This window comes from Pseudophryne corroboree, chromosome 1, assembly GCF_028390025.1.
Source record: "Pseudophryne corroboree isolate aPseCor3 chromosome 1, aPseCor3.hap2, whole genome shotgun sequence".
NCBI lineage: Eukaryota > Metazoa > Chordata > Amphibia > Anura > Myobatrachidae > Pseudophryne > Pseudophryne corroboree.
Genome location: NC_086444.1, coordinates 1,068,675,236 through 1,068,747,324, shown reverse-complemented (window position 1 = coordinate 1,068,747,324; position 72,089 = coordinate 1,068,675,236). Strand labels below are relative to the sequence as shown.

Below are 72,089 nucleotides of genomic sequence, written 5' to 3'. Positions count from 1 at the left end.
GCAGTCTAAGCCACAGTCTAACAAGGAAATGTATAGTAGATGTGGAAATGCTCACAATCCTAAAATGTGCCTTGCTTATGGTAAAACCTGCATGAAATGTGGTAGACTAAATCACTTTGCCAAATGCTGTAAAATGAAAAGTGAAACCAAAGTGCATGCTATTAAACAAACAGAGGAATTCTTTGTGGATTGCATTGAACTTTGCAGTGCAGATAAGAAAGAATGGATTGTCCCTTTAACCGTGAACGAGATTGTCATTCCCTTTAAGTTTGATACTTGTGCGCAGGTGAATTTAATATCGTTTCAAGACTATAAGACTTTTAGAGTAAAACCTAAAATTCATCCAGCCAAAGTGAAAGTTACAGGGCACACTGGGGAGGAAATTTCTGTGAAAGGTATATGCTTAGTGACACTGATATATAAGGGACAACAGTTTAAAACATCTCTACTGATTGTGGATAAAAATGTGCAACCGATTCTAGGATTAAGTCCCTGTGAGAAACTAAGCTTGCTAAAAAAAGTTTTTATGGTGACATCACAAGGAGAAGATGACTGCAAATCGATGTTTACAGAATACAGAGACTTGTTTGAAGGTCTAGGTTGTTTGCCTGGAGAGCATAAAATAAATATAGACATGCAAGTTTCTTCAGTGATACACCCCTGTAGAAAAGTGCCGTTTGCGCTGAGAGAAAAACTGAAACAAGAGTTAAATCGTATGGAAGCCTTGGGTGTGATACAGAAAGTTGATGAGCCTACTGAATGGGTAAGCTTATTAGTAATTGTTGAAAAGAAAAATGGACAACTCAGAATATGTCTAGACCAAAGAGATTTAAACAAAGCTATTAAACGAGAACATTTCAATCTACCAACCAAAGTTGAAATCATGTCACAATTTGCGGGAGCAAAATGGTTCAGTAAATTGGACGCATCATCAGGATTCTGGCAAATGAAGCTAGATGAGGCCAGCTCAAAGCTTTGTACATTTAATACACCAGAAGGTAGATACAGATTTCTTTGACTACCATATGGAATATTGTCTGCTCCAGAAGTATATCACAAAAAGATACGCATGATTTTTGAACATATTCCAGGTGTTGAAACAATGATGGATGACATTATTGTCTGGGGATCTACAAAGGAAGAACATGATTCTAGATTGAGACAAGTAATGGAACTTGTCATGAAAGTGAATCTAAAGCTAAACAAGGACAAATGTGAATTTGGCGTGAATACACTTACCTTTATGGGCGACGTGGTCTCGGATCATGGTGTAAAACCAGACCCAAGGAAAATATCAGCCATAGTGAACATGGAACGTCCTAACAACAAAGACGACGTCAGAAGATTCCTAGGAATGATTACTTACTTAGGAAAGTTTATTTCTCAACTCTCTGAATGAACAGCCTCTCTTAGATGGTTGTTGGACAAAGATAACGAGTGGATGTGGTCACATGAACAAGAAGAAAGTTGGCAAAACTTGAAACAGATCATTACAGAGCAACCAGTGCTAAAATTCTTTGATCATGCGAAAAGAATAAGAATTTCAGCAGATGCTTCGCAATTTGGCCTAGGCTCAGTGCTGTTACAAGAACATGGGGATACATGGCAACCAGTAATCTATGCATCAAGAGCACTGACAAGCGCTGAAACAAGGTATGCTCAGATAGAAAAAGAACTTCTAGCGAGCACATATGCATGTGAGCGATTTCATCAGTTTGTGTATGGTCAAACATTTACAGTGGAAACTGACCACAAGCCATTGGTAGCTATCATGACTAAATCATTACATGACTGTCCCATGAGAATTCAACGAATGCTTATCAGACTACAGAAATATGATGTACACTTGCTGTACTGTCCCGGCAAATACATGTACATTGCTGATACACTTTCCCGTGCTGTGGACAAAAGTGAAGGTTCCAAAAGTCTGATGGATGAAGAGATAGAAGCCTATGTTAATTTGATCGTAGCTTCTCTACCAGTGTCTCTTGCAAGACAAGAACAGATTAGGAAAGAAACTGAGACAGATGACACAATGAAAGTGTTGAAAGATATCATTCTGAAAGGTTGGCCAGCAGAAAAACATGCGTGCCCACTGTCTATCCATGATTATTGGATGTACCGCAGTGACCTTACAGTTGTCGATGGTATTATTTACAAAGGCAATAGGTTTGTCATACCTGCACGACTAAGAAAAACTATGCGGAGCAAGATACATGAAGGCCACTTAGGAGAAGAAAAATGTAAGCGGAGAGCGCGTGAAGTTATGTATTGGCCAAGAATGAACCAAGACATAGCATAGACTACAGCTACATGTGAATTATGTCTTACGTATAGACCGAAACAACAACTCGAGCCACTTAGTCCTCACGCAGTGCCAGAGAGACCGTACCAGAAAGTTGGCGCAGATTTGTTTGATTGTAATGGGAAAACGTACATTGTTGTGACTGATTATTACTCTAACTACCCTGAGGTGAAGACACTACATACAACTACTAGTAAAGCCGTAATCAATTGCATGAAGTCAATCTGTGCAAGGCATGGTGTTCCTATGGAAGTGTTCACTGACAATGGTCCTCAGTTTTCCAGTGCTGAATTTAGACAATTTGCTGATGAGTGGGAATTTGTCCATACTACATCAAGTCCCCACTATCCACGCTCAAATGGGTTGGTGGAAAGTTCAGTAAAAACTGTAAAGAGTCTCATGAAAAAAGCTCAAGAAGGTAAAGAAGATTTCTACAAAAGTCTTTTAATCTACCGCAGTACACCTTTACAGAATGGACTTTCTCCTGCACAAATGCTGATGGGAAGGAGGATTAGAGCAAATCACCCGATACATGATGAACTGCTTAATACACATAACTCAGCGTTGGTCAGACTGAGTAAGGAACGTCAACAGGCGAAACAGAAACTGTTCCATGACAGGCAAACAAAAAGCTTATCTGATCTAAACTCGGGTCTGTCTCAGAGATCACGAGATAGGTATTTGGGTGCAGAAAGGTATTGTGCAAGCACAAGTAGCACCAAGATCTTATACTATACGTACAGAGTGTGGAACGGAAGTAAGAAGAAATCGGGTGGATTTAAGATCTCAACCTAACCATAATGAAGACAACATGACTGAAGAATACCCTTCATCTGACATGTATGATGATCCTCATAATGGTGAACAATCCACGATTCTAGAAAGGTCCAACATGGTAGATGAAACACAGACCATGTATGAAAGTGTTACGCACACCAGTGCTAACAGGAGTATACCGGTGTATGAACAGAGAGGGAAGCGAAGCAAACGAACTCACAGACAGTATAACATAACATACACAGGAGGTGATGGAATAACTAATAAACACAAAGTGAACGGAGAAGCCCAAAGGCTCAGGAATTGGGTGTCTCCCTAGTGTCAGGAATGCTCAGATGGAATAGAGCGGACAATGAAGTGATGTGTAGTGATTTAACATGTGGAGCACCTGAAATGATGTTGCTAAGAGCAACAGAAAAAACCCCAAAGGGTTACCAACGGGTGTGGGAATAAACTCCTTGGTCAGAGATAGAAATATAGACACAAGGAGAGTATCCACAATCCTAACGCCCACTTGCAGGGCACAGGTTCAGCTTACTGCCACTAAACTGACACCTGGACGCCCTGCACAGTGAGGGAGGATTAAGCAAGCAGGTCTGAGAGTACAGCCGCAAACCTGCTGGGTTCACAGAATAGCAAAAGAACCCCAGCAGGTCAAACAACTGACTCCAGTCTTACTGCTAGGTCCGGATTGGCATAATGAAGTACCGAATCCCAAGGCCTATTCGCAGTAAGCAACAAGTAAATACAAAGTCACACAGTACTAGCTAACTCTCTGGAACTGACTAACAAACAAAGATTCAGCAGCATTTGCCTAGCCTGAGAGGATGGTTTATATAGCAGGTACTGTCCACGCCCCACTCAGACCTCACAGACTGTGAGCACAAAACCAGCGCCGGATTCCCTGCCGTGCACAGAGCCTGTAACCACTACACAGTAAAAACCCGTACCGGAGTATCAGCTGCGCTCAGGTTACTTCGCTAACACTTGCCTCCCGGTTGCCATGGCGACGTGGCAGCACAGAGCAGGAGATCCTAACAGTACCCCCCCTCTGACGAGGGGTCAAAGAACCCCTACCACCGGGTTTATCGGGGAACTGCGAGAAGAAAGAGCGTATCAGTCTGGGGGCATGAAGATCACAACTGCGCACCCACGACCGCTCCTCCGGGCCATACCCCTTCCAGTGCACCAAAAATGACAGCCGACCCCGAACCATCTTGGAGTCAAGAACCCTTTCAACCACAAACTCCCTCTGACCCCGCATCAGAAGAGGAGAAGGTCTTCCACTGGAAGAAGGATTACTAACCGCCAGTTTTAAAAGGGAACAATTAAATGTTTTATTGATACCCAATGAACGGGGCAGATCTAACTGAAATGCCACCGGATTGATAACCCTGGTGATCTTATAAGGGCCGATGAACCGGGGGCCAAACTTATGAGATGGCTGTCTCAACTTCAAATTCTTGGTGGACAACCAGACGAAGTCTCCTAATTTGAAGCTGCAGGGTCTTCTCCGCTTATCAAAAACCCTTTTGGTCACTAATGACACAGACACAAGGGCTTTCTTCACTTTCCTCCAAATACCCCTAAGGACCGAAACAACAGAGGAACCACCAGACGTGGAATCCAGGGGGTCAAAAGAATTGGCCTTAGGATGATGCCCATACACACAAAGGAAGGGAGAGATCCCTGTAGCAGAGTGAGCCGCGTTGTTATAGGCAAACTCCGCCATGGACAGATGAGCAACCCAGTCAGTATGACACTTGGAGACATAACACCTGAGGAACTGCTCCAAGGACTGGTTCACCCTCTCAGTCTGCCCATTAGACTGTGGATGGTAGCCTGACGACAAGCTCACAGAAATCTGGAGATAAGAACAAAATGCCCTCCAGAATTTGGCCACAAACTGGGATCCACGGTCAGAGACCACATCAAGTGGCAACCCATGGAGGCGCACAACATGCTGCATAAATAACTCAGACAGGCATCTGGCCGATGGCAACCCAACCAGTGGAACGAAATGCGCCATCTTCGAAAACCTGTCAACGACAACCCAAATGGCTGTCATCCCCGAGGATTTGGGCAAGTCCACCACAAAATCCATGGAAATGTGGGTCCATGGCTTAGACGGAATAGAGAGTGGATGTAATGGGCCGACAGGAACCCCTCTAGGAGTTTTATTTCGGGCACAAACGTCACATGCCCGAACCCACTGATCCACATCCCTAGCCACCGAGGGCCACCACACCGCCCTAGACAGCAACTCCCGAGTTCTGGCAATACCCGGATGCCCTGCCGACCTCTTGGCATGGAATTCCAGGAACACTCGCTGTCTTAACCTAGGAGGCACAAACAAGAGACCTACCGGAAGGTCTGGAGGAGCCTGCTCCTGTGCTCTAAGGACTAATGATAAGAGGTCCTGGGTAATGCCCACTTTAATACATGATGGGGACACAATGGGCAATGGCTCCTTGGTGGTCTCTTGAACTGGAGCAAAACTCAGCGAGAGCGCATCAGCCTTGATGTTTTTTGACCCAGGGCGATATGTTATCAAAAACTTAAAGCGAGCAAAAAACAAAGCCCATCGTGCCTGCCTGGCATTGAGCCGCTTCGCTGACTCTAAATATGCCAGATTCTTATGGTCGGTGAGAATTGAGACCACAAACTTAGCCCCCTCAAGCCAGTGTCTCCACTCCCCGAGTGCATCCTTTATAGCCAACAATTCCCGGTTACCCACATCATAATTCATCTCGGCAGACGAAAATTTACGGGAAAAGTAAGCACAGGGATGAAGGCGATTATCAGACACCCCCATCTGAGAGAGCACTGCCCCAATACCTATCTCAGAGGCATCCACTTCTACCACAAAAGGACGCTCTGGATCTGGGTGTCGCAGCACCTTGGCCGAGATAAATGCCCTTTTGAGACGGGCAAAGGCCGCTTTGGCCTCACAAGACCAGTGAGCAACATCCGCCCCTTTCTTAGTGAGTGCCACCAAGGGGGCCACTATAGACGAAAATCCAGCGATAAACCGTCTATAAAAATTCACAAAGCCCAGAAAACGCTGAAGCGCCTTCAAACTAGTGGGCTGCACCCAATCCAGGACTGCCTGTACCTTAGAACCCTCCATTTGGAAACCTTCTGAGGAGATAATATACCCTAGAAATGCGATTTGCTGTACTTTAAACTCGCACTTCTCCAGCTTCGCCCCAAGCTGGTGGTCTCTGAGTTTCTGGAGGACTAAGCGTACATGCTTCCGATGTTCCTCCAGGGAATGAGAGAAGATTAGGATGTCATCTAGATAAACAACTAAGAATCTATCCAAATATTCCCTGAGCACATCGTTCATGAATTCCTGGAAGACTGCCGGGGCATTAGAGAGCCCAAAAGGCATCACCAAATATTCATAATGCCCTGAGTGGGTATTAAAGGCAGTCTTCCATTCATCCCCCTCTCTTATTCGGATTAGATTGTAAGCACCGCGTAGGTCAATCTTAGAAAAAATGGTGGCAGTACGAAGCTGGTCAAACAAAACCGAAATGAGAGGCAGTGGGTACGAGTTTTTAATCGTGATACGGTTCAATTCCCTGAAGTCGATGCAGGGTCGCAACGAACCGTCCTTTTTACCCACGAAAAAGAACCCCGACCCAACTGGGGACTGTGAGGGTCTGATAAATCCCTTAGCCAAGTTCTCCTGAATGTACTCTGCCATAGCCTGAGTCTCAGGACGTGACAGGGAGTACAACCTGCTCTTGGGAAGCTTAGCATCCGGCAACAAATCAATGGCACAGTCATAGGGGCGATGGGGAGGTAGTACCTCCGCAACTTTTTTGGAGAACACATCCGCAAAATCTGCATAACATCCTGGAAATCCTGGCAAACTTAGCTGCGAGAGCCTGACTGGAAGGCTCAAGCAACTCCTGAAACAATCACTACCCCAACTAAGAATCTCCCCAGAGACCCAGTCAAATTGTGGGTTATGGGCCCTTAACCAGGGTAACCCCAAAACCAATGAGGCAAAAGAACAGACAGTCACATAAAAAGACAATTTTTCAGAGTGTGTGGCTCCAATAAACAAAGGAATTTGGCTGGTGCAGGAGGTAATTTTACCCTGGGACAATGGTTCCCCGTTTAACCCACAGATCTCAATCTCTGATGCCAAAGGTACTGAGGGAACAGAGTGTTCCAGGGCGAATTGACGGTCCATGAAAACCCCATCGGCCCCACTGTCAACAAAGGCCTTAGTCTTGACAGTTTGACCGAGGAGCTCCAAAGTCACCGGAAAGAGAAAAGTCTTTTTAGGAAATTCTGACTTCTGGCCTGACAGGATATTTCCCATCACCCTCAGGCCCTGAAGTTTTCCGTTTTTTCTGGGCATGATACTACAACATGACCTTTATTCCCACAGTACAAACACAAACCCTGCTGTCTCCTCCGCGTCTTCTCACGCGAGGAGAGGCGGGTAGCCCCAATCTGCATAGGCTCCTCGGAATATTCCTCAGAGTCTGAGGTTCCCTTGGGAAAAAAGGAAACTGCGGTCTCCCTTTCAAGCCTACGCTCTCTCAGCCGTCTATCCACCCAGATGGATAACTGCATGAGCTGATCTAAGCTATCAGGCGAGGGATATTGTACCAGTTGGTCCTTTATCTGGTCAGAAAGGCCCCTTCGGTACTGGTTTCTCAGTGCTGGGTCATTCCACTGGGTATCATGAGCCAACCTCCGAAACTCCGTACTATAAACCTCAGCTGGCCGTCGCCCTTGCTTAAGAACCGTAATCTGAGCCTCGGCTGAAGCCATCTTGTCAGGGTCATCATACAAAATGCCCAGTGCCGTAAAAAAAGCATCAACACTTTTAAGCGACGGGCAGTCAGGCTGTAACCCATATGCCCAGACCTGTGGGTCTCCTTGTAGCAAGGAAATCACCATGCCCACCCGCTGAATCTCCGACCCAGAAGACTGGGGCCTAAGCCTGAAATATAGCTTACAGCTATCCTTGAACCAAAAGAACTGCGAGCGATCTCCAGAAAAACGATCCGGGAGATTTACTTTCTGCTCCTTAACCCCTGAACTTGCCGCTGCTGCTGCGGGAGCTCCGCTAGCGGCATGCGGGGTGTTCATTTTAATGGACATCTCATTAAATTGTCGAGTCAGGACCTGCACCTGATCGACCACCTGTTGCAAAGTATTTTGAGGGGTGTGCTCCATATTCCCACAAAATTTCAACAGGAGTAAGGCTGCTGAATATGTTACGCACACCAGTGCTAACAGGAGTATACCGGTGTATGAACAGAGAGGGAAGCGAAGCAAACGAACTCACAGACAGTATAACATAACATACACAGGAGGTGATGGAATAACTAATAAACACAAAGTGAACGGAGAAGCCCAAAGGCTCAGGAATTGGGTGTCTCCCTAGTGTCAGGAATGCTCAGATGGAATAGAGCGGACAATGAAGCGATGTGTAGTGATTTAACATGTGGAGCACCTGAAATGATGTTGCTAAGAGCAACAGAAAAAACCCCAAAGGGTTACCAACGGGTGTGGGAATAAACTCCTTGGTCAGAGATAGAAATATAGACAGAAGGAGAGTATCCACAATCCTAACCCCCACTTGCAGGGCACAGGTTCAGCTTACTGCCACTAAACTGACACCTGGACGGCCTGCACAGTGAGGGAGGATTAAGCAAGCAGGTCTGAGAGTACAGCCGCAAACCTGCTGGGTTCACAGAATAGCAAAAGAACCCCAGCAGGTCAAACAACTGACTCCAGTCTTACTGCTAGGTCCGGATTGGCAGAATGAAGTACCGAATCCCAAGGCCTATTCGCAGTAAGCAACAAGTAAATACAAAGTCACACAGTACTAGCTAACTCTCTGGAACTGACTAACAAACAAAGATTCAGCAGCATTTGCCTAGCCTGAGAGGATGGTTTATATAGCAGGTGCTGTCCACGCCCCACTCAGACCTCACAGACTGTGAGCACAAAACCAGCGCCGGATTCCCTGCCGTGCACAGAGCCTGTAACCACTACACAGTAAAAACCCGGACCGGAGTATCAGCTGCGCTCAGGTTACTTCGCTAACACTTGCCTCCCGGTTGCCATGGCGACGTGGCAGCACAGAGCAGGAGATCCTAACAGAAAGACCAAAAGGGAAATATGCAGACCTGAGAGACTCATTGAAACGTGTTAGATGATGTTCTTAATATGACGTTGTTAATTGTTGCATTGAAGCGTACAGGGCTTATCTTTAAAGAAAAGAGGATGTGATGTTAGTGTATTAGAATGCTTAAAATTTGTAGACACTCCCTTAGTAATATGTGTAAGCCTGAATCTTCAGTGATGGTCCCTGGGACCAGGGGGATGCTGGGAAGTGGGTGGTCCAGTGTGCAGTGTGCCTGGAGTTGGTGATGAAATAAAACAGCACAGCAGTGAACTCACATGTCTCTGTGTCCTGATGACTGGATTTACAAACATATGAACAAAACACCTAGCAACAGTTGATAACTACCAGGTGCAGAAGAAGGTCTCTATGCCCAGGTCCATATGGAATGAAGATCAGAAAGCACATTGCTTCTAGGAGAGGACTTGCAAACTCCTCAGGGAGTGGTATACACAGGACCCTTATCCCAACCACAGCAAGAAAAGGGAGCACATAGACCACTGGCTCCATCCTCACACAGATGGTGGACTGATTCAGAAACCAAAATCAGAGACAGTCAGTCCCAGCAACTTGTTCCCCAGCTGCACCACTGTCTCAGAGACACCTGGTCCTTGATATATAATGAAGCTGCACCCCTGTGTCAGTGACACCTGGGTCCCTGGTATACAGTGTCGGACTGGGACATGAAAGGCCCACCGGGGGATGCAGTTATAGGGGCCAATACTTAGTGGTGTGGCCAGCCTACAAAGGGGGTGTGGTCAGCCTCCACAGAGGCTTGAAATACACAATAGTTTAGTGTAGTGTAATGCAACATATCTACCATCTATAATACAAGTGCATAGTCTAGATCCTGATTCCTAGAGGAAGGAGTGGGCCCTCAGGCAGTGGGGCCTACCAGTGGTTTCCCTGGTACCCCTGCGTGCCAGTCCGACCCTGCTGGTATATACTGTAGTGATGGACATAGAATATATAAGGGTGGGTCATGGGCATACAGCACATAAGAGGTGGGGGTAGTCATGGGCATAGAATAAAAAAAAATATATTAAAAAATATATTGAAAAACTATTAGTTAAGCACAAATGTCTATAATGTTATGTGCGTGTAAAACTGTAGTCTATATAGAATGTGGTGTAATATGTTATGTTTGATATTGTGTCTATCTAAATACAGTATGGCATTGGGAGGCACAATGCACTTTCTCACCCAAGGCACCAAAATGTTTAGTTACAGCTCTGCAAAGCATAAAGACACTTTAAATCTGTGTGTATGGGATGTAGTCATGTGACCGGCAGTCATGAGATGCAAACCAACAGGGACTATTCCCACTTGCGGCTGTCCACGACACCCATAGAGTGGGAATAGAACCTGTGGCGAGCGCAGAGAGGTACCGAGCCTGCAAGGGGCTTTGTTGCGTTTGCGCCCCCCACACACACACACACACACACAGACCCCGCACACGCCGGCCATCTCACAGCCATGATCCCACCATCGGCATTGCGGTCACACATACCCAAGCCCACGTGTATCTAGCTAATAGAGGAATGCAGGATTTTGTTTTGCTGTTCAAAACATTTAAGTTTGCAGCTCAGTGTTAGGGACCCCCAATCTCCGCAAGTCCCTACAGTGCAGTGTGCAGTGCAGTGTGCAGTGCAGTGTGCAGTGCAGTGCTTTTAAACTGCCACTGCTTTACAGTAGGGTTGTGGTGGTTTTATGTCAGGGTTGCAGCAGATTAGATGTTTAGAAGTGCATGGAAATCACGGCAGGTTCTTTTTAGAAAGGCAGAACGACCATTAGTAAATACTGTATTTTTTTAACCCTGCAAAACTCACCACTTTTAGTAAATTCAGTCCCTTAGCCTTTACCTCCATCAGGCACCAACTTAAACTACTGTACCTGATGTCAAATCTTGCTTTGTTTTGGAAACAAGACTCTGATTTAGTATGTTACACACTGCTGAACTGGAAAACAACAGCTACATTAAGGTTATCTTTAAATGGGTTGAATATGAAATGACAGTCATCATGTAGACAGTGACATAGGACCTAATTCATAGCTGATCGTAGATGTGCGAAAAACACAGCGTTAGTCCACCCCGCATGCCAGGCTCTACCCCCCGCAGAGGTGCGTAAGCATCGCACAGCAGCGATGCTTTCGCACCTGGCGAGTAGCTCCCTGCTTAGGCAGGCAGCTACCCACCATGTTTAGGGTTGCAGCGGCTGTGTGTGACGTCATGCAGCCGCGGCCCGCCCCACAAATGGTCCAGACAACGCAAGCGTGCCCCTGCAATGCTGCCGACATGCCCCCTACCACCTTCGCATCTCACTGTGTGCACAAGAGCAGTGCGGCTGCTGCGTGAGCGCACACCTAACTGGGCTTCAGCCTGCGATCGCATTCGCTGCAGTGACCAGGTCTGAATTAGCTCCATAATTTCAACGTATTTCAAAAACAACACATCTACCTGCCGCTTGCAGCCTACCCCTCCTGCCCGCAGCCTAACCCTCCTGCATGCAGCCTAATCCTCTTGTCTGCAGCCTAACCCTCTTACCTGCAGCCTAACCCTCCTGCCCACAGCCTTACCCTCGTCTGCAGCCTAATCCCCCCGCCTGCAGCCTAACCCTCCTGCCTGCAGCCAAACCCTCCTGTCTACAGCATAACCCTCCCTCCTGCAGCCTAACCCTCCCGCCTGCAGCCTAACCCTCCTGCCTGTAGCCTAACCCTCCCGTCTGCAGCCTAACCCTCCCGCCTGCAGCCTAACCCTCCTGCCTGCAGCATAACCTTCCTGCCTGCAGCCTAACCCTCCTGCCTGCAGCATAACCCTAATGTCAACATTCTGACAATGTTGACACGTTACCTTCAACATCTTAACAATGTCGACATAACTGCGGACATTGTGGTGTCGACAATGTTGTTGACCTTTTGACTGTACATCTCTTTAAACTGTCTTTCATATTACAGTATAACAGTAAACTTACCCCTTTCCCCTACAGTTCAAACCAGTGTTATAAATTACTCTCCCAGTACCTATACGTAACTGTGAGAGGACATGTCATTCTCTGCTATGAAACCCTATACTAGCAAGTGTGATTTTTAAAGTTAATTTGAAATCTTCATAATTACTAAACGTGCAAACAAAGAGCTACAGTAAATTTATCCACAGCCAATCTTCCAGGAACACCTGCCCATATTATTATCTCCAACATTATGTTCAGTTTCATTATAATGCATAGTTACTTTCTAGCTAATAAATAGCCAACACGGAAATACTAGCAGTCAATATTTGGTAACTTTTGAATGGGAAGTAAGATACTTCTCTATTTACTGAAGAATGGGTATAATTATATTAAACAAATAATTGCAAGAATAAATGAAGAAAGACACATTCTCTCTTTTTATAATAATAATTGTATAAATAATATAAAGTCAAATTAGGTGAATATGATTTCATTCAAATATATCCTAACCTACATCAGTACTTTAGGGATTCCTGATTTTCAAGTTTCAAGAAAAACATATCTCCTGTAAAGTTAAGGCCCCCATACATATGCTTGCCGTTTTCCTGATTCCCCGATGCAACCGGAGATGCCGATCAGGGTTATTGATAATAAGTGATCTGTCTGGGAATCTGGGAAATTCTTTGGGGGGTATTCAATTGTTTGAAAAGTCAGTTTGGAAAAACAGACACCCAACCGACTTTTCAAAGAATTGAGTTCCACCCTTTACTGTATGTTACAAAATTCCAGATTTGCCAATCCGATATCAATGAATCAAGATTTGTTTATAACTTTTTGAATATCAGTCACAGATGTACATTATAGTTCATTTAGATGAAACGCTATGGTTGAAAAGTTTTATCAAAAATTGTATTTTATTATTGTAGCTGGATCAACTTTTTCCCACACAGACATGGGAGGAAACAGCTTATTGTATTCATTATTTTTTTGCAGTGTTTCTGCATGGCTGTTATTATTGTGAATTAAGATGAATGACTATGATGATAATGATGATGAATAGTTATTTATATAGAACTCAAATATTATACAGCACTTTACATAAAATATTTAGTCAGTAACAACAATCCCTGCCCCAGTGGAACTTACTTGCGAATAGTCACACCCATGATCAGCACGGCTACATCTGTAGCACACCTCAGTGGTGATTAAAGGAATTTGTTTAACCTTACACCCAATAGTCTAGATCGGATCTGGCTAACTTGTGGCTCTCCAGCTGTTGTCAAACTAAACATCCATTCCCAGCATGCCCTGCCATACTTTTAGCAATCTCTAATAGCAAAACTATGGCAGGGCATGCTGGGACTTGTAGTTTTGCAATCGCTGGAGAGCCACAAGTTAGCCAGGCCTGATCTAGACTATTTGGTGCAAGGATAAACATATCCCTTTAATCACCACAGCTTGGCCGGGCCTAGATGTTATCCAATTTTAGTTAATTATTGTTGGGCAGTCTATAATTATTTAGCTCACCTGACTGGTGCTCCAACACTTTTCTATGTGCCATACACACAATTTTCACATAGCCTTATGACAATCCAAGGTACTGTATTTTTGTAAATCCTGCTTTTAGGGATTTGTTGGGAGTCTCCTTAGGTTCCAGCGAACCCATAAAGCTACGAACGGTTCAGTATGAATTGCCGGCACGCGGGATCCCGGCGGTCATAATACAAATGCTGTGTTCTCCTCTCTCCCCTACCCCATAACCCTAACCCTCTGTTCCTGTCCTGCAGCCTAACTCTAACCTCTCCTCTTAGTGCTTGACCCTAACCACCCCCAGAGGGGCCTAAATCTAAGTTCCCATCCCAGCTGCCTAAACCTAATTCCCCCCCCGCAGCATGGCCCTAACCCCTTCCCAGTAGTGCCTAACCCTAACCATGAAATCGAGAGGGTTGAATGTAACTCTTTTGCATGAGCTTTGGGTAACAGTGAGAACTGCCTTTGGTAAGGATTTCTGGTAGTGGACCACTGAGTGATTCTGTACCGGACAGATTACCGACTGAAGAGTAAAGCTGGACCGGCCTGGTAACCAGCTGAAGACTGAGGCTGGACTGGTTACCAGCTGAATAATAAAGCTGGGGCAGACTGGTTACCGGCTGAAGTATGAAGCTGGACCGGACTAGTTACCGGCTGAAGAATAAAGCTGGACCATACTGGTTACCAGCTGAAGAATGAAGCCAGACTGGACTGGTCACAGGCTGAAGAATAAAGCTGGACCGGACTAGTTACTGGATAGAGAATAAAGCTAGACCGGACTGGTTATCAGCTGAAGGATGAAGCTGTACCTGACTGGTTACAGGCTGAAGAATAAAGCTCCATATTAAAGTAGATGTATTTGAATAGAATGTCATTACAGTCCCTGTTGGTGTAATGGTCAGGTGTCCAAATACTTTTTTCCATATAGTGTATATAGAACAATGTATCCCTCAAGTGTCATTATGACTTATGAGAAAATTAGCAGTCACTTTCATATTTAATTGCTTTGTGACAATATAAATGCACGTAACCAATGGCGTGTAAATCTGAGTAATCCTTATTATCTTCAGAATGTTTACAGCACACATGACATTCTAATGATTACTGGCATAATGAAGTCACTACTCACTGATTACACATATACAATTACTGGTAGTATACTGTATATATGTTAATTTCATTGTAAGTAAATAATTTGTAGAAAAAGTTTCACACCTTTCTATCAATGGGGTAATTCATATCTAATCGTAGCAGCAAATTTATTAGCAGCTGGGCAAAACCATGTGCACTGTTGGAGGGGGGGGGGGGGGCAGGGCAGATATGACACCCCACCCAAATCTAACACTCTCTGCACATGTTAACACTCTCTGCCCCCCCCCCCCCTCCCGCCGCAGTGCACATGGTTCTGCCCAACTGCTAACAAATTTGCTGCTGCGATCAGGTCTGAATGGGTGGTCTTCAGTATGCCGACTGTCGGGATCCCGGCGCACAGTATACCGGCGCCGGAATCCCGACAGCCGGCATACTGACACTTTTTCTCCCTCGTGGGGGTCCACGACCCCACTGGAGGGAGAATAAAATAGCGTGACCGTGCCCGGAGTGTGGCGAGCGCAGCGAGCCCGCAAGGGGCTCATTTGCGCTTGCCACGCTGTCAGTATGCCAGCGGCCGGGCTCCCGGCGCCGGTATGCTGGTCGCCAGGAGCCCGGCCGCCGGCATACCATACTACACCCGTCTGAATTACCCCCAATGTACAGTAAATTGGAATTAGATAGATAGATAGATAGATAGATAGATAGATAGATAGATAGATAGATAATCAGCTTTATTTTCTTGAAGTATATACAAATAGGAACAGACTGTAAACCACTTCCATTCAGGTGTACTTTGTTACACAACAGCCAGAGTGAAATACACCATTTCCAAGCACAACAGTATTATACTGCAGGTTGCTAGGCGATACCACCGGCAGCAGCATTATATTTAAACTGGCAGTAAGGTTAGTCTCACAGAGAAATGATTAAAAATGCAATATAGTTTCAAAATATACTATACAATATCTATCTATCTATCTATCTATCTATCTATCTATCTATCTATCTATCCTATCTAATTCAAGATATACTACATATTTATATCTATCTGTATTAAAGTTTAAAATATATAAAATAAAGTATAAAATAAAAGTTTGCAGACAACTACAGGACTCTGTGCTATTAACGTGATCATAAGTGTAATTACTGCATCTTTAAATGGGAGTCGCCCTCGTCCCAGGCACAGTGCAGTGCAGGCAGGCAGGGGGCAGGTCCACAACACAGAGAGACCTGGAGCTGACAACAGACTACTACCAGGAGAGTGGGGGACTCTGGAGGGCGAGCTCAGGGGACTGTTCCTGGAGAGAAGGATGGCACAGACACCAGCTGTTATTGCAGTGCCAGAGGGGACAGTGTGTAACACAGGTCAGTGACATCGCCCTCTCATCCCCCGACCCCCTGTCAGTACGAGGTATTTAGTGTACTCCTGTCACCTGTGGGAGACTGTGCTCACCTGGGGGGAAGGTATTATCACCTGTTGCCTTGTATTATATAAACATATCTCCCATCTCTAATAGAGTTGAATATAATATTTAGAATCTTGACTTTAATCTGAGACTTGTAGTAGAGTGTATATAATGTGAGGAGTTACCTAAGTAGTGGATGAGATACCTGTTAGCCTGTCATAGTAATGCCGTTCCAGAGCTTAGGTTTAGGGCATGGTTTGCGTAGTATGATACTGTATATTACAGTATTGTGTTGATGTTCTACAGTAGTTCTTACTATGGAACGTTGCAGTTTCCTCACTATATAGAGAGAATTGAATTCGTGCCACTGATCTCCCATAGGATGGCAGGGGCAATGTTACATAGTACTGTATAACATGTTTTAGATGATTGTGGGTCATTATTTTGTGCATCTGTAACATGGAATATTGTGGTTGTTTCCCTTTGTACTGTATAGCATATATGTGGATTTGCGCCCACCTGTGGCTCTGTGAGGGCAGAAATCTGTGTGTTTGTTTAGCACAGGTGACAGGTAGCGTGTGGTGACAGGTGAGGTCATGCAGTGAGTGACTCAGGTAGGAAGAACAGAGTGACAGGGAGGGTGGGGCACAGGCACGAAGAAACTTTTGACATCAGAGCAGGATGAACTGCCCAGTCCTGAATTGTTACAGGTGATTCACAAGCTGTGTGCATTGTACAGGTAACACAGTGATCTGACATTTCCATGAAATATTTTAGTAACTCTGTACAAAGTTTAGTAGCAGGGTGTGACAAAAGAGTGTGTTCATTTAAAACATACTGTTCCGAATATCATTGTGATGCCTGTACATCTCCCATCACACCAAATACAGTATAGTCAACCAAACGATAAAATATATAACTAATTACCATGCGTGAAATACATTAACTTCTGCTAAACCACTTGGGTGTACAGTACCTTGAAAAGCTTTACATTGGCAATAAAGTCATAGACAACGTTTATTTATGTTTATTAGGTAACGCCAAATATATATAAATATATGGAAATATATGTCAAATAATTTTTACTTTTGCGGAGACATGGTCAGTCTGTAGGAATACACATACCCCTCTGTTTGTGGATACAAAGTGAATATTTCTCTTAGAATGGAGTAGTTTCCCTCACTTTCAGAAAAAGTTGAACAATTTAATGTATATACTGTAAATCACACACATAAAATATACAATATTAAGGTGGGTGTTTATCAGAGCTCGGAGAGAGATAAAATTGTGAGAGATAAAGTATTAGCCAGTCAGCTTCTGTCAAACTGTACTTGATCTCTCACAATTTTCTTTTTCTCCACATTTGATAAATATCCCCTTACTCTCCTATTTTTACACTGTCTGTATGTACAGTGGGGGGTAATTCAAAGATGATCGCAGCAGCAAATTTGTTAGCAGTTGGCCAAAACCATGGGGGTCATTCCGAGTCGTTCGCTCGGTATTTTTCTTCGCATCGCAGCGTTTTTCTGCTTAGTACGCATGCGCAATGTTCGCACTGCGACTGCGCCAAGTATTTTTGCTATGAAGATAGTTTTTTTACTCACGGCTTTTTCTTCGCTCCGGCGATCGTAATGTGATTATCAGGAAATGGGTGTTACTGGGCGGAAACACGGCGTTTTATGGGCGTGTGGATAAAAACGCTGCCATTTCCGGAAAAAACGCGGGAGTGGCTGGAGAAACGGGGAAGTGTCTGGGCGAACGCTGGGTGTGTTTGTGACGTCAAACCAGGAACGACAAGCACTGAACTGATCGCAGATGCCGAGTAAGTCTGAAGCTACTCAGAAACTGCTAAGTAGTTTGTAATCGCAATATTGCGAATACATCGTTCGCAATTTTAAGAAGCTAAGATTCACTCCCAGTAGGCGGAGGCTTAGCGTGTGTAACTCTGCTAAAATCGCCTTGCGAGCGAACAACTCGGAATGACCCCCCATGTGCACTGCAGGTGGGGCAGATATAACATGTGCAGAGAGTTAGATTTGGGTGGGGTGTGTTCAAAGTGAAATCTAAATTGCAGTGTAAAAATAAATCAGCCAGTATTTACCCTGCACAGAAACAAAATGGGTGTGGTATGGTATGCCGGCGGCCGGGCTCCCGGCGACCAGCATACCGGCGCCGGAAGCCCGACCTCCGGCATACTGACAGTGTGGCGAGCGCAAATGAGCCTCTTGCGGGCTCGCTGCACTCGCCACGCTGCGGGCACGGTGGCGCGCTACGCTACGCACGCCACGCTATTTATTCTCTCTCCAGGGGGGTTGTGGACCCCCACGAGGGAGAAAAACTGTCGGTATGCCGGCTGTCGGGATTCTGGCGCCAGTATACTGTGCGCCGTGATCCCGACAGTCGGCAACCTGAAGACCACCCATCCAAATCTGACTCTCTCTGCAAATGTTATATCTGCCCCCCCTGCAGTGCACATGGGTTTTCCCAACTGCTAACAAATTTGCTGCTGCGATCAACTCTGAATTACCCCCAGTGTTCTCTGGGGGTTTAGTGAAATTTGCAGCATCAGTGTTATCCAAACGCATTGTACCACTTTCTGTGTTTTACCAGAAATGAAGGGTAACATTCAGTGTATTACGCTTCTGAAAACTCGTGTATGAAAAAACTATTAATTATGTATCTGGAGACCTTTCTCCCCGGTAGATGCTAGAATCAAGTGGGCTAAGGGACCTTTTCCGTCTGGGGGAGGAGTCACAACACAAGGGGGAGGAGCAAGGCCAGCGGGATAGTTCCTCTACTATCCACGCCACCAACTATTACCTTTAGTAATCAGGTGGCGAGCAAAGCGGAGCGAGTAACTGAGCCCGAAGCATGGCGAGCGAAGCGAGCCCGCGAGGGTACTTTTCGGGTACCCTGTTCGCCCGTAGCTCATCCCCCTGGTGACGTGTCTCCTCCCCTAGATACGTCAGAAGGTCCCTTCTCCCACTCCGAAATAGAATCAACCCTTTCTCCCCTGCCCTGTGTGTGTGACAGAGACCTTCTACTTTAGATATGGCCCACCCCTTTCTGCATCCCTCCTGTCCCACCTGTCCTGATTTTAGGCACTGTCCAAATGGCCTGGACACTTGTTGGAACCAACGCAATAGGGGAAGGGGGTGTTTTAGGTGAGGCCGTTGGTGGTAGACGAAAGTGGGGACTAGCAATAGCCTTCACTGGGGCCATTCCACTATGTAATGTGTACAACAGCTGTTCTCTGCCTGCTAATGCCATCTCAGGATGGTGATAGTCGAGGTGCCCACAGGAAAAAAAACATTTTTATTCAGATAAAGCATTTTTCCCTTATATTGTAGAATTAAGGGGCATATACTATTAGCAGTGGCAATTTACAGTTGCTAATATTTTCGCCAGGGGCTATCCTATTAGCCCTGATGGCAGCACCCTGATCCCCCAATGTCGGCATTTATCGGGGATTATATGAAGCATAATCCCAGATAAGCATCCCGCGGATTTGCGATAGCACATGGGTCCTGGAGTTTATCCCTGATCACACGTGTTATCTGCCAATAGTGGCACATTTTTCAGCCCCAAAAAACAAGCTTTAATAGGATAGCCCGATACTCACCATCAGGCTAAAATCGTGATATCAACCCGTTATTTTGGGCTGATAAATTAACGTGGCTAATAGAATACCCCACAAAATATTTAGGTTTATTATCTTTATTATCATGATTATTTTATTATATGGAATATAGAGTTGGAAGCCTGGGTCCAGGTATCCAGTGTCAGTGCACATGCAACAGCTGATAAGGTGGCTCCTTGACAGCTGACTAGCAAGTAGTAGGATTGCTTTTACTGCTCCTGGCGAGTGTGCCTTTTGTTTTTTTATAAATTGCTTAAAAAAAACCCTGTAGAATATATTATTTGCGGAGTGATCTTAATACATAGACCCCATCATCTTTACTTGTCTTGCATTGCATCCCGGACCCTAAATATCATGTAACACCTATACCCCTTTCACATCTCCAATGCCGTATCCCACCCGGGAATTGGAAACGGGTCCTTCCCGGGTGGGATCCGGCATTGGAGCCTCTCTGCTGGCTTCCCGACCCGCCAATATGCCGGGTCGGTTGCCATAGCAGTGGGGGGGCGGAGCCGGCAGCGGGGGTAGAGGCGGCGCTGGGAGATGAGCCCATCTTCGCACCGCCTCTCCCTATGTGGTAAACGGGTCAGAATCCGTTTACGCTTCCACTGACCCGGTATTCAACCCAGGAATAACCCTTCTTATTACCCGGGTTGAATTACCGGGTCCGGTGTCCCGAAAATTCTCCAAGGCCCCTTTCACATCGCACACTGACCCGTGTCGACCCTACAATATGCCGGGTCGATACTGGGTTATTTTTGCGATGTGAAAGGGGTATTCTAGTACTTCAGCCAGGTCTTCTCTATAAGAGGGTTTCCTTGCAGCCTGTATAATCTGGATTCTCCCATTAACTGTTCTCTATGGCAGATTATATTGTGCTATACTATAATATAATAGTGTATTATAGTGCAAGCCAGAGGCGGAACTAGCGCCAGTGCAGGCAGTGCCTTGCACTGGGGCCCGAGACTGTCAAGGGGCCCGCAGCCAGAACGGCATGTAATGAGTCAAACTGACTCATTACATGCCGCCTGGCTGCCGCTGTGTTCCGCTGCCGCCGAGGAGATGATGCGCGCACCGACTACAGGGGGGGAGGAGGAGGAGGGGGGATGGAGGAGGGAGCCGCAGCAGCGCTGTGTCATTGGTAGAAGCGCTGCTGCTGCTGGCCCTCTCCTTTACCATAGACTGCCCTCCGCCGCTGTGAATGCTGGGATGCGCATCGCATCCCAGCTTTCACAGCGGCGGAGGGCAGCCTATGGTAAAGGAGAGGTCCAGCAGCAGCAGCGCTTCTACCAATGACATAGCGCTGCTGCGGCTCCCTCCTCCACCCCTCCTCCTCCTTCTTCTCCCCTGCCAGAACAGAAGCTGCACGAGGAGCCTGAGCCAGCGGAAACGGTAAGTATACCTATTCTATCTATCTATCTATCTATCTATCTATCTATCTATCTATCTATCTATCCTGTTTGCCGTAATGTGCAAAACATGGGACGCTGTCTGCCGTAATATGCAATAAATGGGACGCTGTCTGCCGTATTGTGTAATAAATGGGACACTGTCTGCCGTAATGTGCAAAAAATGAGACGCTGTCTGCCGTAATGTGTAAAAATGGGACGCTGTCTGTTGTAATGTGTAAAAAAGGGATGCTGTGTGCCGTAATGTGTAAAAAGGGGACGCTGTCTGCCATAATGTGTAATAAATGGGACGCTGTCTGCCGTAATGTGTAATAAATGGGACGCTGTCTGCCGTAATATGCAAAAAATGGGACGCTGTCTGCCGTAATGTGTAATAAATGGGACGCTGTTTGCCGTAATGTGTAATAAATGGGACGCTGTCTGCCGTAATGTGCAAAAAATGGGACGCTGTCTGCCGTAATGTGTAAAAATGGGACGCTGTCTGCTGTAATGTGTAAAAAAGGGACGCTGTGTGCCGTAATGTGTAAAAAGGGGACGCTGTTTGCCGTAATGTGTAAAAAATGGGACGCTGTCTGCCGTAATGTGTAATAAATGGGACGCTGTCTGCCGTAATATGCAAAAAATGGGACGCTGTCTGCCGTAATTTGTAATAAATGGGACGCTGTCTGCCGTAATGTGTAAAAAAGGGACGCTGTCTGCCGTAATGTGTAAAAAAGGGGACGCTGTCTGTCGTAATGTGTAAAAAAGAGACGCTGTCTGTCGTAATGTGTAAAAAAGGGACGCTGTCTGTCGTAATGTGTAAAAAGGGTACGCTGTCTGCCGTAATGTGTAAAAAGGGGGACGCTGTCTGCCGTAATGTGTAAAAAAGGGTTAGCTGTCCGCCATAATGTGTAAAAGGGTCTCTACCTGGTGTAGTGGTACTACCGTGCGGCGTAATTTGAATAATGGAGACTACTGTGCACCGTTATATGAATTGGTATTATTTTGTGGCCACGCCCCTATGTTTTTGCGCGCGCCTGCTGCGCGCACTGCCCCTGTTTTACATAGAGGGGCGGGGCTCCGATGCCATTTCTTGCACACAGCACTAAAATGACTAATTACGGCACTGTTGCTAGGTATCCATTTCTCTGGCCCTGAGCAGGTCCCCCTCACCAGATCCTCTCCAGGGGTGAGGCGGTGGACTTAGATGGGGGGGGGCCCAAAGCATTTTGTCGCCCATGGGCCCACCGCTCGCTAGTTCCGCCACTGGTGCAAGCAACTAATATAATCTACTTTATAATGACCATTTTGTATGTGCCATTCATATTGACTATAATAATTTCCCTCTTATTGAGAAAAATTATCAAATAAACCTGTAACCTCACCCTGGTGGTTCAGATTGATATAAGAATTGTCAATTACCGGCTGTTTGTCTAGTTTATTATTATTTTTGTGGCAAGGCACTTACTTGTTCACATTTCTATTGTGAAGTCCTCCTGAATTGGTGTGGCTGGGCTGCGTTGGGGTGGTACGTCTTAACACTTAATTTGGCTCTTTAAGAAACACTTTCAAAACATATTTTTTTTTTACTAATACTAATTTTTTTAACCTTTCACTTATGTAATACTTTTTAACACATAGCTTTTGCTTCTTTCTTATTTTGCTGTATGTCAGGTTGCAGAGTTTATTATAATTATTCAGTTTAGCAGTGCTTGGTATGTGGCGTGTGCATCGGCATTATATATATTTTTTTTGTGTGGAACTACAAGTCTCAGCATGACAGCGTGCATCAGCATTATATTAGTTATTAGGGTGTGCAGTCCAGGGTCCCAATCCCCCATATATTGTGGCTTTCTTCTTGTAGACTACACAATCAATGGTGATGTATAAACATATACACACTGTACATTAGATACTGATAGTAATACTATATTAGAACTAAACCAGGAGTGTCTAAACCAGGAGTGTGTAAACATTTCAAAATTTAGATTGTACAAATTGTCTAAGCAGGGCCCTACCCCCTTTGTTTTCTCTATGTAATGATGTCATTTGCAAGTTGTAATTATGTTGAACAAAGGTGTATACTACTACCCAACAAAACTATATAAGTTAGCCGTGAGTATATTATCAAAATATAATAGTTGTGACATATTGTAAAAAAATAATTTCTAATGAAATTGATCTGTGACGCTATATATTATTTTGACATCAGTACTTCCGCCCCCAACAGTGTATGTGTGTGTGTGTGTGTGTGTATGTATATATATATATCCAACACTTAGCTCCGGCACTCCAGACGTCCCTTCGGACCAACTTGCTGCGGTGCCTTCCTCCGGGGGGTCACCCCAATGCACAATGTAGAATAACGAGGCGGCACTCAGAGACTTGCAAAAAAATCAAACGTGTATTTTGTGATGTCAACGTTTCGGGGACCACCTCCCCTTCGTCAGGATAACTACAACAGTGTGCAGATCAAACTTATATAGCAATGAACTTACCCCCCCTGCATGATTCCCCACGCTCGTTCTCCCCTGGCCACGCCACTCGGGCTTCCGTTCGGCGTCACCGCTCGCATCAGCGGCACCGGAAGTGACGTCGCGGCTCCCTCCTGTGTGGCCATGGAGACGCTGTAAACAAAACAAAGGATGTAAAAACACTCGTGTCTATTTGGAAGACTGCTACATCAAATAAGTTGCAGATAAAAGTGTACATAATCGTGCTACCAAAAACCAACAACATAGTTGTCAATACATAGAAAAAACATTTCTTAAAATTACATTGTACAATTATACATGATGCTACCATTAATCATGAAAATACGTTATTCAGTGTAGCATATTGAATCAAATAGGTATAATCATATGCATATAAAATGTGTACAAGTACCCTATCAAATGACCAGACAGGCTGCGCCTCGTCACGAACAATCCAGGTGAGATGTCTATGGTCCATATAAATCTAAAAAACATTACACCACCTGGACTGCCTCTGTTTTTATACCCCTTTCGCGGCTACTCTACAACCATATCTAGAAATTGCCACAAAAGTAGTAGAACAGACCCTCTATGTCACAAAACATTCTCCCTGTTTATAAAAAATTGATGAGGCCTAGGCTATCATTCAGCCCACCCGGTTTAAGAGTATTGAGTCTATGTATGCACATAGACTCAAGTTGAAGGAGTTTTTTGCCCCTATTGCCCTCCCGAGGAGACTCAGGGACATGATCTATAATGCGGTGTTTGAATGTAGCCATACTGTGTCTATGTTCTACAAAATGTTTAGCTACTGGCTGTTCTCCATTACCAGATGCCAGTGCGTTCCTTATAGCGAGTCGGTGTTGGGCCATCCTCACCTTGAATTGACATTCGGTCTTTCCAATGTAATAGCGTCCGCATGGGCATATGATGGCATACACCACGAATTTAGAAGTGCAGGTGAGGGGCCATCTGATGTTAAATTTTTTCCCAGAAAATGGGTGCGAGATGCTATCGCCAGGAGACATATGTGTGCACGTAGTGCACCCAGTGCACTTAAAGCAGCCATTTCTCCGAGTCATGAAATGCCTGGGAGGGGGTGTCTTCAACCTAGCCATGTCGGTCTTCACTACCATGTCTCTGATGTTGCGGCCTCTGGTGTAACTGGGCATTACCTTCATGTCACGGAATATTTTTAAATCGGGGTCTGTGGACACTATTGGCCACTAATGCCCAGTTACACCAGAGGCCGCAACATCAGAGACATGGTAGTGAAGACCGACATGGCTAGGTTGAAGACACCCCCTCCCAGGCATTTCATGACTCGGAGAAATGGCTGCTTTAAGTGCACTGGGTGCACTACGTGCACACATATGTCTCCTGGCGATAGCATCTCGCACCCATTTTCTGGGAAAAAATTTAACATCAGATGGCCCCTCACCTGCACTTCTAAATTCGTGGTGTATGCCATCATATGCCCATGCGGACGCTATTACATTGGAAAGACCGAATGTCAATTCAAGGTGAGGATAGCCCAACACCGACTCGCTATAAGGAACGCACTGGCATCTGGTAATGGAGAACAGCCAGTAGCTAAACATTTTGTAGAACATAGACACAGTATGGCTACATTCAAACACCGCATTATAGATCATGTCCCTGAGTCTCCTCGGGGCGGCAATAGGGGCAAAAAACTCCTTCAACTTGAGTCTATGTGGATACATAGACTCAATACTCTTAAACCGGGTGGGCTGAATGATAGCCTAGGCCTCATCAATTTTTTATAAACAGGGAGAATGTTTTGTGACATAGAGGGTCTGTTCTACTACTTTTGTGGCAATTTCTAGATATAGTTGTAGAGTAGCCGCGAAAGGGGTATAAAAACAGAGGCAGTCCAGGTGGTGTAATGTTTTTTAGGTTTATATGGACCATAGACATCTCACCTGGATTGTTCGTGACGAGGCGCAGCCTGTCTGGTCATTTGATAGGGTACTTGTACACATTTTATATGCATATGATTATGCCTATTTGATTCAATATGCTACACTGAATAACGTATTTTCATGATTAATGGTAGCATCATGTATAATTGTACAATGTAATTTTAAAGAAATGTTTTTTCTATGTATTGACAACTATGTTGTTGGTTTTTGGTAGCACGATTATGTACACTTTTATCTGCAACTTATTTGATGTAGCAGTCTTCCAAATAGACACGAGTGTTTTTACATCCTTTGTTTTGTTTACAGCGTCTCCATGGCCACACAGGAGGGAGCCGCGACGTCACTTCCGGTGCCGCTGATGCGAGCGGTGACGCCGAACGGAAGCCCGAGTGGCGTGGCCAGGGGAGAACGAGCGTGGGGAATCATGCAGGGGGGGTAAGTTCATTGCTATATAAGTTTGATCTGTACACTGGGAGGTGGTCCCCGAAACGTTGACATCACAAAATACATCAATCGTTCATCAATTGCAATTCCACTATGGTGATCTATTTATTGGAATGCACGTGCGGTCAGAGATATGTCGGAAAAACTAAAAGATGTTTGAAAATACGCATCCAAGAACATGTAAGAAACATAAAAAATAAAGTTTCAACGCACGTGATTTATAGACATTTTGAAGAAATGCACAACTCCAACCCCGATAACCTCACCTTTAAAGGTATTGAAAATGTGACCTTGGGTGAAAGGGGCGGAGACATCTTGAATAAATTGTCACAAAGAGAGATGTTTTGGATCTTCGAGCTGAATACTATGTCACCCCAAGGATTTAACGAGGGATTCGAAATTGCTCCTTTTCTTTAAATTCATCCTCACCTTCTAGCCACTCCCCCAATTTTCCCAACCCCCCCCCCCCCCCTCCCCCCGGCTATTTTCCTTTATCACTTATATGGCACTTTATTACCACTAATTTTAAATCAACAATTATTCCATATTAATTAATTTATTATCACTATTTTTAAATGAACTATTAATAAGGATTATTCCTCACCAAATGAATATTTCATAAATATTTTATATATATATATTTAAGCGTCTATGAATATTTGCGTTCCAACATTTACAGATGAAATCCATCCATCAAAGATGGCCGTGCGTTCCAACAACAGGATGTGACGTCGGCGGAAATGAAATATCCGTTTTCTGCTTATCAGGCCGGAAGTGACGTCGCGTTACAACGATATTTGAAACCAGATTACTGAACAATGAACTGACAATGAACTTGTTTGGCATCTTTACTAATCATTGCGCCGTCTCCCCAGCATACTATGAACTGAACTGAGCATCACCGATAACGGAAGTGACGCGATGCGTTCCACAGCGCGAACCGGAAGTGACGTATTTGCGTTCCACACTCGGTTAAACTCCAGTCTAAAAACATTTGTTATATCTATAACAAACTCATTATGCTCTAACTAAGATATCCTCGCCATCTCCAGACTATAAAAGAGATTAGTTTTGAATCATTTTACTCCACTAAAAAAACCGGAGGAACTCACAGGAAGTGAGATCACTTCCTCACATGTGACCCCATTCCTTAGGATAAAAACCCCAGGACTCCCATAACATGTCATCCCCTTGAAGAAGTCCTCATTTCAGGACGAAACGCGTTGGGACAGGGACTGGATGCCCACCCCTTTCTGACTTCCTATCCGTGGACAGATAAGCCATGTTTTTATCTTACTTTCTGTACGTTTGATACCTGCATTCATGGATGAATTTTAATCCAATACCCATACCTGTGGACAGATAAGCCTATTATATTCTTTTATATTGTACGATTAATACCTGCACTTTCTATTTTTGAATCAGCTGCTATATATGTCCTTTTATTTTGTGTACTGTTTTATTTATATATGTGACCTGCATGTTCTGGCAGGAGTGTGTTCATTAAACTATTGTTTTTAACTAAACATAGTTTCTCCTTTTAAAATTGGAACCTGCACAGTTCCTATAAATTGTTTATTCTGAAAAACATCTGTGGAAATTTGAAAACAGTACACACTATGTTTATTTTATCTCTCCTTTACATGTGCTGTCTATAAGAGTCATCTACCAGAAATACCCGCAGCTAAGTTTATTATAATTTATCTGTTTTATTATCACAAATCTTTTTCACGAGGAGTGAGTCACCAACACTACCAGGCGCTTTTTTATACTTCATTTTTTAATGTTTATCTTTATATTGTTTTAAAGCTGCCACTTACGTATATGTGAGGAGTGTTAGGTGTGACCATTTAGTCATTATATCCCTTTGCCTTTAGGGGTCTTACTGAATACACCTAGGCGCTATTCTCTATTTTTTCACTTAAATCATTTATTACTGTCTAGCTGCCGGTTATTCCCTAGACCTTCCTTGCCATGTTAAAACACAGAGGCCTTGACAAAAGAAACAATCTGTGTCAAAAAATCTTTAATGAAGATAATCCTACAGCCCAACAGCCGGGCAAACAAACAGATGACATAGACGAACTATTTTGGGAAACAGAGAGATTATTGACCAAAGAAATTAAAAGCTGGTGGGAAATAAAAGGACTAGAACACTATATCGCAGCTAATAGAGTTCCAAGGGGTCTCCGGATACAAAAAAACCCCACTTTTGGGATTGAAGACCAGGAATTCATATCCAGTTGGGATAAAATCTTACACGAGTGTTCAACTAATTTAATGAAATTGATTATTTCTGAAAAATCCAAGACTCTCCAGAAATTGGAAGAGGAATTATTACTTAAAGAAACACTCTTGTTACCCCACAAAGATAAAGAAATTTTTAAGGCTAATGATCTGACCCTCACTAAGAAACTCGAAAAAATCGAAGAAGAAGTCATAAAAGGGAAGGAGAAAAAATTCCAACGAGATAAACAGGATTATCTCAACAATAGAATTAAGAATTGGAGTAGATTCACCACTAATAGAACGGAAAAAAATCCGATTTACCAAGACCCGAGACAGCGAGGCTGGAAAATCACACCACGCCAACCAAGATTAAGACAAAATCTGGGAATACAGAGAACTTATACACCACAACATAAGAAACTCAATATGGCCAACAGATTCACTGCCCTTCAGCGACAAGAGTCAAACAGTGACTCGGATTTTTTATCCCCCGATCCACACACCACCAACCTAGAGTCACAGAAGAAAACATTCTTTCGAGAACGGTTCAAGAAACCCTCACCAATAAAAAGGACCTTCGTAGAAGAAGAGGCACCCGAGGCAGCGGGCGGACAAAACGCGAAAAGAAAATACCAACAGAATTAGAAAATACGTCCAATGGAATTTTTAACCTCTCGCAACACAAACTTAATGAATCTGAAAAATCATTATTGAGTAAAGGACTGAAATTCGCACCATCAAGCCAGATGAACAAGTTCAATACTTTTATAGACCTTAATAAATTTACTAGAAACCTCACACTGAAAAGACACTTTGCCAAAAAGGAAAACGACAAAAATCCTATCCCTGAATCAAAATCAGGCTTAAAAAGAAAATCAAAATATTATCCGCTAGAATCCAAAGGACACCATATTGCCATATTCCAAGATCTAGTGAAGAAAGACTTATGTGAGCAAGACCTTCCACCTATAAAACAGAACAATTTGAAGAATCATGAGAAGCAAGCCCTGAAAAACCTGAAGACAAATCCTGAAATTGTGATCAAGCAGGCCGATAAAGGAGGAGGAGTGGTCATTTTAGACAGATCAGCGTATGAGAAAGAAGCTATTCGTCTTCTAAGTGACATCAACTCCTATAAACAATTACTTCAAGACCCCACACAACAGTACACTGAGGATTTGAGAATCTTGTTGATACATTATCTACATTGCTCTGTCCTGGAAAAAGAAGAGTACCAGTTTTTGATGATAACATCCCCAATTATTCCAATTTTTTATTATCTTCCCAAGATACATAAAAACATGACAAATCCCCCGGGCAGACCAATTATCGCGGGCATTGACTCCCTAACCTCACATTTATCGGAATACATTGACCTCTTCTTGAAAAAATATGTAATTGAATTACCTTCCTATCTAAAGGACACCAACAGTGTACTGGAAACTACAAAAAATATCATCTGGAAAGATACTTACTTGTGGGTGACGATTGACGTAGAAAGTCTGTACACATGTATTGTACACGAAACTGGAATTACTGCTTGCAAAAAATTCCTGGACAGGGATACTAGTTTAAGTACGACACACAAAAAAGCTATTTGTGATTTTATCAGATTTATTCTGAGTCACAATTATTTTAAATTCAAAGAGTCCTTTTACCTACAAACACGTGGAACAGCCATGGGGACTATTTTTGCCCCCAGCTTTGCCAACCTTTTAATGGGCAGCTGGGAAGAAGAGAACATCTTCACGAAAAATGCATTTGTCGACCAGTTGGTGATCTACAAAAGGTATATCGATGATATACTGATCATCTGGGAAGGAACAGACTCCTCATTCCTGGACTTTTTTCAGAAGATATCAGCTAACCAATTTAATCTGAAATTTACAGAAAAGCATAACAAAGAGAAAATCGAATTCCTGGATCTAATATTATCATCAAAAGAAACTAAAATCATCACGTGTAACTTCATAAAAAAGGTTGACACGAATAGCTACCTACACTTCAAAAGCTGTCACCAAAAAAATTGGAAACAAAACATTCCATATTCACAATTTTATCGGATTAAAAGAAACTGCAGCCAGAGGGAAGATGAGGACCACCAACTACAGCTGTATGCCAAGAGATTTGCTGAAAGGGAATATCCAGAAGAAATCATCTCAAAAGCCCTGGAAAAAACTAAGAAAAATTCAATACAGAATTCTCAAACTAAAAATAATCAGGTGCTTCAACGGCCATCCATCCCTTTTGTCACAACATACAGTTGTCATGAAACAGCCATTAAACAATCATTGAGCAAACATTGGAACATCCTTATGATGGATCCTATCCTCAAAGACATTCTTCCCTCTCAACCACATATTGTATATAGGAAAACTACTAACTTGAAGGAAATTCTAGCACCAAGTCTTCTGAAAACAACAAAACCAGTGTCGACATTGAAATGCCATGGAAGTTACAAATGCGGCAAATGCATAATCTGCAAATTAGTCCACAGAAACAGAAAAACTTTCTTCAACAGTGACAACACAAAAGAATATACTATTAAATCGTTCATCAATTGCAATTCCACTATGGTGATCTATTTATTGGAATGCACGTGCGGTCAGAGATATGTCGGAAAAACTAAAAGATGTTTGAAAATACGCATCCAAGAACATGTAAGAAACATAAAAAATAAAGTTTCAACGCACGTGATTTATAGACATTTTGAAGAAATGCACAACTCCAACCCCGATAACCTCACCTTTAAAGGTATTGAAAATGTGACCTTGGGTGAAAGGGGCGGAGACATCTTGAATAAATTGTCACAAAGAGAGATGTTTTGGATCTTCGAGCTGAATACTATGTCACCCCAAGGATTTAACGAGGGATTCGAAATTGCTCCTTTTCTTTAAATTCATCCTCACCTTCTAGCCACTCCCCCAATTTTCCCAACCCCCCCCCCCCCCCTCCCCCCGGCTATTTTCCTTTATCACTTATATGGCACTTTATTACCACTAATTTTAAATCAACAATTATTCCATATTAATTAATTTATTATCACTATTTTTAAATGAACTATTAATAAGGATTATTCCTCACCAAATGAATATTTCATAAATATTTTATATATATATATTTAAGCGTCTATGAATATTTGCGTTCCAACATTTACAGATGAAATCCATCCATCAAAGATGGCCGTGCGTTCCAACAACAGGATGTGACGTCGGCGGAAATGAAATATCCGTTTTCTGCTTATCAGGCCGGAAGTGACGTCGCGTTACAACGATATTTGAAACCAGATTACTGAACAATGAACTGACAATGAACTTGTTTGGCATCTTTACTAATCATTGCGCCGTCTCCCCAGCATACTATGAACTGAACTGAGCATCACCGATAACGGAAGTGACGCGATGCGTTCCACAGCGCGAACCGGAAGTGACGTATTTGCGTTCCACACTCGGTTAAACTCCAGTCTAAAAACATTTGTTATATCTATAACAAACTCATTATGCTCTAACTAAGATATCCTCGCCATCTCCAGACTATAAAAGAGATTAGTTTTGAATCATTTTACTCCACTAAAAAAACCGGAGGAACTCACAGGAAGTGAGATCACTTCCTCACATGTGACCCCATTCCTTAGGATAAAAACCCCAGGACTCCCATAACATGTCATCCCCTTGAAGAAGTCCTCATTTCAGGACGAAACGCGTTGGGACAGGGACTGGATGCCCACCCCTTTCTGACTTCCTATCCGTGGACAGATAAGCCATGTTTTTATCTTACTTTCTGTACGTTTGATACCTGCATTCATGGATGAATTTTAATCCAATACCCATACCTGTGGACAGATAAGCCTATTATATTCTTTTATATTGTACGATTAATACCTGCACTTTCTATTTTTGAATCAGCTGCTATATATGTCCTTTTATTTTGTGTACTGTTTTATTTATATATGTGACCTGCATGTTCTGGCAGGAGTGTGTTCATTAAACTATTGTTTTTAACTAAACATAGTTTCTCCTTTTAAAATTGGAACCTGCACAGTTCCTATAAATTGTTTATTCTGAAAAACATCTGTGGAAATTTGAAAACAGTACACACTATGTTTATTTTATCTCTCCTTTACATGTGCTGTCTATAAGAGTCATCTACCAGAAATACCCGCAGCTAAGTTTATTATAATTTATCTGTTTTATTATCACAAATCTTTTTCACGAGGAGTGAGTCACCAACACTACCAGGCGCTTTTTTATACTTCATTTTTTAAAATCACAAAATACACGTTTGATTTTTTTGCAAGTCTCTGAGTGCCGCCTCGTTATTCTACATTATATATATATATATATATATATATATATATATATATTGCAGTATACATTGATCTCTGGGTTCATGCACATTAAAGTTGCCACGCTCAAACTCCGCAGGATGTATAAGCGCAGAGGTACAGGATGCTGGATGATATCGGGCGTTTTTTTAAAAGGGGCAATCCAGTGGTGAAAGTAAAAAAAAATGTCTTACAGGTACTGTGTGCGTGCGCGCCCAAAAAATGGGTGTGGCCAAATGCCACATGGGGCGTGCCCATTGAAAAATGGGGGTGTGATACACATATGGGGGGACCAGATACACATATGACCCCAATAGTGCCAGATACACATACGCCCCCACAGTGCCAGATACGCCCCCACCGTGCCTGATATGCCCCCACCGTGCCTGATATGACCCCATTGTGCCTGATATGACCCCACGGTGCCAGATGCACAAATGCCCCACGGTGCCAGATGCACAAATGCCCCACGGTGCCAGATGCACAAATGCCCCCAGTAGTGCTATATATGCCCCTAGAGTGCCAGATGCACGTTGCCCCAGAGTGCCAGATGCACATTGCCCCAGAGTGCCAGGTGCACATTGCCCCCGAGTGCCCTCCCTCCCCTGCTGCTCACTGCTGCCTCTGCTTCTGCTGTGTGAGGGGAGGAGAGCACAGCGCGTGCCTCTCCTACCCCTCAATACTCGTGAAGTCCGGTCTGTGGCGGCGCCGGTTTGTTAGCTAATCACAGCAGCCATTAAGGAGCCGCGGCTGCTGGTCGGCAAGCTCTGATTGTCTAACAAACCAGTGCCTTATTGAGGTTCACCCCGCTGCTGCCGCCGGACACATCACAGAGCATTGAGGGGCAGGAGAGGCACTCTCCTCCCCTCACACAGCAGCGGACTGCAGGTATGGTGGACGGCCTGGCAGTACGGCATAAAGGCTGGGAATTTCTTACCGGTACGCCGTACTGCCATATTTGCAGCACTGGGGCAATCACTTGCAAGGCATGATCTGGCCATCTCTGACTCCATTACATCCCGCTGATACTGTACACATTTTGACCACTATGTACTAAGTAGTGATGTGCACCGGAAATTTTTCGGGTATTGTGTTTTGGTTTTGGATTCGGACGCGTTTTGGCAAAACCTCCCTGAAAATTTTTTGTCGGATTCGGGTGTGTTTTGGATTCGGGTGTTTTTTTACAAAAAAACTTCAAAAACAGCTTAAATCATAGAATTTGGGGGTCATTTTGATCCCATAGTATTATTAACCTCAATAACCATAATTTACACTCATTTTCAGTCTATTCTGAACACCTCACACCTCACAATATTATTTTTAGTCCTAAAATTTGCACCGAGGTCGCTGGATGGCTAAGCTAAGTGACACAAGTGGCCGACACAAACACCTGGCCCATCTAGGAGTGGCACTGCAGTGTCAGGCAGGATGGCACTTCAAAAAAATAGTCCCCAAACAGCACATGATGCAAAGAAAAAAAGAGGCGCACCAAGGTCGCTGTGTGACTAAGCTAAGCGACCCAAGTGGCCGACACAAAGACCTGGCCCATCTAGGAGTGGCACTGCAGTGTCAGGCAGGATGGCACTTCAAAAAAATTGTCCCCAAACAGCACATGATGCAAAGAAAAATGAAAGAAAAAAGAGGTGCAAGATGGAATTGTCCTTGGGCCCTCCCACCCACCCTTATGTTGTATAAACAGGACATGCACACTTTAACGAACCCATCATTTCAGCGACAGGGTCTGCCACACGACTGTGACTGAAATGACTGGTTGGTTTGGGCCCCCACCAAAAAAAGAAGCAATCAATCTCTTCTTGCACAAACTGGCTCTACAGAGGCAAGATGTCCACCTCATCATCATCCTCCGATTCCTCACCCCTTTCACTGTGTACATCCCCCTCCTCACAGATTATTAATTCGTCCCCACTGGAATCCACCATCTCAGGTCCCTGTGTACTTTCTGGAGGCAATTGCTGCTGGTGAATGTCTCCACGGAGGAATTGATTATAATTCATTTTGATGAACATCATCTTCTCCACATTTTCTGGAAGTAACCTCGTACGCCGATTGCTGACAAGGTGAGCGGCTGCACTAAACACTCTTTCGGAGTACACACTGGAGGGGGGGCAACTTAGGTAGAATAAAGCCAGTTTGTGCAAGGGCCTCCAAATTGCCTCTTTTTCCTGCCAGTATACGTACGTACGGACTGTCTGACGTGCCTACTTGGATGCGGTCACACATATAATCCTCCACCATTCTTTCAATGGTGAGAAAATCATATGCAGTGATAGTAGACGACATGTCAGTAATCGTTGGCAGGTCCTTCAGTCCGGACCAGATTTCAGCACTCGCTCCAGACTGCCCTGCATCACCGCCAGCGGGTAGGCTCGGAATTCTTAGCCTTTTCCTCGCACCCCCAGTTGCGGCAGAATGTGAAGGAGGAGATGTTGACGGGTCACATTCCACTTGACTTTACAATTTTCTCACCAGCAGGTCTTTGAACCTCTGCAGACTTGTGTCTGCCAGAAAGAGAGATACAACGTAGGTTTTAAATCTAGGATCGAGCACGGTGGCCAAAATGTAGTGCTCTGATTTCAACAGATTGACCACCCGTGAATCCTGGTTAAGCGAATTAAGGGCTCCATCCACAAGTCCCACATGCCTAGCGGAATCGCTCTGTTTTAGCTCCTCCTTCAATGTCTCCAGCTTCTTCTGCAAAAGCCTGATGAGGGGAATGACCTGACTCAGGCTGGCAGTGTCTGAACTGACTTCACGTGTGGCAAGTTCAAAGGGTTGCAGAACCCTGCACAACGTTGAAATCATTCTCCACTGCGCTTGATTCAGGTGCATTCCCCCTCCTTTGCCTATATAGTGGGCAGATGTATAGGCTTGAATGGCCTTTTGCTGCTCCTCCATCCTCTGAAGCATATAGAGGGTTGAATTCCACCTCGTTACCACCTCTTGCTTCAGATGATGGCAGGGCAGGTTCAGGAATGTTTGGTGGTGCTCCAGTCTTCGGCACGCGGTGACTGAATGCCGAAAGTGGCCCGCAATTCTTCGGGCCACCGACAGCATCTCTTGCACGCCCCTGTCGTTTTTTAAATAATTCTGCACCACCAAATTCAATGTATGTGCAAAACATGGGACGTGCTGGAATTTTCCCAGATGTAATGCACGCACAATATTGGTGGCGTTGTCCGATGTCACAAATCCCCAGGAGAGTCCAATTGGGGTAAGCCATTCTGCGATGATGTTCCTCAGTTTCCGTAAGAGGTTGTCAGCTGTGTGCCTCTTATGGAAAGCGGTGATACAAAGCGTAGCCTGCCTAGGAACGAGTTGGCGTTTGCGAGATGCTGCTACTGGTGTCGCCGCTGCTGTTCTTGCTGCGGGAGGCAATACATCTACCCAGTGGGCTGTCACAGTCATATAGTCCTGAGTCTGCCCTGCTCCACTTGTCCACATGTCCGTGGTTAAGTGGACATTGGGTACAACTGCATTTTTTAGGACACTGGTGACTCTTTTTCTGAGGTCTGTGTACATTTTCGGTATCGCCTGCCTAGAGAAATGGAACCTAGATGGTATTTGGTACCGGGGACACAGTACCTCAATCAAGTCTCTAGTTGCCTCTGAATTAACGGTGGATACCGGAACCACGTTTCTCACCGCCCAGGCTGCCAAGGCCTGAGTTATCCGCTTTGCAGCAGGATGACTGCTGTGATATTTCATCTTCCTTGCAAAGGACTGTTGGACAGTCAATTGCTTACTGGAAGTAGTACAAGTGGTCTTCCGACTTCCCCTCTGGGATGACGATCGACTCCCAGCAGCAACAACAGCAGCGCCAGCAGCAGTAGGCGTTACACTCAAGGATGCATCGGAGGAATCCCAGGCAGGACAGGACTCGTCAGACTTGCCAGTGACATGGCCTGCAGGACTATTGGCTTTCCTGTGTAAGGAGGAAATTGACACTGAGGGAGTTGGTGGTGTGGTTTGCAGGAGCTTGGTTACAAGAGGAAGGGATTTAGTTGTCAGTGGACTCCTTCCGCTGTCACCCAAAGTTTTTGAACTTGTCACTGACTTCTGATGAATGCGGTCCAGGTGACGTATAAGGGAGGATGTTCCTAGGTGGTTAACGTCCTTACCCCTACTTATTACAGCTTGACAAAGGCAACACACGGCTTGACACCTGTTGTCCGCATTTGTGTTGAAATAATTCCACACCGAAGAGCTGATTTTTTTTGTATTTTGACCAGGCATGTCAATGGCCATATTCGTCCCACGGACAACAGGTGTCTCCCCGGGTGCCTAACTTAAACAAACCACCTCACCATCAGAATCCTCCTTGTCAATTTCCTCCCCAGCACCAGCAACACCCATATCCTCATCCTGGTGTACTTCAGCAGTGACATCTTCAATTTGACTATCAGGAACTGGACTGCGGGTGCTCCTTCCAGCACTTGCAGGGGGCGTGCAAATGGTGGAAGGCGCAAGCTCTTCCCGTCCAGTGTTGGGAAGGTCAGGCATCGCAACCGACACAATTGGACTCTCCTTGGAGATTTGTGATTTAGAAGAACGCACAGTTCTTTGCTGTGCTTTTGCCAGCTTAAGTCTTTTCATTTTTCTAGCGAGAGGATGAGTGCTTCCATCCTCATGTGAATCTGAACCACTAGCCATGAACATAGGCCAGGGCCTCAGCCGTTCCTTGCCACTCCGTGTCGTAAATGGCATATTGGCAAGTTTACGCTTCTCATCAGACGCTTTCAATTTTGATTTTTGGGTCATTTTACTGAACTTTTATTTTTTGGATTTTACATGCTCTCTACTATGACATTGGGCATCGGCCTTGGCAGACGACGTTGATGGTATTTCATCGTCTCGGCCATGACTAGTGGCAGCAGCTTCAGCACGAGGTGGAAGTGGATCTTGATCTTTCCCTATTTTAACCTCCACGTTTTTGTTCTCCATTTTTTAATGTGTGGAATTATATGCCAGTATCAATAGCAATGGCCTACTACTATATATACTGCGCACAACTGAAATGCACCACAGGTATGGATGGATAGTATACTTGACGACACAGAGGTAGGTACAGCAGTGGCCTACTGTACCGTACTGCTATATATTATATACTGGTGGTCAGAAAACTGTGCAAAACTGAAATGCACCACAGGTATGGATGGATAGTATACTTGACGACACAGAGGTAGGTACAGCAGTGGCCTACTGTACCGTATTGCTATATATTATATACTGGTGGTCAGCAAACTGTGCAAAACTGAAATGCACAACAGGTATGGATGGTATACTTGACGACACAGAGGTAGGTACAGCAGTGGCCTACTGTACCGTACTGCTATATATTATATACTGGTGGCCAGCAAACTGTGCAAAACTGAAATGCACCACAGGTATGGATGGATAGTATACTTGACGACACAGAGGTAGGTACAGCTGTGGCCTACTGTACCGTACTGCTATATATTATATACTGGTGGTCAGCAAACTGTGCAAAACTGAAATGCACCACAGGTATGGATGGATAGTATACTTGACGACACAGAGGTAGGTACAGTAGTGGCCTTCTGTACCGTACTCCTACATATTATATACTGGTGGTCAGCAAACTGTGCAAAACTGAAATGCACCACAGGTATGGATGGATAGTATACTTGACGACACAGAGGTAGGTACAGCAGTGGCCTTCTGTACCGTACTCCTACATATTATATACTGGTGGTCAGCAAAATGATGCACTGTACTCCTACTATATACTGTCTACAATGCAGCACAGATATGGAGTGTTTTTCAGGCAGACAACGTATACTGGTGGTCACTGGTCAGCAAAACTCTGCACTGTACTCCTCCTATATAATATTATACTGGTGGTCCCCAGTCCCCACAATAAAGCAACACACTGAGCACAGATATGGAGGGTTTTTAGGCAGACAACGTATACTGGTGGTCACTGTCAGCAAAACTCTGCACTGTACTCCTGCTATATAATACGGTATCCGTTCACATGGTCTACCATGTTATGGTCCACAGTCATTAGGTCGACCACTATTGGTCGACATGGACACATGGCCGACACATGAAAATGGTCGACACATGAAAAGGTCGACATGAGTTTTTTAACTTTTTTTTCTTTTGGGGAACTTTTCCATACTTTGCGATCCACGTGGAGTACGATTGGAACGGTAATCTGTGCAGAGCAAAGCGCTAGCGGAGCGAAGGCACCATGCCCGAAGCATGGCGAGCGAAGCGAGCCATGCGAGGGGACGCGGTGCACTAATTGGGGTTCCCAGTCACTTTACGCAAAAAACGACACCAAAAAAAGTTAAAAAACTCATGTCGACCTTTTCATGTGTCGACCTTTCATGTGTCGACCATTTTCATGTGTCGACCATGTGTCCATGTCGACCATGTCAATGTCGACCAATAGTGGTCGACCTAATGACTGTCGACCATAACATGGTCGGCCATTCATACCGGTCTGGAACCATATAATACAGCTGCTCCCCAGTCCCCACAATTAAGCAGTGTGAGCACAGATATATGCAGCACACTGAGCACGGATAAGGAGCGTTTTTTCAGGCAGAGAACGGATAAAACTGGTGGTCACTGATCAGCAAAACTCTGCACTGTACTCCTCCTATATTATTATACAGCTGCTCCCCAGTCCCCACAATTAAGATATAACACAATATTTGCATCAACAATAAACGGAGAGGACGCCAGCCACGTCCTCTCCCTAATATTTCCAATGCACGAGTGAAAATGGTGGCGACGCGCGGCTGCTTATATAGAATCCGAATCTCGCGAGAATCCAACAGCGGGATGATGACGTTCGGGCGCGCTCGGGTTAACCGAGCCATACGGGAGAATCCGAGTATGCCTCGGACCCGTGTAAAAAGGGTGAAGTTCGGGGGGGTTCGCTTTCCGAGAAACCGATCCCGCTCATCACTAGTACTAAGCCTTGGACAGACATAAAGTGGATGGATATAAAGTACCAGCCAATCAGCTCCTAACTGTCATGTTACATGCTGTGTTTGAAAAATGCCAGGAGCTGGTTGGCTGGTACTTTATCTCTCTCCAAGGCTTAGTAAATAGACCCCAGTGTTATTCATGGCTATTTGGCAGTTCTGCCCCCATACTCTTTGGCTGTATCAACAGCCTGCTGTAACCTGAAAACTATGTATTCTGTTCTAGTAAAATAAATTGTGAAGTCCAACTATATCTAAAGGAAAACTACTTTCAACTGAAATTTTTTTTTAAATAAAATTTTTTAAATAATAATTCGGTAGCATTCTGTAAGATTAATCAAATATAATAATTTCTGCTGGTCTCTCTCAATTCTCTGGATCCACTTCTGGATCCACTGGTTCCCCGCTGGGTCCCGTGGGCCTATGCAACACTCCTCTTCTGTCATGCAGGCTGTGCAAGTGTATCCCCTTCTACTTCTCTCCCTCAGTTGAATATTGACACTTCCTAAAAAAATGTCGCCATACAGGAAATAAGAGCCGTGAAAACTGCAAAGAATAAATAAATGATTTTAGGAGGTGTCCCCGTCCTTGTGGGTACAGCTGTTAAACTGTAGTAATAGTGTCTTATCATGCTCAGTGTAACGCCTGTGAGGGTAGTCCCTGGCACAGACTTGTCATTTCCCATTTACTTTGAAGATAATAAAATATCAGGTGAAAACAAAGTCCACAAAGGAGTGACTACGTGGTGAAAGCTCTGTGTCACAACTTGATAAAGCATATGACAATCTAGCCCGTCCATAACTGCAGCTGCAGCTTTGCCTAATTATAAGGTACTCACTTTTTTCTTGGCTGCATTGCTTTTCTTTATGCAGCCAGCAGTCCATACAAGTAAATTGGAGACAAAGGCATCCTTATAGAAATAAAGATTTAAATGGGTCTGGGACTCCAGGTCGACAACAAAAAGGTCGACACACCTTAGGTCGACGCCAATTGGTCGACACACCTTAGGTCGACATGGACAAAGGGTCGACATGGACAAAAGGTTGACAGGAACAAGGTCGACATGGAAAAAGGTCGACATGAGTTTTTTATGTTTTTTTGGTGTCATTTTCCTCGTATCATTTTCTTCGCATGGCTCGCTTCGCTCGCCATGCTTCGGGCATGGTGCCTTCGCTTCGCTCGGCACAGATTACCGTTCCAATCGTAGTCCACGTGGATCGTTAAGTATGAAAAGGTTCCAAAAAAGAAAAAAATTGTGAAAAACTGATGTCGACCTTTTTCCATGTCGACCTTGTTCCTGTCGACCGTTTGTCCATGTCGACCTAAGGTGTGTCGACCAATTGACGTCGACCTAAGGTGTGTCGACCTTTTTATTGTCGACCTGGAGTCCGGATACCGATTTAAATCAGAGGCTGTGGACAGACTTGACTTCTCATTAGTAAAGCAAAACTGTATTTGTTCGCCAATCGGGATGGTATCCCTGATCCCCACCCATCTAGGTAACATTGTTTTGGTACATTCATTACGGTGGAAAAAAAATATATCTTATTGCAATAAATTATCTGTATTTCTACAACTAGATAGGTAATGGCTGCAATGACAAGTATAGAAAACAACTATATATATATATATATATATATATATATGTGTGTGTGTGACCTTTGGCGGGATGTACTAAGCGGAAAATGCGGTAAACCCTGTTTACCGCATTTTCCTGATGTACCATCCCCCGGCCGGCAGGTCAGCGCCGCGGCGGGGTTCGCCAGCTTTAGCTGGCGATAGTTCATAGAAGCCTATGGGCTTCTCTCCGCGGCGCTGTGTGAGGGATCCGATCTGCGCATGCGCAGACTGACTCCTGGGGCCGAATCCCGGAAGTCAGGCTGCCGCTGTGCATCGCGGAGGACAGCTCTTATCGGAAGAGCTGTCCTCCGCAATGCTGATCGCATATGTAAGTACATATGCGATCAGCAACGTGGCGCAGGGCGGCGATGTACATTAGTACATCCCGCCCATAAGGAGGGTGTGAAAAGAGCTAAAAATAAATATACAATAGTGGAAAAGCTACATCAGGTTCTGTAGGCTGCAGAACTGGTTACACGGCTGGGCAGAGCTGCGGTGTACACATACTGTATGTGTACGGTAGTTCTGGGATAATAATATTCACCAAGAGGATTCACACACAGTTTCCCCTAGCATAATCTAAGATCAGTTAGTGTCCAGGAGCTGTAATTGTCTTTTATAAACCTATACTGTAGCTGTGTTCATGCCCATACAATGGTTGGCCTGATTCTGTTAATAATTGACTACGTTTTGGCAGAAAGCAAATCTTTGAAATTTGTGCCAAATTTCAGAAGTTCAATTTGCCCATCGATATTTGCAGTGTCTCATTGTTTTGACATATTGATAACTATTATTGTTTATTAATTATAAAAAAAATAATCAGAATAATCTACGTGCGCTTTATTTCAATAAAACCCTTTAAGTGCACATGAAAAATAATTGTGTGATTTACGGTGTCCGTACCTCTTAGGTCAGGCACCTTTTATCCTAGTGCTGTATGCGCCATGCTCTCATTGTAACATGCACAGGACCACATTATTTGTAGGTGCATCAGGGGGAGATTTATGAAACCCAAGGACTGGAAGAGGTTCTGCTTATACCGACCAATCAGACTGTTTCTATTATAGACTATACTATAGTGCAGCCAAATTGGGCGAGTTAGATAGAAGGTTGAAGATCTAACAGGTCTGGGGACACAAGACTATTACTACTGGGAGATCTTTGAATTTTAGATACCTCTCCGGCAGCGTGTACTTGCACATGTTTTCAAACCTATGCTTGCACATAGTGTGAGCTAGTCTTTGTCAAGACACAGGGCTGGATTAAGGTTTGTGGAGGTCCCCGAGCAACTGCTGTGGGGAACCTTACTACTAAAATTGTCAAAAAGATATACCAGCATACAGTTCACAGAGCATCCAACTGGCCGCTATATAGTACAAAGAACATCCCAGTGACCATCTCACAGTAGACAGCGCATCCCAGTGATAGCCACACAGTAGACAGAGCATCCCAGAGACCAACACACAGTACACAGAGCATTCCAGTGACTTCCACTCAGTACACAGAGCATTCCAGTGACTTCCACCCAGTACATAGAGCATCCCAGTGACTGCGACCCTGCACACAGAACATCCCACTGATTGCCACTTTGTACAAAGAGCATCCCAGTGACTGCCATCCAGTACACAGAGAATCCCAGTAACTTCCACCCAGCACACAGAGAATCCTAGTGACTGCCAGGGGAGATAGAAAACCAGAGCCGTAACTAGTGGCATGCAAGTGGTGCTGGTGCCCCGGTGCCAACTGTACTTCAATTGGAGGGTGCTCAGTGCTCTGCTTGCGGACCCCAATCCTTGATGTCATGGTGTGACATGTGCTGGGAGATGGGTTAGCCCAGGCAAGGAGAAGAGTCCTCTAAATGTACACACAGAGGGCCTCTTGTCCTACTTCAAGAGAAACGTTTTCATAATGTTCCATACGGACTAGGTGGAATCTTCCTTACAGAAAGGGCTGCTTACACCAACTCTGTACCACCTGGGAAAGCTTCACTGAAATTCTTTCAAATCCAGTTAGGAAACACCTCTACACACAGTGGACCTAATTCAGACCTAATCATAGCAGCAACATTGTTACCAGATAGGCAAAACCATGTGCACTACAGGTGAGGCAGATATAACGTGCAGAGAGAGTTAGATTTGGGTGGGTTATATTGTTTCTGTGCAGGGTAAATACTGGCTGCTTTATTTTTACACTGCAATTTAGATTTCTCTTACGTCCTAGAGGATGCTATGGTAGTACCATGGGGTATAGACGGGTCCACTAGGAGCCATTGGCACTTTAACAGTTTGAGAGTGTGGGCTGGCTCCTCCCTCTATGCCCCTCCTACCAGACCTAGTTTAGAAAATGTGCCCGGAGGAGCCGGTCACAGTTACGGGAGCTCATTGAGCTTCTATAGTAAAGGTTTATTTTAGAGTTTATTAATTTACAGGAAGGCTGCTGGCAACAGCCTCCCTGCTTCAAGGGACTAAGGGGGAGAGTAGTATCCGCCCTGCAGGGTCTGAGCCACTATCGCCGCTGACAGGACACTGAGCTCCTGAGGGGATCGAACGTTCCCCGCCACAGGGGATCGCTCACCCCGGCAGCATGCCGCCACCCCCTTACAGAGCCAGAAGATCTGAAGAGGCAAGATATGGCGGCACAAGGGTAGGAGCGCAGCTCTGAGTGGCTGCGCTCCGGGAAGGCTCAGCGGCACACAGTGTTGTCGCTTTGAGGGGCGTCCTGAGCCAGCGTCTTAATACCCTACACTGGTCACAGACGCTAACCGAAGACTGAATCCCCAGGCTAGCGTCACAATCCTCCGTACTCAGACGCTCAACAGGGGACGGAATCCCCCGTCTTGCGACGGAGTCCTCAGGCCAGTATAAAGAATTTGTGCGGGAAGACGCGCCATCTTCAAGGGGCGGAGCTGCTCATCAGAGCGGACCCAGCAGCGTTCAGCGCCATTTTCCTGCCTGCAGTTCCTGTACACAGATGCTGACAGAGCTGTCCCTCCAAGCAACTCCAGCTATCCTGTGCAGTACCAGGTGGTTGTAGAAGGAAGGGAGGCGGTGAATTAGATCTGTGTAACTATTACAGTACACAGTGGGCGTTGATATGTAAGCGCTGTGTGTTGGGTTGGCTCTGATCTCTGTGTCTCTCTTGCCATTCTCAAGGTAATTAAAATCCTATTTTCAGTTTCAACACACCTCACCCAGATCTAACTCTCTCTGCACATGTTATATCTGCCCCCCTGCAGTGCACATGGTATTGCCCATCTGCTAACAAAGTTGCTGCTACGATCAGGTCTGAATTAGGCCCAGTATCCCAGTGACTGCAGTACAGTATGCAAAGCATCCCAATGACTGCCATTTAGTACATTGTCTCTAATTAATGAGTAATATGTTAAATTATACGTAATATAAAGAGGGGTTGATGTATCAAGCAGTGAAAAGAGTTTTGACGAGGGTTTATTAAGTACATTTTATACAATGATAGGTAGAAGCCATCTGGTTGCTATAGGAAACTTCTCCACTGGATCTCTTTCCACTGCTTGATACATCAATCCCATAGTTGACCACCCCACATGCCAATTACATGTCCCTCACATGCCCCTAAATGCCCCTCAGACAAAGTAACTGGGCAAACCTGTGAGCAACAGAACTAATGCATGCAGGATTATTTACAATATGATTCTTTTTACGCTACTGTTCTTGCTATTTCATCATGCTCCTTGTCATTCTGATGTTATGCTCTCTTCAGGGCTACTTATTTCAAAGTGGGAAATTGTTAAAAGCATCATTAATTTTGTCATGCCTTACACTTACTGTACCTTTACTTCTCTTTATTACTGTGATTTATTATTTTTTCCTGAGAAACTGCTCTTGTATTTGTGTTTATTACACCTTTTACATTTCCTAACCAAGATAATTTAGTTCAAAAATGGTTAAAGAAAAGTAAAAGTATATCTATATATACTGCATAAGTATTTTAAAAGTGACAGTTAACCTGATTTATAGTTTGATAGGATTTTGATAACGGTGTGCATAGGCAAACACAGGGAGGGGGGGGGGGGGGGGGGGGGGTTCTGGTTGTCCGGAAACCCCCTTCTTATTGGCCAGTGGCTGAAATGATAACAATAGCATAATACTATTACTAGAGCTGCTGCCACAAAATGCTGTTTAATGGACAGAGCAGAGCTGCTGCATATGCCTAATGATAACAGCTTCTTCTACCAAGCTTGCTGTGTGTGTGGCTGTGAGTGCTCAATCGGTGCACTGGACTAGAGAGTAGCGGCCAGGAAGAAGAGACAGGAGCTTTACTAGGAGTCTATACTATAGACCAGTGATGGGGAACCTTTGGCACTCCAGCTGTTGTTGACCTACACAGCCCAGCATGCCCTGCTACAGTTTTAACATGTCCAAATAACAATACTGTAGCAGGGCATGCTGGGATGTGTAGTTCAACAACAGCTGGAGTGCCAAAGGTTCCCCATCACTGCTATAGACCATCCATAGTGTTAAATATTAACACTGTATTCCATACACTATCCAGCGTTTAATGTGCACATACAGTATATGTTCCAGGGTCGGTACTAGTGTCTTCTGCGGCTCCCTCAGACTCCCACACTTGCTGCAATGTTCTGCAGAGCGGGAGATTGTGGATTGCATTTGGAAACCTCCCTCTAGAAATCCTACGTTTGACGCTGGTGTGATCTCTCCTCAGGCAGAATGGAAAACGCTGCAAGCTGCTTACTCTGATGCCATGTGTGAGAGGCATGGGTCCTAGATTGTGCACCTTCCCCTTTTATGTGCACCAGTGGCAGGATTTGTGTCCCAGTGACCCGTCCTTAAGGGCCCCATACACTTGTCCGACCTCATGTCGGAGGCGATCACAGGCGATCACCCCGGCAGCCTCCCGGGGGGCAGGATCGCCCAGGATACATCAGATGCTGTCCTTTTGCATCCGATGTATCCTGGGCGATCCCAGCCATGCCCCCAGGTCGGACCAGATTGAATGTGCAGCACATTCAATCTGGAGGATCTGATGCTCACAGGAACGCGCATCGGATCGGCCCGGAGACACCTTAAAAATGCCTGATTTCACCCAATATATCGGGCCGAATGCCCGAATTGGCCTGAAATCGGGCATAATCGCTCTAGTGTATGGGGCCCTTTAATCTAGCTGATCGCCTCTGCATGGGGTCCCAGTGCAATCTCATTGGCTACCCTGCTGTAAAACATATCAGATGGAGCCAGTAAAGATGGGTACACACCTAGAGATATTTCTGTCCAATTTGTCTGGTACTTGGAAGGAAAATCCGGTAATCTATAGGAAGGAGCAAGTGACAATCAGTTACTTGCTTCCAAACATTGGAAAACAGACAAAAATGGTAATTCAGACAAATTTGATAAATCTGTTTGATTTAACCAATTTATCCAAACGACCATTTTTGTCCGTTTTCAAGTGTTTGGGAGCAAATTGTTATTTGTCACTTGCTCCCAAACATTACTGGAATTTCGTTCCAACCAGCCAGATTGGACAGATACGTATATCTTTAGGTGTGTACACTGGCAAGAGAATTTTGATAACTAGGCATACAAAATCATTTTTTGACACCGCAATATGTGACAATGGGAAATGATTGTTTACCACATGTACAGGCTCCCTTTGGATCCCCTGTCGCAGTGGGTGATTATTAATACATCCAGATGAACTATACATTTGTATTGCTGCAAATATAAATAATGATAGGGTCTAGGACCCAATAATTATTAAATGTGCCCCTAAAACTGTAATTTTTATAGAGCTCACGGAAATTGCTGCCACTCTATAAATAAATAATGTATGCCATAGTTTATCTGCAATGGAAATCTATGCGTACAAGGCCATGAGCTGAGTATTTTTCATGTTTTCAGTCACTGACCTCTGATTTCACTGCTGATGTGTTATTCACAGTATGCAATGTGTCATTCCCTATAATACATACAGCATTGTTTGCCATGCCGAACATGTGGTGATAGCATTACAGTAGAATGTAAAACTGTAAAATGCATCACCTTATCACATGGCTGATAGAGGACAAAGTATTTGGGAGTGGTGGCGGCTATTACAGTTCCGCAGCTTGGTGGAGGATGAACGTAGACAGTAAGCAGAAAAACAGGACAATATTTTACTCCAACTTTTAGCATTTTTTACTAAATAGACCCCCAAGTCTGGTCAGCTTCATCTTTCTGCATGTGAAACCTCCTCCCCATTTCTTGTTGTACTACCCTGTGTACCTGATTCAGGTTGGATTTTAGCAGAATCTGCAATCGTTTCTATAGCATACTGGGGGCTACCCAGCGCAGACAAGGCCACCCAGCATGCTGGCCGGTCAATTTAACTGTGGTTGCAGCAACTGTGGATGCCCCCTGCCTTTTTTTTCAATCGTGGATGCCCCTGCAATGGCCCATTGCCACCCCATTCACCCCCCTTCCCATTGACATTCAAAGTGTGAGGGAATCCCTCCGGTATGCGATCGTACTTTGCTAGCCATGCAGACGCAGCTCATGCGCAGTAGTACAAGAATAGCTGGATTGCGATTTTTGTACAACTGCGATCCATGCTGAATAGGGGCCTATAGGTCTATATCAATTAAAAACAAGAGCCGCAACTCTACTCACAGATGCACCAAGGTTGACACCAAACCACCAAAATTGCAGTTTTCAGAGGTTTGGTTACTTACACCATATGCACCAAGTCCTGGAATGCGATAGATTCCGGGGAATATATCTGCTAAAGGTCGATTTTGATTGATTTTAGACCGATTTAATTAGATCTTAATCGATGTTTGGCTTCCAGGGTTATAACGCACATTTACTAACGTTTAAAATTTTATATAAAAAAATAATCTGCAAGTAAATGTGTTTTTAACCCTGGAAGCCCAACGTAAATCGATCTGATATAATAGAAAAAAATCTATCAAAATCGACCTTTAGTAAATATACCCCTGCGACTTGGATGAGGTGGGTTGCCATATCGCATTTCCCCACTGTGCCCCAGCACCCCCTGTGGCACGCATGTCAGGCCACGCATGTGCAGATAGGACTCAGGGTCATAAATCCTGAAGTCCTATCATTGCAATGGACGGCTCTTACTGCAAGAGCTTCTTTTTGATATTTTTTCAAGAAAATAGCGTTTATAAATGCTATCATGCTTGCGAAGAATGGTGGGATGTATCACAACCAAAATGCTTGCTATGTCACGCCCGGTATCTGATATCATAAGCTTTGATACATATTTTTAATGCAACCGACTTTCAGTCCACTCCCCAAGTCCTGCATTTCTCCAGACAAGAAGTCTGGGGGACATTACATGTAAGGACACTACTACTACTGGGGGACATTACATGTAAGGACACTACTACTACTGGGGGGACATTACATGTAAGGACGCTACTACTACTGGGGGACATTACATGTAAGGACACTACTACTACTGTGGGGGGCATTACATGTAAGGATGCTACTACTACTGGGGGGAGCATTACATGTAAGGACGCTGCTACTACTACTGGGGGACATTACATGTAAGGACGCTACTACTACTGGGGGACATTACATGTAAGGACACTACTACTACTACTGGGGCGGGGGGCATTACATGTAAGGACGCTACTACTACTACTACTGGGGGGGGCATTACATGTAAGGACACTACTACTACTGGGGGGACAGTACATGTAAGGATGCTACTACTACTGTGGGACATTACATGTAAGGACACTACTACTACTGGGGGGAGGGCATTACATGTAAGGACACTACTACTACTGTGGGGGGCATTACATGTAAGGATGCTACTACTACTGGGGGGACATTACATGTAAGGACGCTACTACTACTGGGGGGACATTACATGTAAGGACGCTACTACTACTGGGGGACATTACATGTAAGGATGCTACTACTACTGGGGGGAGCATTACATGTAAGGACGCTACTACTACTGGGGGGACATTACATGTAAGGACGCTACTACTACTGGGGGACATTACATGTAAGGACGCTACTACTACTGGGGGACATTACATGTAAGGACGCTACTACTACTGGGGGACATTACATGTAAGGACACTACTACTACTACTACTGGGGTGGGGGGCATTACATGTAAGGACGCTACTACTACTGGGGGGGGCATTACATGTAAGGACACTACTACTACTGGGGGGAGCATTACATGTAAGGACGCTACTACTACTGGGGGGACATTACATGTAAGGACGCTACTACTACTGGGGGGAGCATTACATGTAAGGACGCTACTACTACTACTACTGGGGGGGGGGCATTACATGTAAGGACGCTACTACTACTACTACCACTACTGGGGGGGGCATTACATGTAAGGACGCTACTACTACTGGGGGGAGCATTACATGTAAGGACGCTACTACTACTACTACTGGGGGGGGGCATTACATGTAAGGACGCTACTACTACTACTACTACTGGGGGGGGGCATTACATGTAAGGACGCTACTACTACTGGGGGGAGCATTACATGTAAGGGCGCTACTACTACTGGGGGGACATTACATGTAAGGACACTACTACTACTACTACTACTGGGGGGAGGGCATTACATGTAAGGACACTACTACTACTGGGGGGAGCATTACATATAAGGACACTACTACTACTACTACTACTGGGGGGGGGGGCATTACATGTAAGGACGCTACTACTACTGGGGGACATTACATGTAAGGACACTACTACTACTGGGGGGAGGGCATTACATGTAAGGACACTACTACTACTGGGGGGAGCATTACATATAAGGACACTACTACTACTGGGGGGGGGCATTACATGTAAGGACGCTAGTACTACTACTACTGGGGGGGGGCATTACATGTAAGGACACTACTACTACTGGGGGGAGCATTACATGTAAGGACGCTACTACTACTGGGGGGACATTACATGTAAGGACACTACTACTACTGGTGGGGGGGCATTACATGTAAGGACACTACTACTACTGGGGGAGATTACATGTAAGGACACTACTACTACTGGGGGAGATTTCATGTAAGGATGCTACTACTACTGGGGGGACATTACATGTAAGGATGCTACTACTACTGGGGGACATTACATGTAAGGACACTACTACTACTGGGGGGAGCATTACATGTAAGGACACTACTACTACTACTACTACTACTGGGGGGGAGGGCATTACATGTAAGGACACTACTACTACTGGGGGGAGTATTACATGTAAGGACACTACTACTACTACTACTACTACTACTGGGGGGGGCATTACATGTAAGGACGCTACTACTACTGGGGGACATTACATGTAAGGACACTACTACTACTACTACTGGGGCGGGGGGCATTACATGTAAGGACACTACTACTACTGGGGGGAGCATTACATGTAAGGACACTACTACTACTGGGGGGAGCATTACATGTAAGGACACTACTACTACTGGGGGAGATTTCATGTAAGAATGCTACTACTACTGGGGGGACATTACATGTAAGGACGCTACTACTACTGGGGGACATTACATGTAAGGACACTACTACTACTACTACTGGGGGGGGGGCATTACATGTAAGGACACTACTACTACTGGGGGAGATTTCATGTAAGGATGCTACTACTACTGGGGGGACATTACATGTAAGGACGCTACTACTACTGGGGGACATTACATGTAAGGACACTACTACTACTGGGGAGAGCATTACATGTAAGGACGCTACTACTACTGGGGGGACATTACATGTAAGGACGCTACTACTACTGGGGGGACATTACATGTAAGGACGCTACTACTACTGGGGGGACATTACATGTAAGGACGCTACTACTACTGGGGGGACATTACATGTAAGGACGCTACTACTACTGGGGGACATTACATGTAAGGACACTACTACTACTGGGGAGAGCACTACATGTAAGGACGCTACTACTACTGGGGGGACATTACATGTAAGGACGCTACTACTACTGGGGGGACATTACATGTAAGGACGCTACTACTACTGGGGGACATTACATGTAAGGACACTACTACTACTGGGGAGAGCATTACATGTAAGGACGCTACTACTACTGGGGGGACATTACATGTAAGGACGCTACTACTACTGGGGGGATTACATGTAAGGACGCTACTACTACTGGGGGACATTACATGTAAGGACACTACTACTACTGGGGAGAGCATTACATGTAAGGACGCTACTACTACTGGGGGGACATTACATGTAAGGACACTACTACTACTGGGGGGGGCATTACATGTAAGGACACTACTACTACTGGGGGGGGCATTACATGTAAGGACACTACTACTACTGGGGAGAGCATTACATGTAAGGACGCTACTACTACTGGGGGGACATTACATGTAAGGATGCTACTACTACTGGGGGGACATTACATGTAAGGACACTACTACTACTGGGGGAGATTTTATGTAAGGACGCTACTACTACTACTACTACTGGGGCGGGGGGCATTACATGTAAGGACACTACTACTACTGGGGGGAGCATTACATGTAAGGACACTACTACTACTGGGGGAGATTTCATGTAAGGATGCTACTACTACTGGGGGGACATTACATGTAAGGACGCTACTACTACTGGGGGACATTACATGTAAGGACACTACTACTACTACTACTGGGGGGGGCATTACATGTAAGGACACTACTACTACTGGGGGGGGGCATTACATGTAAGGACACTACTACTACTGGGGGAGATTTCATGTAAGGATGCTACTACTACTGGGGGGACATTACATGTAAGGACGCTACTACTACTGGGGGACATTACATGTAAGGACACTACTACTACTGGGGGGGGCATTACATGTAAGGACACTACTACTACTGGGGAGAGCATTACATGTAAGGACGCTACTACTACTGGGGGGACATTACATGTAAGGACGCTACTACTACTGGGGGGACATTACATGTAAGGACACTACTACTACTGGGGGAGATTTTATGTAAGGACGCTACTACTACTGGGGGGACATTACATGTAAGGACGCTACTACTACTGGGGGAGGCATTACATGTAAGGACGCTACTACTACTGGGGGGATTTTACATGTAAGGACGCTACTACTGCTGGGGGGGATTACATGTAAGGACGCTATTACTACTGGGGGGACATTACATGTAAGGACGCTACTACTACTGGGGGGGATTACATGTAAGGACGCTACTACTACTGGAGGGGGCATTACATGTAAGGACGCTACTACTACTGGGGGGACATTACATGTAAGGACGCTACTACTACTAGGGGGACATTACATGTAAGGATGCTACTACTACTGGGGTAACATTACATGTAAGGACATTACTACTACTGGGGGGCATTACATATAAGGACGCTACTACTGGAGGGGGCATTACATGTAAGGACGCTACTACTACTGGGGGGACATTACATGTAAGGACGCTACTACTACTGGGGGGACATTACATGTAAGGACGCTGCTACTACTACTGGGGGGCATTACGTATAAGGACGCTACTATTGGGGGAGCGGGCATTACATATAAGGACGCTACTACTGGGGGGCATTACGAATAAGAACGCTACTATTACTGGGGGGGGCGTTACGTATAACGATGCTACTACTACTGGGGGGGACATTGCGTATGAGGACCCTACTACTGGGGGGAGCATTACGTATAAGAGCGCTACTACTACTGGTTGGGCATTACATATAAAGGGCCCCATACACTAGAACAGAGGTGGGGAACCTCAGGCCCGCGGGCCGTATAAGGCCTGCAGAGCCACTTGATCCGGCCCGGCCAGGCTCACCTAACCGAGGGAGATGTCGGGCACCCGCTGAGATTTTGTTACTAGCGGGCGCCCGGCTTCTTCCCCTCAGCAGTAGCCGGAGGCAGGAGCTCACTCCTGAGCTCCAGCTTCCGTCTCTGGCAGTGTGCGTGTGCGGCTGTGCGGTGCTATGGGAGAGATGTCATGACGTCTCTCCCACAGTTCTGAGGAGTAGACGGCCAGGTGGAGGGCAATGGTCCAGAAGCAGGAGCGGGGCTGGTGAGTATTGTTTTTCTTTCTTTTAATGTATGTGTGTAAGCGGCGCTACTAGGGGGGCATATCTAATGGGGCATAACAAGTGACTGGGGGCATATCTAATGGGGCATAACAAGTGACTGGGGGCATATCTACTGGGGCATAACAACTGACTGGCGGTATATATACTGGGGGCATAACTACTGGGGGGCAGGCTCATTTTTAAGTTGATAATTTTTATATGGCCCCCAAAGTATTTTATAAATATCCAAATGACCCTTGGTAGAAAAAAGGTTCCCCATCCCTGCACTAGAACGATAATGCCCGATATCATACAATTTCGGGCATTCGGGACGATATTTTGGGTGAAATCGGGCATTTTGGATGTGTTTACATTACGATCCGATCCGATGCACGTTCCCGTGAGGGTCAGATCGGCTCCCCTAGATCGTTAGTGCTGCACTACTACTGGGGGTGCATTATGTATAAGGACGATACTACTACTGGGGGGCATTACATATAAGGAAGCTACTACTACGGGTGGGGCATTACGTATAAGGTGAATAAGTTTGTGCTACTGTGTGGCGTAATTTTAAATGGGGGTACTATTCTGTGGTCATGACCCTTTCTTGTGAGACTGCACCCCTTTTCCCGGCGCGCGCCAAAGGCATGCGCTGACGCTTTGTGAAATATGGGAGGGCGCAAATTCATAGTTTACAGGGGGACACCGAACACCCTAGCACTGGCCCTGGTTTGGACCATTGTTGCAATCAGACATTCTAAACCAGTGACAGGCAACCTGATATGCTTCAGAGGGCTAAATTGGGCAGCCCTCTAAACTTTTAAAGCACTGTACCACAATTTAAATATCAGTAATAAGTTAAATTAACAAAGGAAAGCATAATCTGTAATACTATATCAGACAGCTTTTTAAACAGTCATTACAAGCTATAACAATTATGGCAGCAAAGCAGGAAGTAGCTGGATGCTGTAAACGAAGGCTTGTTGCTAGAGCTGTCTGTGCGATATGTAATAAAATTGTCAACATTTTGGATTTATTGTCGATATTGTAAAAGTTGACAGGCACAATGTTGACAGGTCATGCCAGAGTTAGGGTTAAGGTTAGGCTTCCATTGGGGTTTGCATTATGCTGCCGTTAGGATTAGGCTGTGGTTAGGATTATATGCATGGAAAACCCTATGTCGACAAGCTGACTGATGACATTCACAATGTCTACATTCAGGCAGTGTCGACATAACACCTTTGTAATCATTGAGACCATATTGACATTCTGAATATTATATGACACCCGTCTGTGCTTTCTCAGAGCTAGGATAAGTACAGCCTCCAAAATCAATATAAAGTCTGTATTTTTCCTGCATACATCAAATAATTGTGAAATAATGGAAGCTTAATTCATCAATCCTAATTTATCATGTGTGCTTGGTCTCCCCTAATAGGTGCTGTTTTAACATTGACGTGCCCTCACAGTATTTCCCAGGCATGGTGTCAGATAATGAACACATCACAGAACACACTGTCATTCACCATACACAACATGAGTCCTTCTGCCAACGAAACGAACTTGAGCACTGCAACATCTTTCAGAAACAAATACAACCTCTACATTGGTTTAATGCTGGCAATAAGCTCCAGCCTTTTCATTGGCTCGAGTTTTATCATGAAGAAAAAAGGCCTATTACGATTGGCTGAGAAAGGAGTCACCAGAGCGGGTAAGGAAAATAAAGCATATTTGTTCATGATAAGATAAGCAGAGCATTCCAGCTGTTAGTTATGGTGTGTATTATGCAGCAGTGCTATGGAAATAATATATCACCTGTTGCTGTGGGGAAGTGGCTGAATTATTCAATGTGATTTTATTTTGAATATTAGTAAATTACTTTGCCGTAGTGGTTAACTAATAATAAGTAGCAGTAGTAAAAAAAACATACAGTATGAGCTGGAACAGTGGTGCATAAAAGGAAATGGTGCAAAGTGAAATAACAGCGCTAGTCAACAAAAAATAGTATAATTGTGACACAGTAACACGTGAGGCACATAGAGACCACCAAAAGGCACTTAAGATAGAAAGGGAAAGCTTTAAACATAGACCTATGGCCCTCATTCCGAGTTGTTCGCTCGCTAGCCGCTTTTCGCAGCAGTGCACACGCTAAGCCGCCGCCCTCTGGGAGTGAATCTTAGCTTAGCTGAATTGCGAACAAAGTATTCGCAATATTGCGAAAAGACTTTTCTTTGCAGTTTCTGAGTAGCTCGAGACTTACTCTTCCAGTGCAATCAGTTCAGTGCTTGTCGTTCCTGGTTTGACGTCACAAACACACCCAGCGTTCGCCCAGACACTCCCCTGTTTCTACAGCCACTCCCGCGTTTTTCCCAGAAACTGCAGCGTTTTTTCACACACACCCATAAAACGGTCAGTTTCCGCCCAGAAACACCCACTTCCTGCCAATCACACTCCGATCACCAGAACGAAGAAAAAACCTCGTAATGCCGTGAGTAAAATACCAAACGTCTTAGCAAATTTACTTGACGCAGCCGCAGTGCGAACATTGCGCATGCGCAGTTAGCGGAAAATCGCACCGATGCGAAGAAAAATAACGAGCGAACAACTCGGAATGAGAGCCAATGGGCACACCATCTGCACATAAGCGCATGTCATACGAGACAGTGGGCCTAATTCAGACCTGATTGTAGCAGCTACTTTGTTAGCAGATGGGCAAAACCAAGGTGGTCATTCCGAGTTGATCGCAGCAGCAATTTTGTTAGCAGTTGGGCAAAACCATGTGCACTGCAGGTGGGGCAAATATAACGTGCAGAGAGAGTTAGATTTGGGTGGGGTGTGTTCAAACTGGAATCTAGATTGCAGTGTAAGAATAAAGCAGCCAGTATTTACCCTGCACAGAAACAAAATAACCCACCCAAATCTAACTCTCTCTGCAAATGTTATATCTGCCCCCACTGCAGTGCACATGGGTGGTCATTTCAAGTTGTTCGCTCGCTGCTAATTTAAGCAGAATTGCTAATAGGCTAAAATCCGGCAGTTCTGCGCATGTGTATGCACAGCAGGGCGCACGAGCTAATCAATTTTACACAAAACTATGCTATTTTACTCACGGGCGAACAAAGCTTTTCAATCGCTCTGCTGATCGTAGAGTGATTGACAGGAAGTGGGTGTTTCTGGGCGGAAACTGGCCGTTTTCAGGGAGTTTGCTAAAAAACGCAGGCGTGCCAGGTAAAAACGCAGGAGTGGCTGGAGAAACGGAGGAGTGGCTGGCCGGACGCAGGGCGTGTTTGTGACGTCAAACCAGGAACTAAACGGACTGAGGTGATTGCAATCTAGGAGTAGGTCTGGAGCTACTCAGAAACTGCAAGGAAATACTTAATAGCAGAATTGCTAATCTTTCGTTAGCAATTCTGCTATGCTAAGATACACTCTCAAAGGGCGGCGGCCTAGCGTGTGCAATGCTGCTAAAAGTAGCTAGCGAGCGAACAACTCGGAATGAGGGCCATGGTTTTGTCCAATTGCTAACAAACTTGCTGCTGCGATAAACTCAGAATTACCCCCCATGTGCACTGCAGTGGGGGGCAGATATAACATGTGCAGAGAGAGTTAGATTGGGGCGGGGTGTGTTAAAACTGAAATCTAAATTGCAGTGTGAAAATAAAGCAGCCCGTATTTACCCTGCACAGAAACAATATAACCCACCCAAATCTAACTCTCTCTGCACATGTTATATCTGCCTCACCTGCAGTGCACATGGTTTTGCCTATCTGCTAAGAAAGTTGCTGTTACGATTAGGTCTGAATTAGGCCCACTGTATGTAGAGGTGTTTCCTAACTGGATTTGAAAGAATTCAGTGAAGCTTTCCCAGGTGGTACAGAGTTGGTGTGAGCAACCCTTTCTGTAAGGAAGATTCCACCTAGTCCGTATGGAATATTATGAAAACGTTTCTCTTGAAGTAGGACAAGAGGCCCTCTGTGTGTACATTTAGAGGACTCTTCTTCTTGCCTGGGCCAACCCATCTCCCAGCACATATCACACCATGACATCAAGGATTGGGGGCCGCAAGCAGAGCACTGAGCACTCTCAAATCCAAGTACAGTTGGCACCGGGGCACCAGCACCACTGGCATGCCACTAGTTACAGCTCTGGATTTCTATCTCCACTGGGAACTCTACTACCTGATGGGGAAGGTGACCCTTCAAACAGTCTCACAGGCAGTGAATGAATTGCTCTAGGGGAGTCACACGTCTAACATACAGTAGTAGTACACTGTTAGATGACTGGCCAGTATCACAACTGCAGGATGGCGAGATGTAGGCCCAGTAAAAAAATCTTCTGGTCCATCTCCTTATAGTATCTTTTATGATTTTGTATTTGGTTCTCTGTAGTTCTAGTAGAATTGTTTTGTATGGGTATATTATTCATCAGTCTCAATGGATTTTATGTTGCTGTTACATCGGTATGTGATCGTGAGGTCGACACTGTGTACAGTGATTATGTTGATATCACAATGCCGTCTCCAGGATCCCAACACTGGTTTAATGCTCCTTACGGCATTTTACCTGTGTGGGTGTTATAACTTTAAACGTGCCGATTACCGTCATGTTTAAGGTAGCTATAAGGAGCATTAAACCCGTCTCTGGATCCCTCTGTATTTGGCATCCTTATTGATAGTGTAGTGTGCCTTATAGCTTAGCTTACTAACTACAACTCATTACAAGCTTATAATGTTCCATTTTTGTGTTTTTCAAATGATTTCCTCTATGAATTAGTTAAATGTTTGTTAAAAACAAAGCAGTCATGTGCGCGATTCTGTGATAACCAACGCTCACCTTCACCGCGGACTTTGAAATGGCAAATTGTTTTATTGATCTCTTTATAGAACAGTGTGCAACCTTTTTATAGCAGAGATTATCAAGATATATTTGAAAGTAAAGCAAACATGTGTCTTGTCTGCAGTGGGTGGAATGTAACCTAGCTGCGGTGAAAAGGTCACTGATTTTTATTGTTTGTGTTGTAATTGCTATAAAAGGGAAAAAATCAATAAAGTAAAAAAAATAATGACATTAGGAATGGTAAATCTAGGTAGTGTTTAACTGTGCGTTATATACACCTATTCATGACATTAAAGCAACTACTTCCAAGGTCATGTGATCATGTTTTCTAGATATAGTTTGGGTACACACTCCAGCGATCATGTTCCCTCCTTCATTAGCATACTACAGCGCGCTAGCGAGTCAGGTTTTTATGTGCAGCACACCAAATCTGATTAAACCTAAGGGGTATATTTACTAAGCCTTGGACAGACCTAAAGTGGATGGAGATAAAGTACCAGCCAATCAGCTCCTAACTGTCATGTTACATGCTGTGTTTGAAAAATGCCAGGAGCTGGTTGGCTGGTACTTTATCTCTCTCCAAGGCTTAGTAAATAGACCCCAGTGTTATTCATAGCTATTTGGCAGTTCTGCCCCCATACTCTATTTGGCAGTTCTGCCCCATACAGCCTGCTGTAACCTGAAAACTATGTATTCTGTTCTAGTAAAATAAATTGTGATGTCCAACTATATCTAAAGGAAAACTATTTTCAGCTGAAATTTTTTTTTTAAATAAAAATTTTTAAATAATAATTTGGTAGCATTCTGTAAGATTAATCAAATATAATAATTTCTGCTGGTCTCTCTCAATTCTCAGGATCCACTGGTACCCCGCCGGGTCTAATGGGCCTATGCAACACTCCTCTTCTGTCATGCAGGCTGTGCAAGTGTATCCCTTCAATTTTTGCGCACACTGCCTTTTTTTCTGTTGTGAAGTAATTTACATACATCAGTTTTGCATCAGTGACATTGTGTTCTCTCTAATATTGCTCTCCAGCCGGTGCAATGTTGAGGCTGCCCCCATGACTGTCCCACAGCTTTGTGCACTGAAATTAGAGCTCCTGCCCGTATATATATATATATATATATATATATATATATATATATATATACTAGTTATAGTGCACTGTTCGTTTTAAAAATGTATTGCTATTTTTGTTACCCATGCTCTTCTGCATCTGGACACCATATATTGTGGCTTAGTAAGAGGGGCGCTGCTTTATTAGTAACCACCAATCACCACTGAATGCCGCCATTCATCACTCAGTACCACCAGAACGTTGTCATCGGTGTTAGTAGACTTCTGTTTAATAAACCACTGCTGCAATCTGTAACCATGAGGGGCATGTAGCAATAGCGTTTATTATCTCTTAGTAGTAAAAGAATAATAATGGCGTTCTGCTGCGCACATCACCAAATATACTAAATGTGTGATACACAGGCTTCTGTGGTGCCAAGTAGCACTTCATTTACTGGAGTCCTTCAAGTCCTGGCCTCCTCCTTTCTTTATATGCATTAGGCACATGTGTAACGTCCTGTGATTGAAAGTGTCTGCGTGTTACTTATACTCCTTTCACACCGCAAACCCGGCTCGACCCTGTATTTATCTTAGTACTCTTGCCTAGGTGTCACTGTGAGGTGGCAGTTCTAAGCATGGTAACTGGATTCTGTAGGTAACCTGACTTGACCAGTGACTCCCTGTAACTCTAAGGGATCAGTTATTGTACTGACATTTCTGTTTAATATGGATAATGTTGTTTTACAGGACAGGGCGGATTCTCTTACCTAAAAGAATGGCTCTGGTGGGCTGGCCTTCTGTCAAGTAAGTCTTACTGCTAATCTGTCAATGCGCGAGTGATTTACCCATGTCTGTGCTGTGCCAGCTGGATAGGACACAGCCAGCAGTGTTTACATGTGAGGGCACACCTATTCATTCATCAGGGTGGTGATGATATTCTACTCTTACTTATTGCCTCAGATTTATTGCCACCCGTAATATTCAGTTATCTCATGTGTTAGGCAATAAAGAATTCACGGAAAGATCATACAAAACATAGAGGCTTCCGTCCTACGCCTCAGACTTCAAAAGCCCCAACTAACCACTGTTTGTGAATAGCACTAGTAAAGTCTAAGTATTTATAAGGTTTAATGAATGGATCTATTCCAGAAACAACAAGAGTACAAGTTTAGGCAGATATTTCTCATTGATGTTCTCCACGCCTTGTTTATTGGGGGGATAAACATACAATTTTAGACAAATATGGAAGTGGAGAGAAGGACACACATGAATTTGATTATCCCTGTGCTGTTTTAATCTCCCAGATATCTGTTAAACTCGAGTTTAGAGTAGCTGGTCCAGGCTCCCAGGAGAGTGGACCAGTGCCTTAGATCCTGCCCAGTCCCTCTATGGTGTCGTTATCCTGAGTTACCATCCTGACAGTCAAAATGCTGAGAGTGGCATCCGGAGGTTCAAAATCCTGACCCCCCCCCCCCCCCCCCCCCCCGGGCCTATTCCTGAGCCCAGTGCTTGCCATCGGGATCCGTCAGGATTCAGACCATCGGGATGGCGCTGTTGGTATTCTGATAGTCGGGATAGTGAATGCCGGGATATTAACTACATCCCATATAAATGGCCCTACATGTATTCACGGAGGATGCTTTTTTTTTCTTTATTGAAAGTCATAAACTGGTATTTAAAATTGCAACTGGATCACCCTTTTATTTTCTATCCTAACATTCATCTGTTGACCTTCTTCATTTATAGTGGGGGCAGGAGAAGCCGCCAACTTCATCGCATACGCCTTTGCACCTGCCACTCTGGTGACGCCACTTGGTGCGCTGAGTGTCCTCATCTGGTAAGTGTGACGTTTCGCGCTGTCATTTATCTGTATTAGCAGCTTTCTATGCTTACATACTTTCTATCGGAGTGGAAGATTTCATGTGAATAATGAGGCAAGGAAAGGTTTCTCTACCGAGCCTCCCAGAAAACTGACATTCTAACAGTTATGGGCTGGCATTAATACTGTCAGGTGACTCCTATACATTGGGTGGTACAGGCTGCAAACGATCAACAATACAACTCATCATTTTGAATTTTCAAGCCCATAAAAAGATAATGGGGGAGGTGTATCAAACCTTCTGGAGAAATAAAGTGGAAACGTTGCCCACAGCAACCAGTCAGCTCTGTAATTTTGTAGACTGTGCTAGATAGCTCATTGGTTGCTATGGGCAACATCTCCACTTTATCTGCTCTGTAAACTAATGTGTAATATATGCACAATGATTTGGCCATGTATGGTGGCAGGTATATTGCAGTAGAAAGCTAACAAACCAGTTTGTTCCTATTAAGAAACCATACATAGGACCAATTCTACACCATGCTTTTCCCAATAGAAGAGTGCACTGTTCATAAGAGCACAATCACTGTTGGATGACAGGCAGTAGTGATGGCATAATGCGCCTCCCTTATCACACAAGTGCATGGGCTCTGATGATAGAGCTGGCCACACGCATGGCAGTTTTGTTGGCTCAAAGGGGCTAATTCAGACCTGATCGCTGCTGTGCGTTTTCGCACAACAGCGATCAGGTCTGAACTGCGCATGCGCCGCAGTGCGCCGGCGCATACCAGACAGCTGACGGCTGTCTCAGCCCTGCGATCGCCGGTTGATGGGTGGGAGGGGGCGTGCCGGCGGCATTTGGCCGGCGTTTAGGGGGGCGCGGTCCGGGCAACACAGCCACTGCGACCCGAGCAGCAGGGAGCTACTCTTCCAGTACAAAAGCATCGCCGCTGTGCGATGCTTTTGTACTTATGTGGGGGGTTGGGCAAGACATGCGGGGTGGACTAGCCCTGTGCTGGGTGTCCCCCGCATGTCTGTGTGACTGATCGTAGATGTGCTAAATTTAGTACGTCTACGATCAGGTCTGAATTAGGCCAAAAATCTTTACAGTCAACCGATAATGATTTAAATTGGTCAGAATGGGGCCAAATTAGGGACACACCAGGATAACCGGCGATACGGCACTCATCCTGAGCTTCATATGTGTGACCAGTTTAAAAAGACAGAATGAATTCCATCATAATAATGAATTACGCTTGTTGTCTCTTGTGTATTATCAGTGCGGTGCTGTCATCCTATTTCCTGCATGAAAAGCTGAACATTCACGGCAAGGTAGGATGTCTCCTGTGTATACTCGGCTCCACTATGATGGTAATACATGCTCCGCACGAAGAAGAGGTCACATCTCTGCATGATATGGAGATTAAACTAAGAGATCCAGGTCAGTATTTAACTTTTTTTTTACACAAATATACAGTACATAAAGATGCTTTATGGGACCCCTACCATTATAGCTTACGACAGATATCTGCCTGAATTAATAAAAAAAAAAAATTTTTAACCCGAAACATGCAAAGTGCTGTTCCGTTGTACCATGGTTATAAGGTTACAGTACTTTGGAATGATATAGATGATACTGTACTATTAAAACATGAGTATGGACAACCCAAAAAACTTATTTTCTTCATTCCCTAGTGTCTTTATTGCAGTAAGCCTGATTCAGAGATGAACGTAATTAGCACAGTCGCTGTGTCATTGCACAAAAGCAGCATTAAGCGTCTGTAGTAGAAATACACCCACTTTTCTTTTGTGATCTGCTGCTGCCGCCGCAGCATCGGATCATCTGCGTGAAAATCAGTCATCTGAGTAATCCCAAGTTACTCAGGATGACCAGGAAATTCACGCTGCTGAAGCCAGGGAATCTGCATTCAAGTACGCAGCCACTGGTTTCAGAACACCCAGAAAATGGTCTCAATATTACCCTGTAAACATATGTACATCTCTGAATTAGGCCAAAGGTTTTTATATTGTCATCTAACTTTGCTTGTGGTTTTATTCTTGTCTGTGTATTTTATTTTGTATTTTCTTTTCCCAACAGGTTTCATTACCTTTGCTACACTGGCAGTTGTGATGTCCTTGATCCTTATATTGGTGGTTGCTCCAAAGATCGGCCAAACAAACATCCTAGTGTATATCGCCATTTGTTCTGTAATTGGCGCATTCTCCGTGTCAAGTGTCAAAGGCCTGGGCATAGCCATCCATGAACTTATAGAGAGGAAGCCCGTTTACAGAGACCCACTTTTCTACATCTTACTGGCCATTTTAATTATATCTGTCAGTACACAGATCAACTATCTCAACAAAGCCTTGGATGTGTTCAATACGTCCATAGTGACCCCTATATATTATGTCTTCTTTACCACTATGGTGGTGACTTGTTCTGTGATTCTGTTCAAGGAATGGAACAGCATGGATATCCAGGACATGATTGGGACACTGAGTGGCTTCCTCACCATTATCATTGGAATTTTCCTTTTGCACGCTTTCAAGAACACCAACATCACATGGAGCCACATCACGTCTGGAATCCATAAAGAGAGAACAACGTTCCCCAATGGACAAGAAGACCAGCACAGTTTGCTTGGGAATGCTGAACATTCTGTGCTGTCATTTGAGGATGACCATTCCGTCTTAAGCAGAGCTAACCAACATCACTGAGAGAAGCTGTGCCTACATAGTGGATAGAAGTCTTGCACCATTCCTGTATTGCTGCACGGGGTAGTGTTCCACAATTCCTCAGACCTCAACAAACGTATATGTTCTGTACGTTCTGCACAGAGACAGAAAAATGACTCCTTTTAAATGGAGTATTTACATATTTTATATGAGAACAATTTGTGTTTTCAAACTAAGGTGGAAAAAGTTTTTCCAGTTTTAATTATTTTTACATTTGACTGCTTTTTGTATTACATCAGGACAGCTGACTACTGGGTTGGAAGTAGTTCCTCCTCCATCGACTGTATTGTATAAAAGGATTCCACTCATATCGGCTCCAACTAGTGAAGATTATTTTTTTAATATTATATAATTATAATATATAGCAGCACTTCCATAAAAAGAAAACACGCAAAGTAGATCGGGCTTGGTGTCACTAAACTGAACATTATTACCTGCTATGTGATGTCAGCCTCCAAGGTGTACAAGATTTATAGCTATGGAAGCAGCTGAGGCATCCACCTAGCAGGCAGAGGTATCGCGGTTTGCTGCAGGCAAGTCATATTCTGGCCAGTTGGAGCTGAATTGTTATATGTGATAAAAACCACTGTACATACATTTTATTTGCAAAATTGACAATGATTTTATTAATTGTACACTGAATGTATATTACATGTTAGGATTCCTTAATGTTTTTGTGGCCTACTTTTCCCAAGCATACAGCCATGCCCTGTATGAGCTGCTCTAACAAGTCCTTTTACTGCAGATTGCACTACAATGCTGTCCAGTATCTCCCCAGCAAGAAAACTATTTATTGGACATCTAAACGTTAGTGGTCTTATAGAAAATAATAATTGTAATTACAAACAGAGAATAAGATCACTATGAGAAGTGGGTGTAAATCTCTGAATTAAGTCAACATGGCCATATTTAAAGTTTCCCTATTTAAGCACAACGGAATGGATACAATCTAACATTTGTACTCCAAAAATTCTTCTTAGCTCAACTACACCTGATCCTACGGTAGCCTTACGAGGCCAGTGCATGCGTTCAGGATTTTTCTCATAGAGGTACAGGAGGGATCACTACGAATCATTATGGATCCAAGCAGAAAAAAGACATTCCTTATACAGTACAGGGTCACATGACCACCGGCATCCCGAAAGCCAGGATGATAACCACATTCACAGTACAGTATGTACATTTAGGAAATGGCCAGCTGAGAGAACTTGGTGTAGACAGTGCTGAGCAGAGACAAGTGACAGGAATGCTCTACTTGTAGGAGTTTGGCAGTGGTACAGGGAATTACTGGCATCTAAGACTGGGTTCTTGCACTACAGGATTGTCATTTTGTTTTTTCACGAAATACGTCGTTAGCCACATAATGGGGATTGGAAACAAACACGTATTGTCTAATACAGGAATTTCTATGGAGGGTGTGGAACAGTTTGCTGATCTTACAAAATGACAAGAATGTAGAACTGTCAAGTTATGACCTTTCAGTTCTGAATAGGAGTAAATATATGCTGTTCTCTCTCCCCATGTGGGTGACTCCATATACATGAACTAATATATATATATATATAGTAGATAGCAGGTTCAATATACGTCAGCCATATCTCTACACCAGCAGTTGTCTGACTATGGATAACTATAGCAAGGTGACACCGTAACAAATGACCACAGCAAAACCTGCATAACTTCTGTGCACATTTTATCTTGCACAAAATGAAAAGAAGCTTTCCATTAGACTTGTGAATTGGCAGAACTACCTGAGGATACGGACTTTATAGGGGGACCTTTCCCAGTGATGCCGCGTTTCTCTCCAGTTATCAGCTACAGGTTTATGGTGAAAGCCATTTTGTTTTAGTATTTCTTTGTCTGTTTGTGTTCTCAGCAATATTACTTTGCTTGATAACTCTAACACTAGTGTCATTCTATGGATGATCAAGAGAATGTCCTATTTTGAATACAATAGCAATTAAATTAATGTACAATAGGCACTCACTATATCTCATCCACTATTATAGACTGTGTATTATATAGAAATGTCAATTATTTTCTATTCTATACACACTACGCAGAGTTATCCCCTGGCAACTTATCACTCATGATCTACCTCTTAGTACTTTGTATGCAGACAACTCTGTAAGGCCTTCCTGCATTGTACGTGGACCCCTTTCCCCATTTGTAAATGTAGTATAGGAAGTAATTGTTTTATTTGTAAATGGATTTGTATACACACACACAAACACACACACATTTATATATGTTTGTGTGTACAGATATGTAGATAGACTTAGGCTCTTTTTCTAAATTGCAGTAACATTTAAACGGTGACAACTAAATAACCTACTGTTTGGGTGATGGCATCATGTCCTAAGTTACTTAATAGCGTGTGATGGAGAATCGTCTCCGTATTTATATCTGTGAATAGGTTGGACAAGTAAGCAGATCATTGAGGGAAGTCCTAATACAACACTGCCAGAACATACTGCATTGCATGTACTGGTGAAAGGTGTGCTGTATACTGACAGAGTAAGACACACACCATATGCTGGAGTTCTCAATTTCTTTTCCTGACTAGAATATCATTCTTGCTTGATTAGAAGTCACAGACACCAGGGGGCTTATATAGGTAGAGTCGGGTTGTAAAACCCTTCACTTCAGGATGTGCTTCTGCCCAATATTTAAAAGGGCAATGCTTTTATTAGCAAGACATGGCTAGTAGAAATATTGCACTTTTAAATATCGGGCAGAAACATGACCCGAAGTGACGGGTTTTACAACCCGACTCTTCATAAGTAAGCCCCCTGGTGTCTGTGAAACTAGCTGGGGTAAATTTACTAAGACGGGAGTTCTATTTAAGATGGAATGTTGCCCTCAGCAACCAATCAGATTCTACTTCTCATTTATCTATCACCTTCTAGAAGATAATACCTGGAATCTGATTGGTTGCTATGGACAATATCCCATCTTAAATAGAACTCCCATCTTAGTAAATTTAGCCCTATCTGTCTGAAAACATTGTGCACAAAGGGCATGTCACCCATAGGGTTTTCCATTGGCAAAGTAAGAATATCCCAATTCTAATCAACCTGACCCGAACTGCAGCCAATGTAATGTGGACATTCTGTAATTGTCGATACTATGAATAACGACAGTAGGAACATATACCACCGGGGGTAATTCTGCTATACACTGGGGTATTTTCTTATTATCTTCTTCCTTGCATCTGGTTAACAAGTAGCACAGTACATGTGTGTAACACAAATCCCCCTATATCTTTATACACTATTAATGATTACCTCTCTGATTTACTATGGTATTACATCCTACCACCTTAAACTGTGACTTGGAGAACCACCAATCTGATGTTTTAGGATCCCATAGCTAGTTTGTAGTTTTATGTGGCCTTAAACACAGTTGTTCATTATATTATTTACTGAAAACCTGAACAAGAATGCTGACCATAAAAATAATTATATTTCCAAAAGTTTCCAAATCAATGCTGAGATATTTTTAAATTGTACGGTTGTAGATGTTTTGCACATTTATTTACCAATTCAATCTTTTGAATTTGTAGGCAGTGAAAACTGCTCTGTAATTCACAATTTTCATATCTGAGTCACTTTACTGTTATAATTGCCAAAATATATACTGTATATATGTTATTCTTTTATTTTTTATATAACCATGCAGAAATTATTTAAACTGGGCTGCCCTCTAGTGGTATATTGTATGAACATTTTGCAATTTTATCAGCATCATCAGGACTCTGGCCAGAGTTTCAAAGGCCCCCTAAGGATTCCTCACACCGGTTCCTATACAGAACAATAAAATGGATTACCCACTAAAGTTGTTTACCATTAACAGACACAATATGATGCTAGGACTCTACATTTGTTCCTATCATGACATGCCATACCTTTAAATGGTCCCTGATTTAATCTTGAAGAATAATAATCCTTCTGTGTACCCGAATCACTCTCACATTTACAGTTTGTTGCTGATCACATGTGGTGCTGTCTAGATGGAACTTGGTGCATTCTAAAATAACTTTCGACAAGGTCGATATTTAAAAGAAGATGATCCACACCTTCAAACTTTTACTCATATAAGTAGGGGAGTACATGGCTATAACTAAAGAGATAAGGGAGCACAGTACATATTATTGCATTATGAAAATACCTAAACATACAGTATGAGTGGCTGCTTGGTAAAATGTCAGGAAACCTTCCAATGAATAGTATTGGCACTTTTACAAAACATTTCTGCTCCTCGGAAGATATCTGGCACTCAGTCAGTGACTAAGTATAGCACTGCAATACTGCACTAGGTGTGTAAGAGAAGTCATTTTCCAAACGTTTTAGCAATGGTTTTAATAGGGGCGGTTGTCCGACATTTAAATATATTTGTATGTTATACAAAATAAATAGTTTCCTATTATATGTAAATTATATACAGTTGTAATATGTTTATATCTCAGGAATCAACACAGCAGCCTCGCCAAACATTGATTATTCCAAATATTTGTTCTTTTGTAGAAACAGTATTAATTTCTACTCGGTGGCACATAGTTGCTCAGAAGATATGATGGCAGAGACATCACATGTTCCAAAGGAAAGCCTCGAGTCAGGGGTGCACTTTATATTATGGGGTCAATTTAGTTATGGCATGTGGGGCGAAGTGCTGTTGCAGTGACGTGGAAACATTGGCAATGGCACATCATCTCTCCCCCATCTTACCCTGGACTTGCAGATTTATGTATACAGCTCTGTGGGGCTGCCGTAAGTGCCGCATATGTGCACACTTACTCGCAGGGCTTGCCAACTCACCTTAAATTTAATCGATCCCCAAAAGTATATATTTTTTTTCTCTCCTTTCACTTGCCAGACTAGCAATAACTCTCAACTGTATTCCATAACAAATCAGTAGGCCAGATTTTAAAGGGGTAATTCAGAGTTGATCGTAGATGTGATAAATGTAGCACATCTGCGATAATTTACTTTGACATGCGGGGGGACGCCCAGCACAGGGCTAGTTCTCCCCACATGTCTGGCCCAGGTGTGCGCACAGACAGTGCGGCCGCTGCGCGTGCGCACTCCACAAATTAATTCATACTGCGACCGCTGCCACTGCAGCGATCCAGTCTATGGGGGTAATTCAGACCTGAACGCTAGGGTGCATTTTTTGCATCCCTGCGATCAAGTAGTGGCCGCTTACAGGGGGAGGGTATTAGCTGTGTGCAGGTGTGCGATCGCATTTGTAGCAGAACTGCACAAACATCAGTTTGTGCAGTTTCTGCTCAGCCCAGGACTCAGCCGCTGTGATGGTTTCCTGGTGATCGGGGCCGGAGCTGACATCAGACATCCTTCCTCCAAACGCCTGGTCCCTCCTGTGTTTTCCTGGACACACCTACAAAATGGTCAATTGCCACTCACAAACGGCCTCTTCCTGTCATTTACCTTACGATCACCCCTGCAATTGCTTTTTTCACACCATCCTGTTGCTATGCACCAATGCCCGGTGCAGTCATCCGACGCTCCGGCGCATTGTGGTGCATACGCATGCGCAGTTTGGATCTGATCACAGGCTGTGAGAAAACGCACAGCAGAGATCAGGTCTGAATTAGGGGGACATGTACTAAGCAGTGATAAAAGTGGAGAAGTGAGCCAGTGGAGAAGTTGCCCATGGCAACCAATCAGCTGCTCTGTATTCTTTTATAGTATGCAAATGATAAATGTTATGTCAATTATGATTGGTTGCAACGGGCAACTTCTCCACTGGCTCACTTCTCCACCTTTATCACTGCTTAGCACATGTCCCCCTTAGTACACAATAACAGAACTGAGGTGGACCTATCCACTTCTACCAGATGTGTTGATATACTTGATCCATTGATTGGAAAAAATAAATAAATAAATAAAAGGGCTTTATGTAATAGTTGAATAATATGACTTCTGTGTTCTTTATATGTTTTTCAATGAACAGTGCTATATTTATCTGTGTGTACAGTGCTGGACTGTATGGATTGTAAAAAATAAAATAAAAAACATGTCAAGTAATCAATATTGTTTAAAACCATATGAAATTAATTGTGTGATTTGTACATACCATTCATGGAAGAGCCTGTGGAGTCAAAATAAATTTTATTTTTTTAATGACTCATGCGTTTTATTTTACTTTCAGACTGAAGAGTGTTGATTTTTTTTTAAACAATGTGCAATTGTTCTTAGCATTGTCTTTTATGCATACATGAAGAATTGAAAAAATACAGTGCCTGCCAACTACACAGATTGCACCATAGACATATATAAATCATATACTTAACATTTCATATTTAGGATTGAATTCAATTGTGCCCGTTAAACTTTCACGTGAAAAAAATGGCTTTACCACAATTTTTTGTCTGATGGTTTTATCGGGCAATTCAATTGCAGTCCGTTTTTTTTCCTGCAAGTAAATTGACCAATTTTCAGGCAAAAACACCCAGGATCTGGGATAAGTTCCCGGATCCATGTGTTTTTGTGATTGCAGCCGCAAAAACGGGTTAGTTATCAGGGATTTTTTTTACTACGTGCTCCAGGCAGGTGGTAAAAAAAAATCACTGATACTACTGGCTTTCGGGGGTTAATTGGATTGCTCCCAGGGGATCTGAATTCCCCCTTAATGTGTGTTTGCCAAAAAGAAGTTAGCCAGACTCTAAAAGTTATACATTTTAATAAATTCTATAGTGAACACTGCCACCTTTCAAGACATTGGCTCTGAATGATCACATGATCTTGGTGACAGGAAATTCTGCTCTCGCCAATTTCTAATAAATGATTCCTTATGCAGAGAAGGAGGAGCTTAATTTTTAGTCAATTTTTCTTCAGATTGGTTTATAAAAATACATTTACTCTGTAATGTCAAATAGTGACAGAAAAGAAAAAAATTTTTTTTTAAATGTTGATATCATGGGAAGAGTTGGGCGTATTGGGGCTATGCCTTGCTATGTACAATTAAGTGCATGCATAGAGCCTGATTCAGAGATGTCATCGCAGCTGCTAATGTGTACACAGCGATTGTATGGAAATATGCAAATCCCAGCGGCTGCTTACAAAGATGCAGAATAGCTGATTGTCGAAATTCTCAGTATCCCTGTGGCAACATAAACTAAGACGCCGGATGCACTACAGCTGCGTACAGGATCACAGTTGCAGTCTTAAACATGCCTCTAAAATGGTTGCAACACTTCTGCGTGTTTGCTGCCACTCCCTGTTACCTTCCCCAAAGGGTCCCAGGTACTCTGCAAATAAATCCTCTTTGTCACTGACATCACAAGACCATTGCAGCACACACCTTTGGGGTGTTGTCTCTATATCCCAGGCCGCCAACAGGGGGGGTCAAAGGGGACAAGCGTACCGGGCCCCGAGCATCAGAGGGGCCCCGAGGATCAGGCAGAAAAAAAGTGACCACAGAGCCTGTTATTTATTTTGGTACTGTCCGCTCTGCTCATGGGAGGTCATTCCGAGTTGATCGCTCGCTAGCTATTTTTTGTAGTGCTGCGAACAGATAGTCGCCGCCTATAGGGAAGAGTATTTTTGCTTTGCAAGCGTGCGATCGCATGTGCAGCCGAGCACTACAAAAAAGTTTTGTGCAGTTTCTGAGTAGGTCTGAACTTACTCAGCCCTTGCGATCACTTCAGCCTGTCTGGTCCCAGAATTGATGTCAGACACCCGCCCTGCAAACGCTTGGACACGCCTGCGTTTTCCCAAATACTCCCAGTAAACTGTCAGTTGACACCCATAAATGCCTTCTTCCTGTCAATCTCCTTGCGATCGGCTGTGCAAATGGATTCTTCGTTAAAGCCATCGCTCAGCAACGAGCCGCTTTGTACCCGTATGACGCGCCTGCGCATTGTGGTGCATGCGCAGTAGTGACCTGATCGCTGCGCTGCAAAAAACGGCAGTGTGCGATCAGGTCGGAATGACCCCCTTAGTCGCAATGTGATGCACATAGGGCGCACCAGGAGACTATGCTGATTAAATTGATATACAGTGCTTGTACAGTATATCTGTGTGTGACTCAGTCTCTGAATTTGAACACAAAGTGCTATAATGCAGCAGGCAGGGCTTATTTTACACTTAAAGTTCTGTTGTGCTTCATACTGTATACAGATTGACACATTTTGGGCCAAAAAACTGTATTTTGGTACTTACCGATAAATTCCTTTCTCTGTTTCCACAGGGGACACTGGAGTGCTCTTTACAGTGGGGAGAGCTGGAAGAAACATGCTTCAAAGGAGTAGGTTAAACAACTAACATAGTAACATAGT

The 72,089-nt window shown here is 44.1% G+C and overlaps 1 protein-coding gene across 1 annotated transcript; it reads left to right on the top strand.

Moving 5' to 3' along the window:
- Window positions 1-16,033: 16,033 nt before the first annotated feature.
- NIPAL1 (NIPA like domain containing 1) lies at window positions 16,034-66,435 on the top strand. Its single transcript, XM_063920971.1, has 6 exons — window positions 16,034-16,180; window positions 54,782-55,054; window positions 59,983-60,039; window positions 60,982-61,072; window positions 62,335-62,495; window positions 63,153-66,435. The coding sequence occupies exons 1-6, from the start codon at window positions 16,126-16,128 to the stop codon at window positions 63,770-63,772; spliced, it is 1,257 nt and encodes a 418-aa protein (XP_063777041.1). The 5' UTR covers window positions 16,034-16,125; the 3' UTR covers window positions 63,773-66,435.
- Window positions 66,436-72,089: the final 5,654 nt, after the last annotated feature.

Bases quoted from the DNA above. Each gene is read 5' to 3' on its own strand.
- NIPAL1 (XM_063920971.1), top strand. From the start codon at position 16,126: ATGGCACAGACACCAGCTGTTATTGCAGTGCCAGAGGGGACAGTGTGT. The intron at 55,055-59,982 runs GTAAGGAAAATA...GTTGTTTTACAG, and splicing joins GAAAGGAGTCACCAGAGCGG to GACAGGGCGGATTCTCTTAC. The intron at 62,496-63,152 runs GTCAGTATTTAA...TTTTCCCAACAG, and splicing joins GATTAAACTAAGAGATCCAG to GTTTCATTACCTTTGCTACA.